Below are 72,089 nucleotides of genomic sequence, written 5' to 3' on the forward strand. Positions count from 1 at the left end.
CTCTCGAAGTGCAAGCAAGCCTGCGATCGGAATCGTTCTCATACATGAATAATGCTGAGACAGCAGAAGGGAGGAGACTTAAAAACAGGAGGCACCAAGCATCCAACCAAGTCCTTATCCACTCATGAATCTCATAAGAAAATAGAAGCCCTGCTCCAAGTTATGTCTCCATCAAGATACAAAGGCAAAACACCCAAACAATGTGTCCTCTCTCATGCATGCAACCAAGCACCTAGACACTTTTCTCCTGCTCTCTCTTTATTTAATTTGCAAAGCCAATAGTTTTGCTTAGAAGAGAGAAAATTAAACTAGGAACTAGATTTGCACGCTTTCGATACTAATGATTCGATTACAATTCTTTATTAAAGTTTTAAACTGGAATGCATTATGGCATGGACTACTAGGGTATCTAATCCTATTCGCTCCCCATACTTTTGCACCCTATTAGGGACCACTTTTGTTGGTCGCCTTACGCTCATAGAATCAGTCACGACTGGCATATCCAACCACCTGAATGATAGCGTGATAGAGAGAGCGAGTGTTCGCAGAGCTTGAAGAGAGGGAATTCGTGCTACGACCAATTAAAGCAATTAGCCGCATTAGCGGTGCTTGTGATGATTTGAGGCACGACATATTCCCTTTGGCTATATAATTGTGTGGTTTTTGGAAATTTAAAACCCGCGTACTATTATAATACATCTAAATCGTTCAAAGCCTCTGGTGTATCCTGCTCGAATCTCACATTGAAAATAAAGTTGTACGGAAGTTTTAAATTTTCAGTGGCATTCTTTGCAGCTCAGCATTCCAAAGTGTTCATTTGGGATGGCCAATCCTTGGTTCCGTCTCCTTTGTATTCTCTTAGTCTTCTTAAATTTTATGGGCAGCACCCACACCCGTTGTGTGCGAGAAACCGTTATACCAAAAAGAAAAAAAAAAGTTGTCATTCTTGACTGTAAAACATAATTGAACATAGAAGTTATGGTATTATAGTTGAGCTGTCTGAGAATTATTTGAGACCAAAGCAGCTGATGTGGTCTGAAACAACATTGTGTGACACGTCGATTTTGAGATGAAGGTTGCTGCTGGAGCAGGGTAGTTGTCTCTGTTTAGATGGCATCAGGCCTTACCGCAGCGGACAGAGAGACTCATGTTTGGTTCGGGAAGAGATTATGGAAGTTGTGAAATTAATGAGTTTTCTTATCATTCAATGAGCATCTTGTATTTCATAGGAGACTCCATTGGTAATCATCAAAAGAACCCATATTGCATCATTGGCATCCAGTGCCATTGCAAAATTTCAGAACAGAAGATGATTTTTTCTGGAACAAAAGATAGAATATGAGTATATTCATGACAAACTGTTAGCTCCAATGGTTTTGGCATTCGAAGATTATGCTTATGACAATCAGTTGTTTCTCTCCTATATTTCGCTTATAGCTTACCATTCGGAAAGTAACCTCCAACTCAATTCAGAAAGTAACTCAATTCATATCAATGTCCTTAGTGTTAAATAACCAGGTGATCTCAAATCTTTAAGTAGATAGGGGATAGGTCTTTCAGGATACCAGCCTTTCTTAGGTTGTGTACTCTGACATCAATTTAGCGTGCTGTGGGCAAGCATCCACTGCCTCTGAAGTGTTTGTAATCATTTACCAAAAAAAAAAAAAAAAGTGTCTGTAATTATAATATTTATTACTTTTTTCTAAAATTTATAGCAAGCTGCTGGGATAGCTCAGCTGGGAGAGCATCGGCTGAAGGTCGCGTGCACGCTGCTTGCCGCAAAATTAAATAAAATAAATTATATATTTTATATTATTGAGAAGGTTAGTCAAACTGTTGCTTTTTAGTAAGAAAATTTTTTAAAATGACCAAAATAATCTTTATATTTAATACACTTGCACCAAATATTTTGTAAAATTTACAGTTACAGCCCGAAACTATTTATTTATTGTAAAAAGTCAAAATTATCTCTATAAGAGAACAAGACTCTTTTATTTTTCTGACTTTCCGATCTTTTCGAAGTCTTCCGTCTTTAAGAGTTTTCTTCTCTTCAATATTGAGTGGCTAGGGTTTCTTTCTCGCTTCGCCACCTCACCATGAGCGTTTCTTTCCAATGGGCGATCGACGACAAGCTTCCGTTTCGACCGACATCCTGCGACGAACATCCTTCATTCTTGACCAGCATTCGACAATGAGCATCCTTTTTTATCATATTTTGTTTTCACTTTCCTGCTACTATGTCACAGAGATCGGGGATGCCAATGCATCATTTGCTGATTCTAAATTCTACTTATCCAATATCATAGACATGATTCCTTTATATTGTCATTATGGATGAGGATTCCTATATCTACATATAGAATTATGATAGTTCTTGCACCTATCATCAAAATGATCCAAATCAGTATATGCGTGAGAACTCTTCTTTTTGGAGAGTGCATTAGTTACGATTCCATGGCCTAGCTTGGACCATGAATAAGTTAGCTCAAGCAATAAAACTCTTACCTAAGAGAGTTTTCCTGCAACAGAAAATTTTAGAGGCATCTACTTACCTGTGAAATCTAGATTATTTTTTTTGGTACATAGCTCTTTTCTGATGATTTATCAAGATCAAGCTTCAGATCCATGGTGCCTTATGATTGTTCTCCTCTTTGGGTGGATGTTATATCACTTAATGCTAGTTTGGTCATTTTTTTTATTTTTTTTTGATGTGGCATTTAGGTTCCACTTAAGTTAATAGTTTGATTAACATTCTGTTAAGTTATGAGTTAAAGTATTGGATAAAAGTTTAATTTAGGGGGGATAAGCCAAGGTTTTTCAAACTATTAGATATAAATATATTTTATCACTTATCTCAGAGATTTTTTTGTGTAATTTACTCGTCACTCAGGAACGATTTTGATTTTTTACATGAGGCAAATAGATTCACTAATTCCGTTAATTTAATGGGTGGTAAGTGTAGGTTTTACAAACTATTGGATGTAAGTATAATAAATGGAAACCTCAAGGAGAATTTTGTAGTTTACTCTACATTATATATTAGACTTGAAAAATAATATTTCATTGCAACGATAACAGTTACAAATTTTTATTAAAATAAATTTTACATTTTATATTATATATTACTCTTTAGTGCTATTTTTTACATATATAAAAATTATATTTTCCTTGTCTAATATAGATAAATGTTGTTGAATATTAAACTTGAAAAAATGATATTTCGTTGCAACCATAATAGTTCCTAAAACAGAATTCATTATATTGATAGATCAAAAAGTATACTTTCCTCAAATATAACAGTAAATATGAAATTTTTAAGAATAATTATTTTCTACCTTACAATCTTAGGAAGATGTTGATGCCAATCTTTGAACTCTCGCGTGGATCATAACATACAAGAGCCTCTGGCCACTAATACGGGGGTGCTCACCTTATAATCATGGCATTTGTCAAATATATCATCCATTTATTCACAGCAACCTACTAACTAATTTAATATGAAACTATGATATTGTATTTTATTGATTAATTTTATGGTTTAGTATGCTCTTTGCATGTAATAATTCCTCCTCGCCAGCATTTTAAGCTCTAAATTATACTTGTCTTGTGAAATAAAAAGATATATATGGGCCAAGACATATAAAACGCTCCATACAAGATAACTATCAAATTTATTTTGAACCTCTTTCATGTATTTATATTGATGATTGCATGCTTGAAAGATATACTCACATGTGCCATATATTATTGATCTGTTGAGGGCCAATACTCTTTAACAATTTTTAAAGGGCAAAAGATGTAAGATTTTAGGCTCATCTTCTTAATGAGCTAGTAAATCATTTGGTAGCCACCATAAGACCTACAAAGCTGACATTTATAAGCTGATATATAAATGTTTTGTGGGCCAAAACAAGATATATGTGTAAATATAAGGCAGCAAAAACACGAAGATCTACAGAGATATTTACATACATGTGTACATCCATAAATACATATATGTGTGTAATATGTTCCATCTCTACTCACTATAAATGAAACATTAGAAAGTAGGATCTAATCGTTGTTCGGTTCCATTGTCGATATATTTATAAAATTATTTTCTATAGAAGAGACTGCCTAAGGATGGCTCATCCTCTATTTTTTTCCTTTTCATAAAATAACTATAACTTTTCTTGTTCCTTTTTTGAAAGCTTCAACACTTTTTTATTTTTCTTTTTTGAACAAAATGGTGGTGAACCCACCTCACGTTTCATTGCTCAATGAAATAAGAAGAGTTGTCTATACCATTCCAAAGTATCCCAAAGAAAAGAGAAACTAAGCTATTTTACTTCCTAAAGAAAACAAAAAATAGATATATATCACATCCTCATTTTCAGTTGGTTTCAGTTAACCTCTCTGGCTGCCCCAATTTATTGAATTAACTGGGAGATATTATACTAACAAAATTCAAACAAAGAAAGAATTTGATCCAACTCATGCCACACCATCATGTTCTATACTATTGAAAAAAGAAGAATGAAAGAAGAGAATTGTATTTCTGTCTGTCTTTACAATGTATAGAAGCAGGCAAGCAGCCCTTATATAGTACTAGGAGGCTGATGAAGTTTAGTAAAGCCGACTAATTTTGGCATAATCAATCACAAATCAATCAAGGTGAAGTTTGGTAAGGCTGACTAAGTTTGGCACAATCAGCCTTTATAGAGGCCAACTATGTTTGCAGAATCAATGGTCCTTTAATAATTTTAACATCCCCCCTCAAACTCAAAGTAGTAAAGTGAACACCAACTTAAGTTTGGAAACAAGAGATCAAAAGATACCAGAAGAATGAGCTTTAGTGAAGACGTTTGTAGCGAGGACAGATCTCAGAGAGAAGGTAATCGAAGCTCAACAATGCTCGTAGACGAAAGCACCATAGAAGAAGAGCAAGCGACCTCAAACTGGATGATGAAGGAGCTGAGGGCAGCAAATAAAACCGAAGATTGAGGACTAGGGCGGCGCTATACAGAAGTACGCCTTGATGATCAAGAGCGGGACCGCGTTTGCTGAGTTTATCTTTGCTAAGCTTCTGACGAGACAACGTTGTTGCTGGGGTTTGGAGCGAAACCGCGCATGCTAAGTTTACCTTCGCCAAGCTTCTGACAAGATGGTGTGGTGAGCTGCTACTGGGGTTTGGAGTAGGACTGCGCCTACCAAGTTTACCTTCATCAAGCTTCTGATGGTATGGTGAGGTGCGATGCTTTATGCTCAACGATGCTATGAAGGAGGAGGTCACTGCCATGGAAAAGGTCACTACTGGATTGCCTATCACATAAGCCTTACCGCCCAAACTGAGGTCACCAAAGAACTGATTAAGGACTGCAACCTCCTCTGAGAAGCTGCGGTGGGGAGATGGTTGGGCACCAGGAAATATGAAGGTCGCTCGGGAGTATTTTGCAAACAGAAGAGAGAGTGAAAGCTCCTCAGCCAGCTCAAGGATTCTAGGAATGGACAGTAGGAGCTTCGTTGTCCCACATGTCTTCAGGATTAACTTATATGGATAGACAAAAAAGGCTTGATTCAGAGAGGACATAAGAATCAAAGTTTTTGTTTTGAGAGCTGAGACACGATAGTGCACCGTGCCAGATCCAGAATAGAGTCAAACTGCGCCCATGAGAGGGCATGCAGGCCTCGGCCTTGGGGATCCACAAAGGCGGGCGCCTTAGTGAAAGTGATCTCAAGGTGCTTCTCATAGCCGTCAAACTCGATTGGCGAGACCGATGGAGTGTTTGAGGAATCAACCAAAAAGATTGCCATTGAATCAAGCATGAGAATGTGAGTGGCCGCTAAAGCAACTAGCCAGAGAAGTTAGTTTAAAGGAGAAATTAAAATAGAAATTTGGAAAATTCTATTCTATGAAAGAGGGCATCCACAAGGATATCATGAAGGCTTTCTCACGTAGTTGGAGTAAGCAGCAGACTGGAACATCTTGATTCCACCATGATGTCAGACGTCTTCAATGCTGTAGCCGAGGGGAACTTTGTACTGTAATGAACTACTATAGCTAGACTTCTTCTTGCCACCTTTGGACTCCATTAAAACATCCACACCTTTTTTCAATGACAAATCACTCTATCTCGGAGACGACGGCCAAGAACCTGAAGACCCCAACATCTCTGAAGTCTTATGGGAAAGAAGAGGATGGAATAACATTAAAAGAGAAAGCAGCAGAAGAAATTGGCAACCCTACCGAGAGATGGATGTGAGAGAACTCGGAGGCGAACAGAGCGGGACTCGGCAAGCGAACGGAAAATCTTTTTCTTTTTTGGGCTTTGATACCATGTTGAAAAAAGAAGAATGAGGGAAGAGAATTGTATTTCTACATGTCTTTACAATGTATAGGAGCAATCCTTTATATAGTACTAGGAGGCTGACAAAGTTTGATAAGGCCGACTAAATTTGGCACGATCAATGGTCCTACAATGATTCTAACATATATTATCTAGTCCAGCCCTTCAATCAAACAATTTCATCCTTCACTATAGTCAACATTCGTTATCAAGCCTCCTACACTACCAGGCTATTGAATTAACAACATGCAGGAATTATATAGCATGCTTTGCTTTCCAAGTAAAAATTCTTACACTTTGTTCAACCCACACAGGAAACAATCCCCTCCTCCCACTATCCTCATGGACCTTACTAAGCCCGTCCATCCTTTAAGTTTAAATTTAGATTTAAATGAGAGCCATAAGGATCCGACAAATTTGTATTGAAAGAAAAGATGGGTCGCCTTTTTTTTTTTCTCTTCCTTTTTTTTTTCTTGAAAATTCTACTGTGTTCTTTTACCTTCTATTCCACTAATAGGGGATGTGAAAGGCACATATTAAGTATTAGTATTATTTGCATATTCTATGGTATGATGCAAATCACCTCTAGCTTTGCTTTTGAGATGCTTCAATCTATCATTCCGTTTTGTTAATTTAATAATAAATATTAGAAGGATCATATCCTTTTAAAGAAAATAAATAGTTATTGATTTGTATATCATTTTTTATATGCATGCATTGTGCGTGGCATACAGTATTAATAATATGCTTGTGTGTATGTAAATTTCACCCGTTGCCAAAGTTATAGAAAAGATTAGAGAAAATTCATGTACAAAATATTAACATGCTGGAAGAACATATGAAAACAAAATGCGTTTGGTATGAAGTTTTTGTTAGGTACTCTATTTATAATATTTATCCAAGTTATTTCAGATTTAGCTGTGTGGTAGACATGGTAAAAGAGTTATTAAAAATGCACACACAAATTGAGATGTTGGAGTAAACCATTGGTAAACCATCTAGCTTTGTTGTTGCCAATCCTACCACTGTATTCTTGCTCTCTCAAGTCCCAATTAGGTTGTCAACAAATTCATCCACCATGCTCCAAGTCTTTATTACTTTAAATTATAGTTTTAACCAAATAATTTGAGTATCTCATCAAGTACTTATTTTTTTATCGGTTTTCTGATGAAAGAAAAAGAAAAAACTAATAGAATTGAAAGTGGGGATAAGTAATCATCTTGAATGCAAGTTACATGATTTCTACGTGAGGAAAGGAATAAATGGGGTGAAGGGCCTTTAAATAAAGAAGACTATGCTAAATATAGTAAATATAATTAAATATAATTTTGTATATATATATATATATAGAAAAATATCGAATTTGGCAACTTGATGAACTATTGTATTCTATATAAATGATATTTTTTCCATCTATAAATATACACAATTGCTGTATTTGATTTTTGATTAACATCATGATGTATGTAGAATACACAATTATTTTTTTTGGTAAATGCAGAGATTCTTAATAGAATCCACTATTAAATTATTTTCTTGCGAAGACTTCTCTCTCAAGGACTTCCTCTGTAAATAAGATTAATTCCCATCTAAAGAAATGAAGTATGAAAAGTTATAATGGATTACAATTGCTTGACTGGCTCATTGGGTGATATGTAAATATAGATGTCGATACAACATCAGTTTAATTTTTGCTCAAATAACATATAAAAAAACAGGAATATATATGTAAATATATCAAGGGCTACTGTTAATATGATTGTGTTCACCAGATCTGTGGAGATATCCTAATTTAATCTAATATTTTTATGATTCTTTTTAAATTTGATCTAATGGATCAATAATATTTCACTGCAACCACAATAGTTTCTAAAACAGAATTTATTATATCGTTAGTTCACATATGTATGCTTTCTTCAAATATAACACTAAATATGAAATTTTTAAAAATAATTATTTTCTTTCTTATAATCTTTGAAGAGGAAGATGTTGGTGTATATTTTTGAACCCTTGCGAGTTTCATGCCTCCGACTACCAGCATTTGCCTTATAATCATGGCACTTGTCAAATCTATCATCTATTTAATAACGGCAACCCACTAACTAATTTAATATGATATTATTTTTTATCGATTAATTTCATGGTTTAATATGTTCTTTGCATGTAATAATTGCTCCTCAGCAGCATTTTGTGCTCTAAATCATACTTGTCTCATGAAATAGAAAGAGGGCCAAGACATATAAAATGCTCCTGTACAAGATAACTATCAAATTTATATGAACCTCTTTTATATATTCATTGATGATTGCACGTTAGAAAGATATACTTCACATGTGCACATACATTGCACATATCAGTATTGATCTGTTGAAGGCCAATACTCTTTAACAATTTTTAAAGGGCATAAGTTGTAAGATTTTAGGCCTATTTTTTATTGAGCTATTAAATTATTTGATAGCCTCCATATAAGGCCTAGAAAGCTGATATACTAATGTTTTTTGGGCCAAAACAAGATATACTTGTAAATATAAGGCAGCGAAAACGTGAGAATCTATATAGATACATATGAACATTCATAAATACATATGTGTGAGTGTAATATGTTCTGTATCTACTTATTATAAAAGAAACTTTAGAATGTAGGATTTAGTCCTTGTTCATCTCCATTCTTGAAATATTTATAAAACTATTTATATAAGAGAGACTACCTAAGAACGACTCATACTCAGTTTTTTTTCCTTTTCATAAAATAAGTATATCTTTTCATATTCCTTTTCCAAAAGCTTCATCACTTTTTATTTCTTTTTTGAATAAAACGGTGGGCAAACCCACCTTACATTTCATTGATTAACGAAATAAGAAGAGCTATCTAGACCATTCCAAAGTATCCCAAAGAGAAACTAAGCTATTCTATTTCCTAAAGGAAAGAAAGCATTTTTATACATTGCCTCCTCTTATTGGGTTGGTTTTAGGTAGAGCTGATCATTGGGTGAGCCTCAGCCTTAAATTATATTCATTTTTAGTCGGACTTTGCGCTGGGCCTATTTAAAATTTGATATTCTCTGTGTCCAAGTCCCTAGCTCTAGTTTTGGGTAACCCCTTTCGGTATTGAAATAAATGGGAGATATTACACTAGTAGAACTCAAACAAAGAAACAATTCAATGCAACTCATATTGCACCGTCCCATTCTATGCTATCCGCCCCTATCCCTCGATCACACAATTACATCCTTCTCCATCCTCATGCACATGCATTGCATGTGGCAAATGATATTATAATTAGAGAAGTAAATATGCTTGTGTATGTACATGCAGCCCATTGCTAAGTTTAGAAAAGATAAGAACAAATTCATATAAATGATATTTACTTGTTGGAAGGACATGCAAAAACAAAATGCACTTGGTATAAAGTTTCTAGTCTTCTTCTTCTTCCTTTCCTTATATTTTAGCCTTAATTCACCCCAATTTGAGCCCACAAGCCGCTGAAAATTCCTTCCGAAATAGGGGTGCCCTGTTTCGGCATCCTTCTTCCGAGTTACGCCGCCACCGACCGCCGGATTTAGCCGGTTTTTGCCACCATCTGGGACCCTGAGAACATGTGGCTGCCGATTAGGGAGTTAGCCATAGTTCAGGCCAAATTGCCATAGATCACCCTCCACCTTTTTTGGGATCTTCTCCCTTTCTTCCTTGGGCCGGACCAGCCACTATAGCCGGTGAGGCAGCCGATGGGCCGCCCGTGACCACCATCATCGGGGTTGGCCACCATGGCCACCGCCCTTTCTGATCCAAAGAAGAAAGGGAGAGACGGGCTCTCCCCTATTTTGAGAAGAAAGAAGAGAGTCATCTTTCTCTTTCCTCTCTCTACTTTCTCTCTCTAGAAGATTTATAAAACTCGGTATCAGGTTATGTCAACCTGAACTACAAATTCAAGTTGATTCAGGCCCTAAACTGTCTTGGAGCCTGGGTCGCCTACTAGATCAATCATCCAACTTTGTCAAGTGTCCATAGAGCCCATTGATGACAAACTATGTTAAACAACGTTGACCCTGCTTGAGTCCATGTCATACGATTTATTGATCGATTTGCTCAGGCCTAACTCACTCGGAATCCTCGAATAATTGTCCCTATTTCTCATTATTTTAATTTGATTAAAATCGTCAACATAGAAATTGATCTTGCTTTTAAAATTTTTATAGGGTTAACTGAAATGTCTATTAAAGTTTGACGGTCTAAGACGAAAGAGGTAAGTAAACCTTATACTCCTTATTAGTTTTTGAACTTATAAGTAGATCTTGCACTCCTTATTATTTTTTAAATGATCATGTCTTCCGTTCATAAAATTTGCTTATAGAAATATCATACTTTTCTTAAAATTATGGATTAACATATATGTTATGAAAATCATACTTTATTACGAGAAATAGTTTCATGAATGTTTTGATGAATATAGTTTTGTTATAAAATATGAATCTGATTATGTCATTTAGTGTTTTGCATCTATTTATATGTATGTTTTAAGAAAAAAAATATAAATTTCTAAAGGCTCTCAGATTGTTATAACCATCTCTAGAAATGGGGCCAATTGACACCCTAGCGCTAACATTCAACGAAAACGGCTCTCTGCTAATAGGTTAAAGTTGGTAACGAATATGAACTATGATATCTTGTTAATTATGAAAATGACCTTTTCATGGGTTATAATGACCATAGTACAAATTGTTGCCCAGATAGACAACCCAAGAGGGGGGGGGTGAATTGGGTTTTAAAATAATTTAGATAATTTAAAACGTTATGGATGATTAATTAAAAACTATTGCAAGTTATTTAATTAATTACTATGTGCTGTGAGTAATATGAAATGAGAAGAAGGAGAGACAATCAATCACAAACACAAGTTTTATAGTGGTTCGGAGCTAACCCTTGCTCCTACGTCCACTCCCCAAGTCTCACTTGGGAATTCACTATAATCCCCTTGGATTACAGCCGGTTGATTTCCAAGCTCACAACCAAACTTGTTGTTTTACGAGCTCAAACGAACTCGATCGGTTTTTCCAGGCTCACCGACTAGAACCACCCCCGATTGTTTTTCCGGGATCACAATCGAACCCTTACACACGTTGGTTTTAACTCGGCTCACGAACCAACCTCAATCCCCTTGATTCAATCCCCGATTGAACCAAGTAAATACAAGTTGTAAAAAGAAAACAGAAAATGAGCTTCTCAAAAAGCAGATGAAAACAATATGAACAATAAATGAAGTTAAGAAGCCTCAAACGCTTTTAGATTGGAGATGAGGAATGGCTTCTTAAACTTCTGGTCTCCTCTTGAAAGAGTAGTCGACTTGAATGCAGGAGAAGGAGGCTTTAATTGCTGGGAAGATGTAGTTGGAAGCAGTAAATGCAGATCTTCCTCTTTTTCGTTGAAGAGCACGTTGCGGAGCTTGAATGCTTGATTAGTTGGAGTGAAATAGTTGTTCTCTCCCTTGCTACAGTCCTCTGTGGCTATTTAAGCCAACCCCCACGGAAACTAGCCGTTAGAGTGCTTTTTCTGCCCGTTCTAAACACTCTGCGCAGCCTGACAATATGACCGTTGGTGGGTTGGAGTCGACTCGCGCGATCAGGAGTCGACTCGGCTGTAGCGGGAGTCGACTCAAGCTTTTCCGGAGTCGACTCGGCAACTGTTCCAAATTTGAATTAAAGTTGCCTTCACGACTGGGAGTCGACTCGTCTTGACCTGGAGTCGACTCGTCAACTTCTGGAGCTGACTTGGCAATTTTGGAGTCGGCTCATCCATTGAAGTCCGTGGATCCAATTTTGAATTTTGTCCACTCGAGTCGACTCGACTGTCCTGGGAGTCGACTCGAATCTCAGAGCCCGAACTCCCGATCCTCTGTCTTTTGGCTCGTCCAGTCTTGGAGTCGACTCAAACTTCCTTGGAGTCGACTCGGCTCTCAGTTTCCGAAAGATAGTCTTCTGCCTTTTGACGTGAAGCTGTCTTGGAGTCGACTCGAGCTGTCTGGGAGTCGACTCGAATCTCAGAGGCAGTAACTTGGTTTTCTGTCTGTCTTGGGGTCGCGGTGTCTTGGAGTCGACTCGCGTATTGCGGGAGTCGACTCGAATCTCAGAGTCCATAAAATGGTCTCTGACTTTCTTTGTGTACCGCTGAGAGTCGACTCTTGCTTTCTTTGGAGTCGACCTGTCAACCATCGGAGTCGACTCGCGTTCCACTGGAGTCGACTCGAATCTCAGACCCGAAAACTGCTCTCTGACTTTTCTGCCTGTGACTGCTTGGAGTCGACTCTTACTTCCCTGGAGTCGACTTGGTGAACATTGGAGTCGACTCGCGCACTTCAGGAGTCGACTCGTTGACAGGTTCTGAGTTGATCCTTTCTGTTCTTCTGTCTGTTCTCAGTCGGAGTCGACTCGTACTCATCTGGAGTCGACTCGAGCTCGTGCCAGTGAACTTGATACGCTTGGAGTCGACTCGTGATACTCGGGAGTCGACTCGAGTCTCAGACATTGGTTCAAACAGACTCCTTAACTTATCCAACAATTATGAACCAAGTCTTGGGACACTTAGACAGGATTTTCACTGAAACACTCAATTGAATTCAAGTAATTAAAAGATATACTCAAATGCTTTGAGCTCATCAAAATCAAATGGGGTTTTAATCAATCACTCCACAATCTCCCCCTTTTTGATGATGACAAAACATTGAGTATATGTAAAATGAATTGCTCAATAAATAATGAAATAAAATCCATAAATGAATTCAAATGTCTGGTAATTCAATTTATCCAAGCTTGAAAGGAGTGAAACATTAAATTTCGGAGTTAAAGCTCCCCCTTTCATTTGGAATTATATAAGCCTTCATATTATGCAATCAATTGTTTGGCTTATATGTCATTAATGATTTAGTTTGATTAAAATTCAGATTCTCCCCCTCAACATATGCATTCAACTATGTTTTGATTCTCTGAATTTTCTTTTAATGCTTTGAAGTTTTTGAACTGAATTTTTTGGTTTTTAGAGGGAAAAATCTGTCAATTTGTTCATGAGTAAGATTCAGCTAATCTCCGAATATCCCTTGAATAGATTCTGGAGATTACTCCATTAGGAGCCCCAAAAGAGAGATAATGAGCCTCGAGGTACCGAATCCACTTAGAACAAATTTGTGTGTGTTTTTAAGAGTTTATCTTTTTATTGATTTCTTTTACATATTTTATCCATGTTTCTCCCCTTTTAAATATTTTATACATATTTCTCCCCCTTTTTGTCATCATATCAAAAAGGAGGTAATCACACACAATCAATGGCACAAATGGCACAACCAATCATCAAATGGCACAGAAATGAAGATAAGATGTCTACTCATTGTATTGATATGAATGTGAATACATTTGAGCATACAATAAGTAAAGCAAAACAATACAAAACAAAACAAAAAGAACATCTATGGTCTCCTCGAGGATGAAGATCCCCCCTCGAGGATGTATCTCCCCCTCTCGATGAGGTGGCTCCTCCTCTCGAGGATGTGGCTCCTCCTCTCAATCGGCTCTGCTCCATGAGGAGGGTGACTGCATCTGTAACATGTCCGAGCTGCGTGATAATAGACGTAGTGGCTCTGCTATGTGTAGTGGAGAGCTCAGTCACCGACGTCTGAAGCCCAGTCACTGACGTCTGAAGTGCGTCCAGCTTGTCGATGAGTACATTCGACAAGCGCTCGGCCCCCTCGGTGGTGGTGTGCATGTCACGACTTATGTCCTCTCGCATCTGTCGAGTGGTGCTCGTGACCTCACTCATGCTCTGGAACTGGGCCTGGACCAAACTCCGGACATTGTAGATCTCTTCCCGTACATGAGCCGTCATGTCAGTCACGGCTGTCAAGGAAGGGACCAACTGAGAAGATACGGGTGCAGGAGTGGGAGCAGGCACCGCACCTCGGAGCTCCCGAAGCAGCTCATCCCTCACCTCTCTGACTATCTCCTGTCGCAGCTCCCGGAGCTGCTCAGGATCAATCCGGACCGCCATAGAGGGTGGTGCCGAGGAGGAAGGTCCGGCGGAGGTGGTAGGAGCAGGAGGAGTGGATGGAAGGTCTGGGTAGTCTGAATCGGGCTCAGGACTGGGTGAAGGTCTGGTGGTCTGAGCGGTGAGGGTAGACTTCCTAACCCATACCCCCTCTCTCTTCCGAAACCCCATCCTGTGTAGGGTCCCCGCACGCGTGCGATCAGTCCATCGCAAAGCGCGAAAGGGCTCCCCCTCAGGAATGGGAACCTCGTACTCCCTAAACAGAAGGGTGAATATCATGCCATATGGGAGGGTGAGCCTAGGTCTATCTAGGGGCTCACACATGTATCGATATATGAGTTTAGGGAAGTTGATTGGGGTGTCGTGAAGCATATAGAACATAAGAGCTAGGTCCCTCTCATTTACAAAATCAAATCTCCCTGTCTTAGGGAAGATGGACCTAGACAGTATACTCAAGAGGATCCGCATCTCAATCGGTAGTGAGCTGGCGGATACCTCGTCTACGGGTGACTGGGGTGGATGCCCGAGAACGGCCGTAAGGGCCTCAACTCTGTCCTCGGGATGTGTGGGAGCCACCCCTACTAGTGGAAGGTGGAGGATGTGGCCAATAAGATCCTCCGTGACAAACACAGGGACACTGGCTACTGTGCCCTCGATACCCCCATCTCCCCGATGGACGGTACCGTAAAACTCTCTAACGAGCCCTAGATATATGGGGAGGTCCAATGTAAGGAAGAACTCTAAGCCCTGGACCCTAAGTCTTTCACCTATGGTGAAACCTTCCCGGGAGAGGAAGTCAAAATCGACATACCTCCCGGTGGAGACGACCTTCCCGGCCAATGGCCTCGCGGGAACCGCCCTAGGCGGGGAACGAGCCGGAGGTGGTTGCCTCGCGGGATCGTGCCGCGCCTTGGAGCGCCGCTCGGGACCGGCCTCGAGACGGGACCTCTTCCTAACCACGGTCTTACGTGGCATTTTGACCTAAAATGGAATGAAGAACCTAAAGGACGGAGAAGGGTCGACGGAGGATGCTTGGGACGGACCGGAGACGACCTAGGAACGGACGAAAACCCTAAGAACCAGTGAAAAATCGACGGAAAAAGGGTTGGAGACGATCGGGGACGACCTAGGAGTCGGCTCTAGGGCTTTTTGAACAGTGGCGGCTTGAGAGAAAAGTGTTTTCGAAACGACAAATCTAGGGTTAAAAAGTCGGATTCCGACTGCGAGTCGACTCCACTGAGTCGCGAGTCGACTCGACCTCGAGTCGACTCCAGAATATGCGCGAGTCGACTCTCCTTATGCGCCTGTAGGCCTCGAGTCGACTCCCGACAATATGCGAGTCGACTCCCCCTCTGCTGCCATCTTTGCGAGTCGACTCCCGCCAATGCGCGAGTCGACTCCCCCTTAGGAGCCGGCTCTGTAACTTACTCGAGTCGTCTCTAACCTTGGCACGCACCTAAAAATCATGCTATAATCGTGCCAAATGAGGGAAAATCACCTAATTAAGATCTAATTTGATGATCATTGAAAAGGAACTCTATTTTAACCATATTGTAATCATCAAAATCAATGAATCTAGTGGAAACTACCACTAGGATGGATCAATCACTCCTAATCCCCTCCTAAGCACACTAAACCTCTCTTCACTTAGGGGTTTTGTAAAAATATCTGCTAATTGATTATCAGTACAAACAAATTGGAGTGTCACATCACCATTCAATACATGATCTCTTATGAAGTGATGTCTTATCTCAATGTGTTTAGTTCTTGAATGTTGAATTGGATTTTTAGTTAGATTTATGGCACTTGTATTATCACAATTAATGGGAATTTTATCTTGTTTAATGCCATAATCTTCTAACTGTTGTTTAATCCATAAGATTTGAGCACAACAACTCCCGGCTGCAACATATTCAGCTTCTGTAGTGGATAATGCAACCGAGTTTTGTTTCTTGCTAAACCATGAGATAAGGTTTTCTCCTAGAAATTGACACGACCCGCTGGTACTTTTTCTATCAAGCTTACATCCAGCGAAGTCTGAATCTGTGTATCCTATTAAGTTTAGGCTAGATTCTTTAGAGTACCATAGCCCTATGTTCTTAGTTCCTATTAAGTATTTAAAAATTCTCTTAACTGCAGCTAGGTGTGTTTCTTTAGGATTAGCCTGATATCTAGCACACATGCACACACTAAACATAATATCAGGTCTACTTGCAGTAAGATACAGTAAAGATCCTATCATACCTCTATAAAGTTTTTGATCTACAGATTTACCTGATTCATCTTGGTCTAATTTGCATGATGAGCTCATGGGGGTGCTGATTGATTTGTTTCCCTCCATATCAAACTTCTTGAGCATCTCCTTGATATATTTAGCTTGATTGATGAAGATGCCTCCTTCAGACTGTTTGATTTGAAGCCCGAGGAAGTAGTTCAGCTCTCCCATCATGCTCATCTCAAACTCACTCTGCATCAAATCAGCAAACTCTTCGCAGAGGCGATTGTTAGTAGCACCGAAAATGATATCATCAACATAAATCTGTACTAATAACATATCCTTATTTTGCTTTTTCAGAAATAATGTTGTATCTACATTTCCCCTAGAGAATTCATGTTCTAATAGGAATTTGCTAAGCCTCTCATACCATGCTCTAGGTGCTTGTTTTAAACCATAAAGTGCTTTGTTTAGTTTATATACATGATTGGGATATTGATGATTTTCAAAACCAGGAGGTTGTTCTACATATACCTCCTCATTAATATACCCATTTAAAAAAGCATTTTTTACATCCATTTGATATAGTTTGAAGTCCTTAGAGCATGCATATGCTAATAATAATCTAATAGCCTCAAGTCTAGCTACGGGAGCAAAGGTTTCATCAAAATCTATGCCTTCTTCTTGATTATAACCCTTTGCTACTAGTCTAGCCTTATTCCTTATAACAATTCCATTTTCATCTAGCTTATTTTTATATATCCATTTAGTACCTATAATTGGATATTCAGAAGGTCTCTCTACTAGATTCCACACTTTGTTTCTAGTAAATTGGTTTAGTTCTTCTTGCATTGCATTTATCCAATTTACATCATTTTCGGCTTCTTCTATATGTTTGGGCTCAAAGTGTGAAACAAAAGCTAGATGGTTATTCAAATTCCTAAGGGATGCTCTAGTCCTAACGGGTTGAGATGGATCATCTAGAATTAGTTCCTTAGGATGCCCATGAGCATACCTCCAAGCTTTAGTTAGCCCATGATCCACAATACCCTCTTGGCTTGATGATTCTCCTTCAATCAACTTTTGATTATTATCTTGAAATCTCATCTCATCTATCTTTTCTTCAAGTATTTCAACATCATCATCAAAATTAATCTTCTTACTAGACGAGATGTCACTAGAGTCATCCAAAACAACATGTATAGATTCTTCTATAACTAAGGTTCTTTTATTAAAGACTCTATAGGCTTTACTAGTTGTAGAATAACCTAAGAATATTCCTTCATCCGATTTAGAGTCAAATTTACCTAGATTATCTTTCCCATTATTATGAACAAAACACCTACATCCAAAAACATGAAAGTAATTAACTTTTGGTTTTCTGTTTTTCCAAAGTTCATAAGGTGTTTTCTTTATAATGGGTCTTAACAAAACTCTATTTAATATATGGCAAGAAGTATTAATGGCTTCTCCCCAAAAGTACTTAGGGAGGTTACTTTCACATAACATAGTTCTAGCCATTTCTTCTAGTGTTCTATTTTTCCTTTCCACAACTCCATTTTGTTGTGGTGTCCTAGGTGCTGAAAAATTATGGGTTATCCCCTTTTTACTACTAAACTCCTCAAATGACTGATTTTCGAATTCGGTACCATGGTCACTTCTAATAGCTATTACTGAGTTATCTCTAGCATTGGTTACTTCTTTATGGAATTTCTTAAAGACAGAAAATGCTTGATCCTTATGTGCTAGGAACATGACCCATGTGTACCTAGAATAATCATCTACAATGACTAGACCATATTTATTTCCACCTAGGCTTGTTGTTCTAGTTGGACCGAATAGATCCATGTGTAATAATTCTAGAGGTCTAGAAGTAGAGACACATTTTATGGATTTAAATGAGTTCCTAGATTGTTTGCCAAATTGACATGCTTCACATATTTTGTTCTTTTCAAATTTTAATTTTGGCAAACCTATCACGGAGTCTCTTTTAACTAGTTTAGTTATTGTGTCCATGCTTGCATGACCTAACTTACGGTGCCATAACCAACTAGCATCATTTTCTTTAGTTTCATTAACAACTAAACATTGGTTATGTTTTGCAAGATCTTCTAGGTCTACAACATATACATTTCCACGCCTAATCCCTTTAAAAACTAAACTATTATCATTAGGATTTGTTATAATGCATAGTGATGGTTTAAACATAACATTATATCCTTTATCACATAATTGACTAATGCTTAACAAGTTATGCTTAAGACCATCAACATATCTAACATTATCTATAAAAGTAGAAGGGGTGATTTGAACTTTACCAATACCAATGATGTGACCTTGGTTGTTGTCTCCAAAAGTCACAGCACCTCCCTTCTTAGCTTCGAGGGTGAAGAATTGATCTTTATCACCCGTCATGTGCCTTGAGCAGCCACTATCCAAATACCAGCAGTTTTTGTTGACCTTGGCTGCAAGACACTCCTACACAAGCAAATCATGTCATCTTAGGTACCCAAGTTTTCTTGGGTCCTTCATGGTTAGTCAAGTTGGTTCCTTTTGGAACCCATACCCTTTTTATTTTCCTTTTTGTTTTACTTTTCCTATAGTCACATACATTTACCTTATGTCCGATAGTTCCACAACAAAAGCAGGTTATTTTCTTAATTTTAGTTTTCCCAGCTTTAACAAAGAAGTTACTAAGAAGTTTTTGTTTATTTCTTGGTTTATATCCTAACCCCGCTTTATTAAATATGGCTCGTTGACTATTAAGTATCATGTTTAACTTTTCAGAACTATAGGTAAATTTTTCAACTAAGGGTTTGTATTTGTTAAGTTCTTTAGTTAGTGTTTGATTTTCTGCTTTTAGATCATTAAGTTCTTTTGTGAGATCCTTGTTTAGGATTTGTTTATGGTTTTTGGGTTCTAATGTTTCTTTATTTAGCCTTTCATTTTCTTTAGTTAAGGTATTAGTCTTTTGAGTTAAAAGTTTATTGCTTGTCTTAAGTTCCATATTTTTTTGGTGATTAAGTCCTTATCCTTAACTAATTTATCGTACTTAAGTATGTATGATTGATTAGCTATTTTTAGTTCTTTATTCTTCAGATTTATTGCCTTATATTCTATCATTAATTCATTAAAAGCATCATAAAGCTCATCAAAAGTAAAATCTAAAGGTGATTCGGATGTTACCTCACTTTCATTGGCCATGAAGCAGAGATTGGCCTTTTCCTCTTGTTCCTCATCCGATGAAGAGGATGATGAGTCGGAGTCGGATAGAGTCGTGACAAGAGCCTTCTTCTTTTTGTACTTGCTCCCCTTTTTCAGTAAAGGGCATTCAACTCTTATGTGACCCGGCTTCTTGCACTCGTAACACCCAATCCCCTCGTTTTCCCTTTCCTTACCTTTGTCCTTGCGGTAGAAATTTGAGGGGCCTCTCCTTTGATGATAGGACTTCTTGTGGTTGATGAATCTCTTGAACTTGCGCACAAGAAGAGCCTCACCATCATCTTCCTCATCCTCTTCTTCGTCACTGCTGCTACTGCAAGATAAGTCCTTGTTAGATGAAGTAGATTTTAGAGCTATTACCTTTTTCTTATGGGAGGACTCTTCCTCGTTGTGTTGCTTCATGGTTAGCTCGTGCGTCATTAGGGATCCAAGAAGCTCCTCTAGTGGTAACTTGTTCAAGTCCTTGGCTTCTTGGATTGCCGTCACTTTAGCTTCCCACGACCTAGGTAGACACCGAAGGATTTTCCTGACAAGATCACTGTTAGTATAGCTCTTGCCAAGGCTTTTTAGGCCATTGACAATGTCTGTAAACCTAGTGAACATGCTAGTGATTGTCTCATTAGAATCCATTCTAAATAGTTCATACTTATGAACCAGTATATTTATTTTGGATTCTTTAACTTGATTTGTGCCCTCATGGGTCACTTCAAGTCTATCCCAAATCTCTTTTGCAGAGTTGCAAGTAGAGACCCTATTGAATTCATTTCTATCTAAGGCACAATAAAACACATTCATAGCTTTAGAGTTTAGTTGTGCCTTCCTCATGTCATGTTCATCCCAATCCGTTTCTAGTTTGGGTACCTTGACACCATCTACATATATGGATGGGATGTATGGCCCATTTACTACAATAGTCCACATCTCATAGTCTTGGGCTTGGATGAATATTCTCATCCTAGCCTTCCAATATGAGTAGTCAGACCCATTAAAGAATGGGGGTCTTTGGGTGGACTGACCCTCAATGTGGGAAGATCCAAATGGGGTTGTCATTTCGATCTTTTACTCTTGGGTGGAAGAGTTTAGGCTCTGATACCACTTGTTGCCCAGATAGACAACCCAAGAGGGGGGGGTGAATTGGGTTTTAAAATAATTTAGATAATTTAAAACGTTATGGATGATTAATTAAAAACTATTGCAAGTTATTTAATTAATTACTATGTGCTGTGAGTAATATGAAATGAGAAGAAGGAGAGACAATCAATCACAAACACAAGTTTTATAGTGGTTCGGAGCTAACCCTTGCTCCTACGTCCACTCCCCAAGTCTCACTTGGGAATTCACTATAATCCCCTTGGATTACAGCCGGTTGTTTTCCAAGCTCACAACCAAACTTGTTGTTTTACGAGCTCACAACGAACTCGGTCGGTTTTCCCAGGCTCACCGACTAGAACCACCCCCGATTGTTTTCCCGGGATCACAATCGAACCCTTACACACGTTGGTTTTAACTCGGCTCACCAACCAACCTCAATCCCCTTGATTCAATCCCCGATTGAACCAAGTAAATACAAGTTGTAAAAAGAAAACAGAAAATGAGCTTCTCAAAAAGCAGATGAAAACAATATGAACAATAAATGAAGTTAAGAAGCCTCAAATGCTTTTAGATTGGAGATGAGGAATGGCTTCTTAAACTTCTGGTCTCCTCTTGAAAGAGTAGTCGACTTGAATGCAGGAGAAGGAGGCTTTAATTGCTGGAAAGATGTAGTTGGAAGCAGTAAATGCAGATCTTCCTCTTTTTCGTTGAAGAGCACGTTGCGGAGCTTGAATGCTTGATTAGTTGGAGTGAAATAGTTGTTCTCTCCCTTGCTACAGTCCTCTGTGGCTATTTAAGCCAACCCCCACGGAAACTAGCCGTTAGAGTGCTTTTTCTGCCCGTTCTGAACACTCTGCGCAGCCTGACAATATGACCGTTGGTGGGTTGGAGTCGACTCGCGCGATCAGGAGTCGACTCGGCTGTAGCGGGAGTCGACTCAAGCTTTTCCGGAGTCGACTCGGCAACCGTTCCAAATTTGAATTAAAGTTGCCTTCACGACTGGGAGTCGACTCGTCTTGACCTGGAGTCGACTCGTCAACTTCTGGAGCTGACTTGGCAATTTTGGAGTCGGCTCATCCACTGAAGTCCGTGGATCCAATTTTGAATTTTGTCCACTCGAGTCGACTCGACTGTCCTGAGAGTCGACTCGAATCTCAGAGCCCGAACTCCCGATCCTCTGTCTTTTGGCTCGTCCAGTCTTGGAGTCGACTCGAACTTCCTTGGAGTCGACTCGGCTCTCAGTTTCCGAAAGATGGTCTTCTGCCTTTTGACGTGAAGCTGTGTTGGAGTCGACTCGAGCTGTCTGGGAGTCGACTCGAATCTCAGAGGCAGTAACTTGGTTTTCTGTCTGTCTTGGGGTCGCGGTGTCTTGGAGTCGACTCGCGTATTGCGGGAGTCGACTCGAATCTCAGAGTCCATAAAATGGTCTCTGACTTTCTTTGTGTACCGCTGAGAGTCGACTCTTGCTTTCTTTGGAGTCGACCTGTCAACCATCGGAGTCGACTCGCGTTCCACTGGAGTCGACTCGAATCTCAGACCCGAAAACTGCTCTCTGACTTTTCTGCCTGTGACTGCTTGGAGTCGACTCTTACTTCCCTGGAGTCGACTTGGTGAACATTGGAGTCGACTCGCGCACTTCAGGAGTCGACTCGTTGACAGGTTCTGAGTTGATCCTTTCTGTTCTTCTGTCTGTTCTCAGTCGGAGTCGACTCGTACTCATCTGGAGTCGACTCGAGCTCGTGCCAGTGAACTTGATATGCTTGGAGTCGACTCGTGATACTCGGGAGTCGACTCGAGTCTCAGACATTGGTTCAAATAGACTCCTTAACTTATCCAACAATTATGAACCAAGTCTTGGGACACTTAGACAGGATTTTCACTGAAACACTCAATTGAATTCATTAGTAATTAAAAGATATACTCAAATGCTTTGAGCTCATCAAAATCAAATGGGGTTTTAATCAATCACTCCACACAAATATTTGTGAGCAATGTTTTAATCTATGATAGGATTATATGACATGAAGAATGATTTATGAATTTATTTGTAATAGGAATAGAACTATATTTATGAAAGATGGATGATTTGTTCATGTCACGCCCCGAACCCAGCACCCGGGTCCGGTACGCGACCGGCCGCATGAGCCCTAGAGCAGTGCCCTAAAGATCATGCGAGGCCTATGATTAACCAAAAATTCTAATAAATCCACAAGAAATTGATGATTCAAATAGACAAATCCGACATGTCCAAATAAACAAATTAGTTCAATTACAAGATCTTCAAATGTTCATCAACATCAAAGAAGGATAAACAAACTAACTAACTAATGACTCTGGTACTTGCACTCTGCGCCCATCCCATCCAAATCTATACATCCTGCAACTCTGGTAAAGAAAAAGAAGAAAAGGGGGTGAGCTTTACAGCCCAGTAAGAACCCCTACACATCCACACCAACACAATAATAATATAGATTTGAAAACCACAAGAAATTGATGCACATGTCATAAAATCATAAACCGGCTATCAATAAGCTCAAATAATCAATATAAGTATATACGTAAAACATCAATGAAAGTCCAGCCACACAAGAATGATATAGCATATGATAGCTCATAAATCTTCATTACTGTTTTCAATGCTTTTTCTTTTCATTCTATATTAACTTGATCCGGATTAATTATCTTTCCGACTTTGGGCTACATCCCGGTCACGTTTCTGGCCAGTGACGGAGCAATCGATAGTATCACATTTTCGGCCTGTGACGGGGCAATCAATGGTATCACATTTCCAGCCTGTGATGGGGCAATCGATAGTATCACATTTCCAGCCTATGACGGGGCAATCAATAATATCACATTTCCAGCCTGTGATGGGGCAATCAATAATAACGAGATAAGCCCAAAGTTCCTGTTCATTTAATCAATTCACAAACACATCCATTCCCTTTTCCACTTTATTTTCGGTCTAGACTAACCATGGTCACGTTTCCGGCCCGTGACAGGGCAATCAATATAACATGGTTAGTCCATACCACCACATCCATAAATTCAATTATGCAGGTATAAGTTATACACATACATGCATCCATCATACTACCAATCACAAGCCAACACGATCAAAATATAATTTAATATAAAACTATTTTTTTGATTTGTCTGGATCATAGCATATCATACATATCTAAGCATAAAAAATATTATATCATGCAGGATTGGCGTACAAGGATCCTTACCCTTTATAAAAAAACTCAAACAACTAATCACCCGCCCTTACGACGATCTACGAACCGGAATGCGCAGGACTCTGCTCAGCGTCCTCTTGTCCAATAGATTGTTCCCCTACAGAACCAAGTCATTATTAAAATTTATCAAAGATATATGATGATCTAGGACCCCTGTTTAATCCTCTAAAGGGTCCTCTAAAATCTAGCATCCCAAGACTATCTAGAGTCCTCAAAGCCATGATCTCTCCGGATCCAAGTGTAAGAAGGGAACCCAACAACAAATAATATAATAAGAGGAAATATATAATAAGAGAAAGGGAGGGGAAAGACCCTCTCTCTTTCTCTCTTCTTCCTTCTTCCCGACGGAAAGGGGAGAAGGGGGTTCGGCCGCCGGTGGCCCACGGCCGGTGACGCCCCCTGGTCGTTGGCCTGTGGCGGTGCCGGTGGTGCCACGTCCGGCGACGGCCGGCCGGAACGGAAGAGGAAAAGCAACCGAAATAGGGGAGTTCGGTTCACATCGATCCGGCGGCTTGCCGGCCGGATTTTCAAGAAAAACAGTGGCCTAAAGACGAGGAGAAGGAGGAGGGGGACCTTACCTTACCTCCGGTGAACTCCTCCGGCCGGATCGACGGTGACTGCTCCGATTCCTCCCGCGGCAAGGTAAAACCCAATCCTTTTTGTGTGTGTGTGTGTGTGTGTGTGGGAGGGCTCTCGGTTGATGCCCTAGGGAGAGAAAGAGGGAATATCGGCCCGATTTGGTAGGGTTTTTATCACCCTTAAACCTCCCTTCCGGTGGATTCGAAAGGGGGAGAGATTTTCGGAACAGGGGAGGGAGGATACTCCGATCGGGAGACTCCCTCCCCCTTTTTTTTTTCATGCGTTGGGCCACCTTATTCAGAGGCCGGCCCAATCCTAACTTGGGTCTTCACAGTTCATGCATGATTTACTTTATGACCTCTCGGTAGCACGACCATGTCATGCTCTGAATCTAGAATGTAAAATTGTATATTCTTCTTTTTCTTTAGGAAGAATTGAAAGAATAGTACAACAGCTAGCTTAATCAACATGTGATCGATTTTTTTTCTCTCTCGTTAAATAAATCTTAGAGCATTGGATGCACCCAATGTATATCATTTTGATGATGTTAAAAAGGAATAATTTGCTCCCATCATATTCCATGAAAACTCTTGCATTCCGAGCTGCATTAGCAGCACCTTGTAATTTATTTCATAATAAATGTTGAAGGACCTCCTCCCCTTTGTTTTTTTTTTTTTTTTTTTTTTTTTGCGCTGGAATAAAAAAGGTAGGGGGGAGGAAGGGACAAGCCTACCCCCACGTAGCAGCTCCCACTGGGCCTTCGCCCTGCTAGGAAAATATTCGATGCGGGCAGGTAAGTTTTACTCATACCCTTCCTACCCAAAGGTGAGTACGTCACATCTGGCACCACCAAAGTTACCAGCGGACCAATAAGTTCCCCTAGACCTCATGTCAAATCAGTATTACCACATTTTAATTGACGCGCAGGGCGATTCGAACTTGGTTCTCATACTCCATGAAAACTGAAGTCGGCAAATGGATGCCGATTCTGCATGAAGCTTGATGGCTATAAAATGACTGATGTCACGTGCAAAAGACATGGGGCTGGTCGGGCTCTTCATCGGGCTTCATACGTTATAAATGTGTGCCCTTCCTGGCCTTGCAGCGCCGTTAGGGTTTTCTAGGGTTTTGGATTTCGGCTGCAGAGAGCTCTATAGGGTTCTTCTAAGGTTTTCGGTAATACTGGGGATGGATAAATCCCCCGGAATTGCAGCGGTTTCTCGAGTTCAAATCTCTAAACTCTTGTTCTCTCATTGAACATCATGACCCCGTAAATTTCCATTGTTTTTTTACAAAGTTTGGATTTTTTTTAATGTTCTAGGTTTCCAATTTATCCTCTTTTCTGATTTTTTTTTTTGATTCCCTTTCCTGTTATCTCTCTCAAATTTGGCAGTTTAATGAAGATACATGCTGAGCTCTCTCGTATTATGTCTCAGATCGGAACTTTAATGGACTGCATATATTCTGTAACTGTGTTTTGCGTGGTGATTGATTAATTTATACAGAATTTTAAGTCCCAGATGCAATTTTTGTTTTTTAATTTTAATTTCTGGGAACGAACCATTTGATGTGATGATAGAGTGTTTGAAGGTAGTAAGTAATCTAGGAAGTTTGTAAATTGAGGAAAAGGTTGTTTTTTCTTTTGAAAGTGTCTTATAATTAAGGAGTAAGTGCAGAGCATAGATGGGGAGAAGATGTAAAGCAGCCAGTTTTGATCGAGATGGACTGATGGCAGGGATTTCCATGGAAAAGAGTATTATGGTAGATAGTTGGTGTTAGCTTTATGATGCCTTTTCTGCCATTATCTCCCATTGAATGTTTGTGTTTAGATGGAGATTGTGGGGTAAAATTTTGGTTTGACTGCTGGAGGCTTAGCTGATTAAAATAGACAAGATAATCTATGGAACTTGGAGTTGCATAGGAATGAGTTAGATACTTGCATCTCAAAACATAAAAAGGATCCAACTTTGATGATCGCTTTGTTTTGTTCCAAACATATTTAATAACCATTTCATGGACTTTGAGAAAGTCTGTCTTGATGTGGTTTTCTTATACAATTTGTATATAGAGGTAGAGACATTATAGCTTTGCCTCTTTTGGCATTTAAAACGATTCTCATGGTGGGTTTTTTCGCAGGTTCTGAGAGTTTCAGGTATTTTGGACTGTCCTACCATTGTCTTGTGCTTGGGTTCTGAAAGGTAAGATTAGTGTGTTTTTTTTTAAACGAGTAAGTTTGCAAACAGACTGTAAATTATGATAGAATGATGAACATCTTGTGATAACGCAGCATCCTTTGATGCGATGTGCGGTTCTTTCCACACGAGATTTCTGACTTTCTAAGCATTCAATTAATTAGCTATTGCTTTTCAAGTAGTCTTCATCAGCAGATCAAAATTTTAGGTTGATATTGCTTTATGAATTTTTATACTTTTTTGCCTGAAATTTTATTAAAACCTGGAGGTCCAGAATACAAGTGTGAGAAATTAAAATTGAAAAGAGGTGAATAACGTATGTGGTTTTCATGCCTACCTTTATTATGCCCTGAAAGGTAACCATGATGTCATAATTCTTTGTTACCAGCATCAGGGTATAGCGCTTATAAAACTTTATTTTTCCTATTCGAAGATCAAAAACCCAAATGTTCCTTTCTCTTACTAATCTCTCTTATCTGTAATGATGTTTCAACTGATTGACTAGCTTTCTGGTTATCCAACGTTTTTTATATTTTTCTCCACTATTCATCAAGTATATCAATCAAATAGTCCAAATCTTGGATTTGGTGGATAACGGAACATTTCAAATCTTGGTTTTAATAGATAGCAGAACATTAAGGCAACGATTGGCTAACTTTTGGCTATGTTGGTGCTTCTATTTTGTCCTTTTTTGCAGTCTGTTTGTCATGTGTGAATAAGTGAGGTTTCATCTTTTTGTTCATGTTGATTGTAACTTGAATTTCACATATCATGCAAGGATTATGAAACAACACTTGTTAATTTTCATTACTTTAAAATATGATATCGAACTTCATTTTTTGGCTATTTATTGCTAAATGTACAAGATATTCATATGTAACATGACTGTCACTGGGAATACTTGAGTTGAAGGATGCATTCTTGTCTGTGAGATTTCTTTCTTTAATGTCCTCAGACACACAGAAACATATGTATATATGTCTAGACGCATGTACAAACACATGTACATGCATAGTGCTGTAGAATAAAATTCCTTAGTATTTAGTTTCATAAATCCATAGCCCCACCTTACACGATCCCATGGAAGAAAAGAAAGCCTCTTTGAGTAGCCATATGGTGATTTAGAGATGTTGCTTGCATCTCAAATTCATACTATCTGGCTTAGTTAGGAGGCATAAATTGATGGTTCTGTTCAACCTTCTCAGGCCTTTTGAGGGGACTCCATTTCATTGACATCTCAATCATATGGTGTCCTCCAAGCAGCCTTAGACATTTTATTTTTTTAGCTCTCGTTTGCCTTGCTTTCAGTACACTCAATTACCTTTGATATTTTTTTTATAAAAAAAATTACATTTTTTGTTATACCCAAATAAAATGCTTGAATAAATAAGAGCTGAGATACAATGTCTACATATGGCTCAGATAGGAATGCATGATAGAAAAGCAATTGCATTTATCCAGTGTTTGCTCATGTTGTTTGGGAGCGAGAACTCTGTGCTGGTAGGATGTGACCTGTAAGTTTTTGACAGATGTGCACAGGTCTTATATAGTAGTGTACTTTCAGCTAGCATTTTAAACATATAAAAGTTCTTATTGTACACCTTACAATCCTTTATAGTGTAAATATGTGCATTGGTTTTGGAGAAGGAATTGCTTTTTCCTCCTTCCATGTTGCCCTTCACAGCCATCTTATCCTTTTCAACTTTCTTGTTTCTTCTCCAAATAGTTATTAGGTGAGCTAGCGGGTGACATGCCTCCCAAGTCCTATGACCCATTCAGAGATGAATGCTTAAAACTTTTATAAGCCGCTTTATTGCATTCCATCTTGTCTAGTTCCTTCAAAAAAAAACCTTAGGATTTCTTACTTTTGGGGGTGGCAGCATGAAACTAGTGAAAGACCACAGTTTTACACAAAGGAGCAACTAGATTGGCTTTTATGTGGAATGTGATTTGTGTAATATCCTGGCCCAATACTAACTGGGCCAATATTTTTGAGGCCCTGAGTATTTGGGCTAGGTCACTAAATGGGCCAACTTGGGCTCATGGTTGGCAGCCTATTTGAGGGCTGCCACCTCATGCTATAGGTTGAGGTGACGAGCCCCAGCTGGCCAGTAGGGAGAAGGCCAGCTGTTGGGCCCTCGTTCATGAAGAAAGGGAGGGCTGCCACCTCATGCTTCAAGTAGAAGTGACGGCCTTAGCTGGCCAGGGGAAAAGGTCAGCTGTTGGCCTCCCATCCACTGAGGAAGGAGAGGGTGCTACCTCTCCTGAGGACAACGTTTAAGGGAGGTTATTTGAACCTCCCATTTTAAACACTGATTACTGTACCCTCTCTTCTCCCTCAGCCTCTCTAGAGTATTTAACCAAAGGAGCTGAACCCTGGAGCCGGGAGCTAGAGGAAAGGAACCTTGGAGCTCTGAAGGGTTGGAAAAGGGAGTGCTGATCACCGCAACCATCCGAGATGACAAACCTTACATCTTCATGTAATGCAAATGAAGATTGCTCTAGGCTACCAGCATGCTCGCTGGGCCTTTGGTGATTCCAGTCCATCTCATACCGATCCACTGCTTTTTCTTCTTTTTCTTTTCTTCTTTGTTTTTCCTTTTCTTTTTTTTTTCTTTTTTTTCTTCTCTTCTTTCCGAAGCTTCTTCTTCTTTCTTCTTTCTTCTCCTCCCGCGAGGCCGGCGGCACCGGAAGAGTGTCGGATATTTATTTATTATTTTATTTCATTAAAATATTTTTATTTATTATCTTAATTATTTATTTATTTATTCATTCATTCATACATATATATGCATTTATTTATTTATTTATTTATTTTTCTTTTTTTTTCTTTTCTTTGCTTTTCTTTTTCTTTTCTTTTTTCTTCTCTTCTTTCTTCTCTTCCCACGAGGCTGGCAACGTCGGAAGAGTGCCGAGGCCAGCGGTGGCTCGGTGACGTGGCTGGTGGAGTGCGGCGGAGATTCTTCTCCTTCGGATCCTCTTGCGGGCAGCGATGGTGGAGAAGAAGCACAGGTGGAGGGCGAGGGCAAGGGAGGCGGCGGCGGAGACGGAGTCGCACTTGGCCTAGAGGCTAGAGGAAATTAAGAGAAAATATATAAAAAATAAATAAAATGGTGACGGCCACCCAAAGAAAATCGACAAATGAATTATTTGCAAATTTCATATGGAAGAAAATTGGAAAATAAATTGCTAATTTGAATTCACTGTAACATTCGTCTCTCTCTCTCTCTCTCTCTCTCTCTCGGCTTCCAGCCGGTAATAGGTATTGGTTTCTCCATCCTTTACCTCTGGACTCCGTCACCCTAGCCCCTGGTGCAAGCTGTCCATGAGTATTCGTGAGTTGGGACAGGACAGATGCTGAAAGCCAAGCAGAGGTATGAAGGTGGTGGTTTTCCATTAAAGTGGAATTTATGAGGAACCAAAGGTTGAGTATTCTAGCGTGTCTGTGTCATCATTTGTGGAGATATGCTTTTTAGTGTAGAAGTATCCCTAAGTTTAAAGTGAGTAGACGGGATGTAATACTGGAGTTTCCACACGGTTTTGTCTATCGTTATCATGAAATATTCTCCTGCCATCGTCTCGGTCGGCAACTTACTGGATTCACAGGTTTAGCTTTCTTTGGTCAACATTCATTTCTTCGGACGGCAGCCCTTACTCCTAGCTAACTTGCTTTCCAGACTTTTTTTCCCTTCATGATTTTTCAAGGCAGATACTTTCCTCTGCCGTTTATGTCAGCTCTGGAGGTTTTGGCAGGAGGATGGCTGCGGAGGGAGCCGCCGTTGACATAAAAAATAGTTAAAAATGGAAGAGTTTTGGTTTGGGAAGAAGAAACCATATACTCATGAGGGAGAGGTATTTTTGTCTCATAAAAAATAGTTAAAAATGTGCTGGACCGATAACAGTGGCAACTGTGGAATCTGCTATTGGATCAGCCATTTTCGCTAACACTTTTTGAGTCCGAGGGACTATTGCAGACGAATCCAAGGTTAAAGAATACTATAAGAGAGTTACCAAATACATGTATCTGAGAACGAAAAAGCAGTCCAACTAACAAGTAGTCCCATCCCACGCCTTACTCTTTGAATGCTTTGGGCATTGATTGGATAGTGATCTCGGGCACGAGTGGTTGATCTTCGCGGGCCGTGAATAGCCATGGAAAGAAGAATTTTTTGAAATATTTTTGTTATGAAAATAGTCAACAGGGATTTATTGTTATAATGGAGTCTTTTGGAGGGTACGTGCTCTTCGAACGAGCCTCTACTGCTTTTCTTCAGCCCTTGTGATGGATTCCATGGCTTCTTCGACCCCTGTGATGGGTTCCATGGCTTATTTCTATTTCTGAAAAATCTTGGGCATTGTTGTTTCTCTATATATAGGAAGAGTAGGGTTGATCTGACGATGAAAAAAAGGGTTCCTTCGGCGTTTTTGGGACAACTCGCAATCAGAAAAGATAAATTACCTATAGTTCGTAAGGTCTTTATTTTTATTGTTCTTTCTCGAAGTAAATTTCCTGTGATTCCTATTTTCAGCACGAATTTTTTTCGTTCCTACATAATACAAAACTGACTGCAAAGATGATGTCAGCGTAAGTCCTCCATATCAGATAAAAGAGAGAAAAAAATGCTGAAAAAATGGTATTTTGCATTTTCCTCCCCAGTTTGTACGTGGTGTCTGTGAGAAATCCCTATAGGTGTTTGGTTTCGTAGCTGAACTTTTCCTTCAAGCTTGCTGTAGCTGTAAATGTGTGTCTTGCTGTCACTGATGGCTTCTATGCGTGTGCCTTTTGAGTTGGGGAGGAGGTAATGTGATAGAGGATTATAGAGGGCAGGCACAATACACAAGAGAGAAGGGTCTGGTAGTTTGTCAAGAGTGTAATCATACAAGAGGAAGAAGGAAAGGATTGGTTTGGGAGGGGGTGGGGTTGGTTGAGGTGGTAGCCTGGTAGGTTTGTATTTGGTCTTTAGATCAGTAGTAGGTACTTTATCCAAACGGGTCATGCGTATGGATGCAGGTTAGGCTGCAAGTGGGTTGGGTCACCCGATTAGACCTGACCACGTTTGTTTCGGAAGACTCGTGGGTTGGGATCGGGTTTTCAAATTGGACCCGAACCATTTTCTGGGTCGGGTCTGGATTTACTGAATCCCGACTCGACCCAAACCATTACTTTTTTTGGTCTATTTTGGGTCGTTTATGACCCGCCCCGACCTGAAGATCCGACCCGACCCGGAATGCGCACTGCTCAGTGCTCGCTGGCCACTGCAACGGTCTGGACCCGAAACCGACCCGAAGACCCGACCCACGACCCGAACCTGGAGCCGTAAAAATGAAAAGCCCAGGCATGTCTAGGATTTCTTCTCCCGAAACCCTATCGCCATTCTTCGTCCTCCGAGCGCCTCCTCCAAGCGCCGCCTCCTCCTCCTCCGAGCGCCGCCTCCTCCGAGGGCCTCCTCTTCCGAGCGGTGCCTTCTCCGAGCACCTCCTCCTCCTCCTCCGAGCGCCACCTCCTCCAAGCGCCGCCTCCTCCGAGGGCCTCCTCCTCCGAGCGCCGCCGCCTCCTCCGAGGGCCTCCTCCTCCGAGCCCCTCCTCTTTCGAGGGCCTCCTCCGAGCCCCTACTCCTTCGAGGGCCTCCTCCAAGTGCCTCCTCCGAGCCCCTCCTCCGAGCGCCTCCTCGGGCTCCGAGGGCCTTCTTTGAGCCCCTCCTCCTCCGAGGGCCTTCTCCGAGCCCCTCCTCCGAGCACCTCCTCCGAGCACCTCCTCACGACTCCCTACTCCAGTGAGTCCCGACTCCCCACTTTGCTATTCCCGACAGAGGTTCGATTCCTTTTTTTTTTACGTGTTTACAGTGATTAATTCTTTCTGAAGCTATGAAGCATGATCCGAGTCCAAATCTGAAGTGTATTCCCAATGTTTCTGTAACCATGATTACTGTTTGCTTACTGATTGCTTGTTGGCTGATTTATTCTTTGATTTTATATCAGCAACCATGGAGTCACTAACAAGTAACAAGAGACTGAATTTTGGCCCTTCATCAATAGTTTGTGTAATTTTCCTTCTTTTGCAGCCAGTTGCTTCTACATTTAGTCTGAAATAGGGCCAGAGAATTACAACTCAACAGAACATTTTTGTCTGAAATATCTTATGCTGCATTTTGAAAGACTTTAAAATGCAGCAATCCTTAATCAGATTGAATGAGCCATATCTATTTTGTACCAACTACATTCTTTTGTCTGCAGGCATGTGTGCATTCTTTTTTAATGATGTTGCTTGTTGTCTGTACCATGCTTTGTTTTTGATCTCCTATCCATTCAAATAGAAGCAGCCAAGCCATATGTGCTCAGTGTTCACATGTTTGTGCTTTATGCTCCCTTATAACATACTTATTATAGGTTAAAAGTTTTCTATGCTTTTACATTTCATGCTTATACATCTTTATTGAATTCTATGCAAAATAGGTTAATGTCTGTGATGGATAGCAATAAAAAAATGGCTCAAGTTTCAAGTATACTTCGTTGCAGTAGTTCTCAAGCTATAGAGCCCTCTAATACAGTCCATCCAGATAGCTCCAAAGTGAAACAAAAAAGGAGGTCAGAGATATGGAATCATTATTGTGAGGTAGAAAACCAAAAGGAGAAAGCTCAATGTAATTACTGTCATTTAATTTTTTCAGCTGATTCTAAAAATGGGACAAGTCATCTTTACAAATATATAAAGAACTGTAAGACAAAAAAAAATCTTAATGGGAAACAAAAAATATTAATAGGCACTGTGACTTCAAAAGATGGTGTTCCATTGAACGAGTTGGTTCCCTATTCATTTAATCAAGAAAGAAGCCGTGAGGATCTTGCAAGGATGGTAATTCTACAAGAGATGCCATTTACAACAGTTGAACACCCAGCTTTTTAAATGTTTATTAGGAACCTCAGATCAGAATTTCATATTGTTTCAAGAACAACATTGGCTTCTGATTGCTTTAAAACATATGTAAAGAAAAAAACGAAAACTTGAAGATTTGTTCAAGACGAACTGTGGAAGAATCAGCTTAACATTGAACATGTGGACATCAAATCAGACATTGGGATACATGTGTCTCACTGCACATTACATCACTAATGATTGAAAACTTAAAAAACATATTATCAATTTTAAGTTGGTTTCTTCACCACATACTAGCTTAGTCATTAGTGATTGTATAGCTAGCTGTATTTTATCGTGGAATATTGAGAAAAGGTTGGGTTCAATCATCCTTGATAATTTGTCAGCAAATACAGTTGTAACAACGGAGCTTCAAAAACAATTTAGAAAAGATTTACTTTTGGATGGTAAATTCTTTCATGTGTGTTGCTGTGCACATAGTCTTAATTGGATCATGAAGGATGGGCTGAAGGTAAGCGGAGGGTACTATTCACAGGATCCGTGAGGCTGTAAAATATGTAAAATCATCTCAAAGAAGGTTGGAATTGTTTATGGGAATTATGAAGAAAAAGGATATGCATATATGTACCTACTCGTTGGAATTCTACGTATCTTATGTTAAATGATGCTATACAATTCAAGGATATATTTGTGCGACTTGTGGCCCAGGATCCTAATTTTAAAGATGCGCTAACTGAGGAAGATTGGTCTCAAGGCATCATTATTTGTAACTTCTTAAAGGTTTTCTATCATATAATTGAAATTTTTTCACAAACAAAAAATCCAACCACAAATTTGTATTTCTATGAAATTTGGAGAATACATATGCTTTTGATTGAAGAATCTAGGAGTTCAAATGAAGTTGTGAGGATGATGGCCTTAAAGATGCAAGAAAAATTTGACAAGTATTGGAAGGAATGCTCTCACATTCTTGCTATAGGGGTTGTTCTTGAACCAAGACGTAAGATGAAGCTTATTAAGTATTGCTTTCAAAAAATCTATGGTAATGGTGATCGTGCTTCATTTGAGATCAACAAAAAACATGATCGTGCCATTTAGAAGAACGAGAAATTCCAGAATCTAAGGTTGACCAATGGCCCCGATCCATTTCTGGTGGGAAGCCAAACAAACATGCCCAATAGTAGAAGCCGTCCAATTGGTGGTTGCGTCCCATTTGTGCTAGCAATGGGAGGGGGGCATGCATGCCCAACAGCGAGAGCCTTGAATAAGATTTTTAAACAATCAAAGTACAGAAGCATGAAGAATTTGAGGACTTGAGACCGCCCATTGTCTTATAGTGTCCCCAACTTCCCACTAAGCTTCCTACAGTTGACAATGGTGTTCTATGATCCACAATGGCATGTCCTTGAGATCATTGTGCCATTCTTGCTAGTCACTGGTCTCCATCTTCCTTTTTAAACTTTTTGACTAGTAGTAAGATACTTCCATCTCACTCTTAGTTTAATCCTTGACACTTTTATGCAATCTCCCATATCTTACGTATGCGTCTGTGTCATTCCCAATATTTCTTGCTTAATGTGTCTGTCTATTAGCAAATTGCTGCATTATTCATTCTACATCCTACCCTTGCCCTCTCTCTTTTTTGTTGTTTTATTTTTTTTCTATCCCAATTTTTACAGAAATCTAAAGGAGACATTCTAGAAAGAATGGGCTACTTTAGTTGAATATATATTGAGATTCTATTCTCATGTAAATTAGAAGCACATACTGCTAAGATTTGAGATATGTACGTTATTTCAGTGATTCTTTTTGTTTTTTGATTTTTTCCCTCTACCATAAAACTTCAGAATATGAAAAACTTCAGGGATTTTTTTGGATTTTTGTTACATCTCTGGTGAAGTAGCATTGGTCCTGTGATGGGTGGTGTTGTTCTCGTAAACCTGCATATCGTTTCCAGCGTGCATGCTGGCCTCCTAGTGATACTTTTCCATCAAAAGAGTGTTCTATAGTGTTACCATGAACTTATTGTCCAACAACCCTAAGTATTTCTCTTCCTTAGGCTGGGGATACCTTAAAGATGAATGTTGGCAGATGTACTGTTTCCCCTGCCGTACATGTGTGTGGCCGTGCTCTTTGTTTAACTATTGTTAAGGGAAGTGAAATATTCCTATTTCTTTTCATCTTATTAAAATTAATTCTTGGCGTCTGCACCATATTTACTTTGTCTGGGTTTTTAATTCTAACTAATTTCTTGCTCTTGCTTCTGGATCTGTGTTTGCAGATATTTAGCAGATTTTGCTGTGCTTTTGTTTTGAAGTTTATCGCCGTATCTGAAGATTGAAGCAATGGTTAGTCTATCATTTTTCTTTTTAATCAAACGTTCTTATAATTTATACAAATTAGTGTTTGCATCTGGTAATGATCAGCACCTTGTGAATTAATGAAATAAGAAAAGGTATAAGTTAGCATGTGTGATAGTTTAATGTCTGTGCATTAACTGTTTAAAAAGGCTATTTGATGTTGAAGGAACACACAAACATCTTTTTGTTTGAGTTTTATAGAAAGTTTGCACCAGTAACATGTATCCATTTACCAGTAGGCTGTATGGTAATTTGTCTGTCTCATTCGTAGGAAAAGTATCCCGCTAAATGAACCTATAATTTATTGTCATTGATGTGTTAATAGCACCATTAGGTTTTAATCGCAAATAGTAGCTTTATTAGAAAGAAATACAGCAAAGCAAGTTGCAATAACACTAGATATGTTAAAAGAAGAAATTAGGAGAGTTAAGGAAAATAATTAAAAAAAATCTTATAAAAATTAAAAATGCTGGTGTAACTGTATTTATGCATATGCATACTTATATGTGGATGCATGTACGAATGTCTGTATTTATGTATTTACTATATTATTCTTCCTTGTTTTTCTTCGTCAAACTTTACTTAATTGAGTGGTGTATTTTGTGTCTGAAGATGCTCTTATAGAAGATCGGCTGGCTACTTAGGAAGTTTGCATATTATGTTGCTTTCTGTTGGCATTAGGTCTATATCTCTAATTATAGGTGATTATCAAAATTCAAATTCTTTTCCACTCAAAGTAAAGGTTGAAATGGGGTCTATATCTCTGACACTCAATGTTGAGGAGCTCCTACTTATTAGTGGGTAAATAACCTGCAACTATCTCGCTACCATTTAAAACAGGAGGACCGACTATTTGAATTACTCCTTTAGGCGATTACATGTATATTTTTAGGATTTGACTTGAGATACAAAGTATCAGCCCGACTTTAAATTACTTGAGGACCAGCAAATACTGAAATTAAATTTTTTAATTTTGGAATTACTAAGTATCAGCTCTGAAGTTGCATAGAGATGTACACTGAACTATATTAATATGATTATGTCAGATTTATGTTGCAGTTGTACCAGATGCTGGTATTTGCAGTCATAGTTCTTTTGGTAACAGGTAACTTAATGATACCAAGGGTTAAACATGATCTATCACTGTATAAGGATTGTCTGTTGAGATCTTTGGTTTCTGGGTTCTGGTTTGTTTTTGTGCATCTTTGCTGGTGCTTGCTATATGTGTAATTTTGTTGGCACAATTCGTGAGAAGGTCCGAACTAGGTAGATAGATAGCGAGCATTAAGATACTGCTTTTTTATCCTTATGGAATCTTACCTATGAATCAATTTTGGCGCTTTGGACACTTTAATGACACATCATGACCCTCCTTGATACTAAAGTGAACCACAATCTCATCAACATTAAATGTTAACTTTTGGTTTTTCTATGTAAAAGTTATTAAGTTCCATGCGGAGTAAATCATGTCAAAATTATGGAGGAAATAGTCTAATTGATTATTTACTGAATATAATTTATGCTTGTACAAAGGTTTGAAGTTTTGGCTCAAGTTGATACATTTCAACCTAAAATGACTGTGGATGCTTTGCTTATTCATGATTTTGATATATAGCATCATTATTCTTCATTTATTTTTAAATATATGATGAGGATATTTTTTTCCTTGGAGTTAGATGAGGAGATGCCTAATACATAAGTATCTTCTTAAAATTAGGCTTGAGTTTTATTTTTTTTTTTCAGAACACTGGAAGCATTTGGGATTCTGGTTCTAAAGAATTCAAGTGAAGTGTAGCTTATTCTATATACAATACCTTTTTCTATCTTCAAGAGTTATTTTAGGTGAAGGGATAAAAGGGGTGTAACTGAGCAAGCCCCTTGAATAGTGGATTTATAAGATCTACACATGGATTAGCTAGAGCTTGGATTTTGTGGACATTTAAATAAAATGCATCCATTTGTCATCTTATTTCGTACTCCAAATTACTATAAAATATAATTTGATAACCAATACTTGATCTAATGGTATCATGTTTATATTAATAACTATAATCATAATTGTCAAGCCTTTTTCCAGCTATTTGGATTGTTATTCTCCAAGTATTCCTATTTAGGGCTATCCCTTTTGTTATTTTAAGTTTTCCATATCCTTCCTCACAATGTCGATCCATGTTATCTTAGGTATCAAGTTTATAGCCATATGTAGTTTTATGCTATTACAGTTTATTTTTGTTGGGATACACTGTTGGGTATTTAATTGTTAGATTCTTATTAAGCAATTCAATGTAATATAGTTCTTTAACACTCCATCATGTCCAAACAGATATTCTTTTTAACTGGTTTTGTACTTTTAGGCTTTTGGTCTGAAAACACCAAAACCATAAAAACCAAAGATGTCAGATTATTAAATATGCCTTCAAATTGTGTGATATATTTTTGTCAAATTGTTTTACATTTCCCTTGTTTTCCTATCTTTTCATAATCTTTTTCATCTTTTGGGTGGGTGAAACTCATAAACTTGAGCTGAACTTGAAACTCAGTGGACCTTACTAAAACTGTTAATAATCTCAAGCTTTCTAGACTAGATATGCATGCTTATACAAACATCTATATAATACATACATGTCTTTGTGCCAAATTCCATGGAGGTTCCCTTGTCAGATTTTGCTGGACATGTGACACACAAGGAATGCTGTAAAAATTTTAATTGTGATGGTTATACACGTATTTGTGCTTTTGTTTGTTTATGTCTGTTTGTGTGTGTGTGTGTGGGTTGGCATACTTTTTATCTTCAGTTTTTTAGCCACTAGTCTGGTACTCAGAACCTGAAGTTATATATAGCAAATAAATAGTTTAGGTATCTACTTTTCTTGTTTGCTAGGATGGCAGTGAATAGTAGACTTCAACAAGTTGCATTATTTCTGAACATCTCCTACGTTCTTCTTCTATTGACATATTTCCGTATTGTTGCATTTTTATTACTACTATATTTGCGGCAATTTGTAATGCTAATATTATATCTATGAGTTATTCTAAGTTATGTGCAGCTAAATGCCTGATTAAGTTCTGGCAATTCTTCATGCAATGTACCACTCACAGTATGTTTTAATTGCATTCAGTTTCTAGGCCTGTATGGTGAATGTGTATGTGGGATTTTACAAGCATGATTTTTTGGAAGCATCTTCTTTTAGCATTTCTGTATCAATTTCACAAGGAAAATAGGTCTTATGCAATGTTGCAGTTTCTTTACTTCAGGTGTAATATTTTTGCGAACAACTGAAGATGTATACTGATATTATAGCTGTGGTTTTTAAACAGGCCAGTCTTGCTGATTCTTTCTTGGCGGACCTTGAAGATTTATCGGACAATGAAGCCCATCTTGTGAGTTTATATATTAACTTTATACTTGATTACAATTTTAGGCTGATAGATAATATTTAGATGTTTGCAATTTTATGTATCAACCTCATCTTCTACCTGTTTCTTTTGTTTCGGTGTTGTATATTTCTGCATCATGGTTACTTGCTCCTATCTCACATGGAACTTGTCTATTAGGACGATGAGGAAGCTGATGTAGCAGACATGGAGGAGGATGCTGATGGTGATATAGCTGATATTGAAGCACTAAACTATGATGATCTTGATAGTGTTTCAAAGCTGCAGAGGACGCAACGCTATAATGATATTATGCAGGTGATGCTCAAAACTCTTTATACATTTGGTTGTCATGTTTTCTTATTAAGGTAAACCTCACAACTGTAGCATGTGCTTTTGTGGTTATGTCTTGTTACATATTCATGGTTATTGGGCTATGGTTGCCTCAGCTTTTATTCATTTGCATTTATAACCTAAATCTAGATAATATTTCATCTGTGTCTATCATTCATGGTTGCCTTTTTTTGACTGATTTGAATTTTTTCTCTGTTTCATGCTTAACTATTTATTTCCCTTTCCTTTAAAATTAGTGAAAGTGTATTAGGATAAACTTGAAAATTTTCTCTGTTGGCAATATTTCCTTTTGAACTCCAAAAGTTTTTAGAATGTATTTATGCCATTTTTTAGTTATTCTTGTTGTCATGATGATTTTGTTGGTTTATTTATTTTATTCTCTTTTGTTCCGACTCATTTAGATATATTGCATAATAATGAAATGCATCATGCAAAACTTAGGAAGATATTTCAGTTTGTGACATATGATAATCACTCTTCATTTCTTGTGAATCGCAGAAAGTTGAAGATGCACTCCAGAGAGGATCCGATATATCTGGTCATGGAACAGTCTTGGAGGATGATCCTGAGTATCAACTTATTGTTGATTGCAATTCTTTATCTGTCGACATTGAAAATGAAATCATCATAATTCACAATTTTATACGTGATAAGTACCGCTTGAAGTTTCCTGAACTTGAATCTCTTGTTCACCACCCAATTGATTATGCTCGGGTTGTGAAGAAGATTGGAAATGAGATGGACTTGACCCTTGTTGACTTGGAGGGGCTTCTACCTTCAGCAATTATTATGGTCATTTCTGTTACAGCATCAACTACAAGTGGCAAGCCTCTGTCAGAAGAGAACCTAAAAAAAACAATTGATGCATGTGACCGAGCACTTGATCTTGACATTGCAAAGAAGAAAGTTCTTGATTTTGTAGAGAGCAGGATGGGGTATATCGCACCAAATCTTTCTGCTATTGTTGGAAGTGCAGTTGCAGCTAAACTTATGGGAACAGCTGGTGGCTTGTCTTCATTGGCAAAAATGCCAGCTTGCAACGTTCAGCTTCTTGGGGCAAAGAAGAAAACCCTTGCTGGATTTTCTACTGCAGCCTCTCAGTTTCGTGTAGGTTATCTTGAACAAGCTGAGATTTTTCAGAGCACCCCTCCTTCTTTGAGGACCCGTGCTTGTAGACTGTTGGCTTCAAAATCAACGCTAGCAGCAAGAGTAGACTCAACAAGAGGAGATCCAACGGGGAAGACTGGAAGGAACTTGAGAGAGGAAATCCGTAAGAAGATTGAGAAGTGGCAAGAGCCACCCCCTGCAAAGCAACCAAAACCCCTTCCAGTTCCAGATTCAGAGCCCAAAAAGAAGAGAGGTGGTCGTCGACTGCGGAAAATGAAAGAGAGGTAGCAATTTCTTATGACAGTGCTCTGCAACAAAAATTATCATATTAGCAAGATCGTTTTATTCCATAACTTGATTTTTGTGTGTTTGAAAATTTGGCATTTGACAGATATGCAATCACTGATATGAGGAAGCTGGCTAACAGAATGCAATTTGGAGTGCCAGAAGAAAGTTCCCTTGGTGAGCATACACTCATGCATGACTTGTTCATATTTTTATCCCTCATTTCTCCAGTCTTCACATTTTTATTTTCCCACTTTCAAGTGACTTTTGATTGTTCTCAAAGATATGATCAAAAGATGATTCATTAAGTTTGCTTTAATAGATGGGGCTTGCTAGTCTTGATGTTCTCTGAATTTTCGAAAATCACTCTGGGTAAGTTTAGTTTTTTTGTTGATTGCCACTGAGATGCGTAGAAATGGAACTCTTTTACTGTATGAATTTTGGGGCAAAATTCATAATAGTAAGATGCTGAGATGTTTACATACATTTGAAATCGCAGCAGCACTTTAATAAGTAGATAATGACTATATCAGTATTTAAAGGTATAATTGGTCCATATTTAATTTCAAATCTTGCTGATTTTCTGATTTCACATTTCTGTGCAAAAAGTTATTTTCAAAGCATTTATTTTACTGTTACACTAAAAAAGTATTGATACTTTGAGCTTGACAGTTACGAATGGTTTTGCGAGATTTGTTTTTGGCACCCACTTGTTTTCAAATCTCAAAACATTCTTAAAAAAGTATAAATACAAAATAATTTATTAGCTTCATGAAAATACTCTATTTGCTTTTGGAAGTTCTCATAACGTTGACAGTGAAGGCTGTTCCTTTTTAGTTTCTCATGATTACATGCTTTCTGGAAACCACCATGCTTAGAACTTATTGACTTGTTGTAGCCGACATAATTGTTTGATGCTTCTTCAGATGTTCTTAACTTTTATCTCTCCATTATCAGGTGATGGCTTGGGTGAAGGTTATGGCATGCTTGGTCAGGCAGGAAGTGGGAAGTTGCGTGTGTCAATTGGTCAAAGCAAACTTGCGGCCAAAGCTGCTAAAAAGTAGGCAGTTAGATCCTTTTGGATGCTTCATCTTTTAGGATTCTATTTCCATCCTCTAGATTATCGAATATGAGATATTCTATTGGCTTTTTCCTTTATTGCCTCAAAATCCAAATTAGAGTCTCTATCAGTTTTTCCATATTTCTATGAACTGCCCACTGTTTATTGTGTACACCAGGTTTAAGGAGAAGAACTATGGAAGCAGTGGTGCAACCTCAGGACTGACATCTAGTCTTGCATTCACCCCTGTACAGGTCTGTATATATTTCCAAGCTGCATATAATCATTCCAGTTCTTGATTTAATTCTGTCAAACTCAAAGTCAAAATTCAGTAACTTTAAGATGGAACCATGTGTAAAATTTTCATATTTTACAGTAACATAAACCGATAAAGATGCTAGTAGAATGCATGTATAGATACAAATGAAGTCAATCCATAGGTACAGACATCTATAGTGAAAGGAACGTTGTATAGCTGCAAAGATTTACTCGAGTTCCTTAGCTCTTTATAAGTATTTAAGATCTATTCATTGTATAGCCGATGTGGGACTAAACATACGCTCGTATGGGTCCATAATAATCTCAGGATGCCTATTGAGGCATCATGCACCTCATAGCATGATCCAAGGGCCCCTTGCTGCATTGAACCATGAAATCATTTGATCATTGTTGGGCACAATTCTTTTCCCAAAATAAAAGCTTATGGTGGTCATCTTCTCTACCAGATGCAATGAAATTACCAAGTCTACGGCTCAAATATCTAGATTTTGACATATCCTTGGGGCGTTGGGGGTTCATCTGCCATTACACTAGTTTATGAGTGCAAACAAGCTTTTCCAGTATCCAGCATCCAGCATCCGTTTTGGATAAAATATTGACATTGCTTAAGAAGTGATGAGTGTAGGTGACAAATTTCGTGCACAAATTGATGAATCATGTTATAGCAAATCGGGATCAGGATAAACATTTTTTGACTGCCGATGTAAGGATTTAGGATTTTCTCATTCATGAATTAAATCTGTGGTGGCATTCTGTTTTTCAGGGAATAGAGCTCACGAATCCACAGTCTCATGGAAATCTGCTCGGCAGTGGAATCCAAAGCACTTACTTCTCAGAGATGGGGACATTCTCAAAGATCAAGAGACCTTAATTTAGATATTTCAATTGTCTCTCTGTTGTAAATTTAAAATTCTAAGTGGTCTTTTTCATCTCCCAAGACCAATACAATATAGAAGAATGTTGCCAAGAAACTAGTGGAGTCCCTTTCCAGTGCTCGATGTGTGTGCTTCTTATTGTTTTCCTGGATGATAGCCATTGTAAATTAACTACCGGTCTGCAATAAGCTCCATTCCATGTCATTTCTCTCATCAAATAAGTAGGTGTACATATTTCATTTGAGATGTCGATGCTTTGCCTGTCGAGAAAGACAAACTTGGCACTCAACCATGGGATCAGCAATGCTGCCTTTCTTGTCACATTGACACCAAAAGGAGAAGCTAATAATTGGAGTCACCTTGCCCAGTCCCATCTTTTTTTTTTATTATTTTTATTTTATTTTATTTTAAGCAGTACATAAGTACCAATACATTCAATAAAATCAGAAAACAAAATGAGCTCTAGTCTGCTCTTCCTTCTGTATTCATAGAGTACTGTTTGAGTGACTAGCTATCTAATTGGCGAACCTTCTGAATCTTCTCTATAATGGTGGCTGAGTCTTCTTCCTCCATGATAGCCTATGTTTTTATGTGTTCCTTCAACATCAGATAGCCCTTTTAAACAGATATGCATAGACATTAAACTATCACATATGCTAACTTTTACCTTTTCTTATTTCATTAATTCACAAGGTACTGATCATTACCAGATGCAAACACTAATTTGTATAAATTATAAGAACGTTTGATTAAAAAGAAAAATGATAGACTAACCATTGCTTCAATTTTCAGATACAGCGATAAACTTCGAAACAAAAACACAGCAAAATCTGCTTAAATATCTGGAAACACAAATTCGTAAGCAAGAGCAAGAAATTGGGTAGAATTAAAAACCCAGACAAAGTAAATATGGTTGCAGACATAAGATAAAAAGAAATAGGAATATTTCACTTCCCTTAACAATGGTAAAACAAAGAGCACGGCCACACACTTGTATGGCAGGGGAAAGTACATCTGTCAACATTCATCTTTAGGTATCCTCAGCCTGAGGAAGAGAAATATTTAGGGTTGTTGGACAATAAGTTCATGGTAACACTATGGGCTCGTTTGGTTCGTAGGAAGCATTTTCCCTCCTACAAATATGATTCCTAAGAAACAAATTCATAGGAAGAGGATGCCTAGGAAAGTATTTTTGGCATGTTTGGTTGACCATGAAAAAGTGACAAATTTTAAAAGTACTTATGTTTGGTTGGCCATTCACTTTCCTAGGAAAGTTATGTATAATTCCTATTATGCCCTTAATAAAAATTAAGTTCTTAATGCCTCTTTAATGCTTCTTTAATGCTGAAGAGACTTTTTGGGAAAAAGTAAAAATGAAGTGATTCCCGCCTTATGGGAAAGACTTTTCCATGAAATGTGGGAATCATATTCCCATGGGAATACAACTTTCCCTTCTCTCTCATTTGAAAACTACAACCAAATAAGAGCCATCTCATCACCTTCTCGTTGACCACACTTTCCCCCCTTTTTTCCCGCAAACCAAACGAGCTCTATAGAACACTCTTTTGATGGAAAAGTGTCACTAGGAGGCTAGCATGCACGCCGGAAACGAGATGCAGGTTTACGAGAACAACACCACCCATCACAGGACCAATGCTACTTTACCAGAGATGTAACAAAAATCCAAAAAGATCCTTGAAATTTTTCATATTCTGAAGTTTTATGGTAGAGGGAAAAAATCAAAAAACAAAAAGAATCATTGAAATATCGTACATATCTCAAATCTTAGCAGTATGTGCTTCTAATTTACACGAGAATAGAATCTCAATATATATTCAACTAAAGCAGCCCATTCTTTCTAGAATGTCTTCTTTAGATTTCTGTAAAAATTGAGATAAAAAAAAACCGACAAAAAAGAGAGAGGGCAAGGGAATGAACACCTGGCTTCAAAATCCGGAGTCGCTTCATGAGAAGGGCTAAAAATGGCATGGATATGGATTGGGTATCAATAACCATATTTGTATCCATATTTTTTAATGGACATGGATACGGATATTAAATAAATATTAAATATCCAAATTTGTTCTAAATGGATACAAATATAAATCAAATATTAAGCATATCCATATTTGTTCTAAATGACACAGATGTGAATTGGATATTAAGTATATCTATATTTATTCTCAACAGATACAGATACAGATTGAATATTAAGTATATCCATAATTTCTATCCGACTATGAATATCAATTGCATTCTATTTCAAATATTAATCGGACAAAATCATCACAAAGTGAATCCATTGAAATGTTAGAGACTAAAGCCATGCCTTCTGACCAGCTCTAACCATTGCACACTAGAAGATGGTTCAGGATGATAATTATAAAGAAATAAACTGCCATTTAGAAAAACGAGAAATTTCTAAAGAAGCCAAACAAACATGCCCAATAGTAGAAGAAGCCATCCAATTGTTGTTTTGTCCCATTTGTGCTAGCAATGGGAGGGGGGCAAGAGCCTTGAATAAGATTTTTAAACAATCAAAGTACAGAAGCATGAAGAATTTGAGGACTTGAGACCACCCATTGTCTTATAGTGTCCCCAACTTCCCACTAAACAAGATTAAAACTTAAGAGTAGTGCCCATTGTGGCTCTAAGCACTTGAAATAATGAGGGGTTTTTGAGCTTTGGATGGTGACAAGAGCTTCGGATGGTCTTGAACCTTCACTAGTTCCAAATATTATACTCAAAACTGAGAAGAGTATGCCTATTGGGCTCTGAATACTTGAAATAATGAGAGGGACGTGTGAGCTCTAGGTGGTGACAGAAAATTGGACTAAGCAGTGAGCTTCCAACATAAGTTTAGAAAATTTTCCTCTAAGAAAAACGGTAGCTCAAAAAAAAAATCCCCGAGGGTAATCTCAAAGCTACAAATTTGAGTTATCTCTATAATAAGAAAAACGTATTTCCCTCAGAACCAAAAGCAATAGCAGAAGAAGATGGAGATCAAGCAGGTTTGTCCCTCTCTAAATTAATAAAGAAAAAGGATGAAGAACTAGTCTTCAAAGGGCATAAGCTTCCTACAGTTGACAATGGTGTTCTATGATCCACAATGGCATGTCCTTGAAATCATTGTGCCATTCTTGCAAGTCACTGGGTCTCCACCTTTCTTTTTAAACTGTTTGACTAGCAGTAAGACACTTCCATCTCACTCTTAGTTTAATCCTTGGCACTTTTATGCAATCTCCCATATCCTATGCATGCGTCCGTGTCATTCCCAATATTTCTTGCTTAATGTGTCTGTCTAGATGAAGTCTTCTAAGCTGCGAAGAAGGCCATCCAGTCAGTAATACTATTCACCTTTCTGTAGACATATGTGATCTGATAGAGATCACACTCATCTAAGAGCCAGCGCCGCATCTTCGACCTTTGATTCACTCGATCACCGTGGCCGAGTTTCTTTCGAGGAGGATGTGGTCCACGCCCAAAACATTTCTCGCATAGGTGATGCGGCTCTAGCCACTACTCTTCTAAATTATTTTGTGCTCTTGTAAACTAACTTAGATGTAGACCGGAATATTCAACCTTCTAGTTGGAATAATTCTTCGATGGAGCGAGTGCTCGTTCGTTTACTCAGCCTTTCGTTTGGAAACCTCATTTAATGTGGATGGTTGAGAGGGAGAAACTAAAGGGACGACAACCCATCCCGTTAATTCATGTCTTTGGTCCCCGCCTTTTTTGCTGCCCAAAACTGAGGTGGCCTGTCGGACCGCGCTCGGCACAGATCTCAAGGTACAGATTTCGACATTCCGAATCAACCGTTAAGCGATCCAGCGGTGGAACGTGAATCCTTTTTTGCGCGCCAATTCAACCCTGAACAAAAACACTCTCACTTCAAAAAAAAGAAAAGAAAAAAAAGTGAAGTCCGTTCTCCACCGGGTCTGTCCATGCTCAAAGCAGTGGTGATTCTTGGTACTCCCCTGCAATCCAACGGTGGTGGATGCGTGCGAAAAAAAGAAAAGGTGCATCATTTTTCGCACGAAAGGCGCAGCTCCTGTCCCTAAGACCTTCCCTATTCCACAAAAAAAAAAAGAAGAAAAGGTAGCATCATCATTCTTTCGCATCAAGTTGCTTTTTTTTTTTTTTTTTTTTGAAAACGACGGTTCACACACACGATGGATAAAAGCGCAGTCAACATAATCCAAAAGAAAAGGGGAAAAAAACAAATCTTTTTAAAGCAAAAGTAGTCATCCACGCCGCATTCTTTCAGTCAGCTCTGCCGGAAATGTCCGCCGGCTGCCGAAATCAACAAATGGGGCGTCAATATCACGTGATTACTAAAATGCTTCTCATCTCTTATGAGCCCGTTTCCCGTTGTCAGTGGGCGGGGAAACGCGTTCTCGTTGGACTGGAGTTATGGTCGGTGCATGAGAAGGGCTTAGCGGGGATAGGAGAAAGAAGGCGAGTACATGGGAAACGCCATTCGTTTCCCCTTGTTAGCGGAGACAGGAAACGCGTTCTCGTTGGACTGGAGTTATGGACAGTAGACTCAGACACTCAGTACATAAGAAGGGACTTGGTGGGGACTCGCGGAGTCGAACTGGGAGATCGATCCGGAGTACGACCCAGCTCAGGCAACACGAACGTTCCTCCAATAAGTAGTTGCCACGTTCCCGTTTGGGCATATCCACTCTCCGTAGTCTCATCTAAAAGCTTCCATTTTTCCTTTCCGGTTCCTACCCATCACGGTGCCGTCGGCGAGGCAAAAGCGAAGGTTGGGGCGACGACGACGGAGACCGCCGAAATCTGCGCCGGCGAGGAGATCTCTACTTGCCGGAGCACCGCGTGGCCGGGAGCTCGCGCGGCGGCGGAGATCGCGAGAGTCTGGTCGGCCTCTCTATCTGTTGGATCTAGCAAGGGAGTGGAGGCTGGAGGCCGTGGTGGCGAGGAATTTGAACCCATGGAAGACGGTGCTTAGCCACCATCTTTGCTTCCCGGTCGTGATTGGAGGATCTAGTTCTTCGTGTGTGTGAGGGAAGTAGGTTTGGGCGGCGGCGAAGAGGGGGAATGTACGTGGCCCCGCCTCCTCGGGGATCGACTCCCGCCGCTATGGCGACGGAGGCGGACGTGGAGATGCCAAGGGTTTACGAGGTCTGGAAAGGCAGCAACGTAAGTGGTGTTCATTCCCTCCGTGACTTCTTTCTGAGGATCTACTGTTTGCTATATTCGGAAATCAGGATTTGGGGATTTAGGATGTGATAAGATATATCCAAATTTGATTGTTTTTTTTTACTTTGCACTTCCTTGTTTCTAATGCTAACTCTTGGAAGAACTGGCCAACTAAAGGAATCTACTTATGTAGTTTGATTCAATGGAAAAAAATGGTTTTTTTTTCTAATTTTATTTTTGTGTCTTTTGTTTTATGGACTATGATGCGTCAATCTGATGCCTGTTCTGTTTGTTTCTTCATTTAGTTCCGTGCATTGATTGAGACATTCTTATTAAATGAAAGAGACTGGGAAAAGGAGGTATAGCTACAAGAAGGATAAAGCTAGTCCCTTGTCAAAGTGGCAGGACAAAAAAGTAAAGAAATAATTAGATACAAATAGGAAAAATAGAAAAGGCAGCAACTATTAACATCAATGAACAAGGTGGTAGAAATGAATGATAATATTAGAGGGATTTTGTGGTATTTAATCTCAAAAATACATAAATCGCTAAATGAAGAAGAGGATTTAAAGAATAAATTCAACAAATTTATAACTACATAAAAGGTAAATACAAGAACGATGAGATGGTTTAGAGAGAGCCTGGGTAATGAGGGCACATTTGTGATGCTGCCCTTCAAATAGTTCAGGCCCCTTCTAGTGCAATAATCAATCATCAGCTGTCAAATCCTGTCCTGTGTGCATAAGAAGAGACTGATGACACTTCATACCAATAGCATTTAGTCAATCGAAAAATTCTTCTCTGAAATAGGAATAGACATAGAGAAATGTCTCTGTTCTTGGGTTTGTCTCATGCAATGATGTAAGGGAATAATAGAGAGGGCTAAAGGGAGAGATAGATGGGATTGCATGCTATTGAGTGTTAGTTTCGCAGTATGTGGAAATCATATGACATGTGGTTGGATTACAAAAACCTTCCAATCAAAACATCTTTTCTCAATTTGTCAGTTCATTATAATCCTATTGCGGCTTCTACATATAGAATAGGGGTGTTTCTGTGCACGAGGCTCTCACCGTTGCCGGATCTGAGGAGGGTCAAATATATGCAGCCTTGCCGCCATGTTCGGAAAGGTTGTTTCCATGCTTCTGCAGGCAAAATGGTATTTCTAATTCTAGAAAGTTGTGATTGAAAGTTCAAAACTAATTTGCATGACATTATGGGAAAACTCCATCATTCACAAGTTTAAAATGATTGAAACAAATTCAATGTTCGCATGGTTGCTGAAAGGTTTTTGAATTTTAATATTGAGAAAAGTTAAAGTTCTGACGATGTTTGCTATGAAATAGGTGAAGGTTTCTTCCAATGTGGAACTTCACTTAAGGCATGTTTGGTTTGGTGGTAGGCGGCCAAACGAAATAAAAAATGCCTTAAGTGAAGTTCCAGCATGGAAGCAACCAACTTATAGCATTCTCCAAATGTTTATCTTTTGATCTTTAGTATATTGGACCAACTTTTCTTGTGGTAGTAGGTCTGCACTAAGGTCGGAGGAACTGATACCGGTTCTTCGGCGGCACGACTCGATACGGGCCATGCCGGGCCTGTACGGAGAGAGGGACGGTACCATGAGAGAGAAAAAGAGAGAGAGAAGGGGGGAGTGGGAGGCCAGAGGAGAGTGGTGGACGCCGGCAAAGGCTGCGGGAAGCGAGGTCGTGGCCACTTCTCCTGTTTCGTTTGAAACAGAGGAAGCAGCTGCGACTTTAAAAAATTTGGGATTTTTAAGTGAAGTCGGCAAATAGCTTGCCGACTTCACTTAAAAATTGCGAAATTTTTTAAAGCCGCAGCCGGACCTTTATTTCGTTGGAAATAGAAAAAACGGCCGCGGCCTCCGCCGGCGTTCCTACCTCTCCTTCTCCCTCCCTCCCCTACTCGCTCTCTCTTTCCTTCTCCTTCTCCAGCTTCGATAATAAGTCTCGTTTCTGTTGCCGGAACCATATCGGTCAGCCACTAGTACGGCTCGGATCGGCTGGAACCGCTCGGTTCTGGACAGTTCCACCGTCCTTGGTCTGCACCATTGTGAAACAGTAAATTTTGTACATATGATGTTCATGAAACAACTTTTGTCCTCTACCATGCACCAAGCTGATATGCTAGGCTGAAATAGTTATTAAGGAATTTTAACATATACCTTATGCCTCATTAAAAAAAGTGGTGGTCAGTGGGTTGTATGAACTGGTGCATGCCCATTATATCTTGGTAGCTTAATTAAGCGGTCATGCAAAAATGTGCAGCAAGTGAAATCTTCTTGATGTTTCAACCATCACTTAAGTTTTTCAAACCAATTAGAAGATGAAAAATGGTAATACAATTGTGTAGTAAGTGCGATGATCAGGTCAAGCCATGCCATAACCATGAAGCCTTAGGCAAGAAGCCTGTTTTTTGGGGTTTATTTTATGAGCCTTTTTTGTTACTTGTTCCTACCAAGGCTACAATATTCTCAGTTCTAGAATTTCCAAACCGTTCCATGCAACTTAAAGTCCAGATTTTCTAGGTGGATTTCCCCCACAGACCTTTATGTATTGTTTAGATGCCTTTCCTTATAAGGGCCTCCATTTCTCTTAATTGTCCATTTCCATGCCATCTGAACCATTCTTCACCACTTTCCCGTAAGTGGTGGATCTCCAATACCTTCCCTGATATTAATTTTTCTTTTACTCTAGCTTCAATGTTAAATATGTATTTCCTTCTTTAATACCAATGCATATTAATTCATTCATTATCGAATTTGTTTGTTCACAGCAATAATGATTCATTTTGTCCTCCTTGTTTGGAGGATTATATTATCTGTTGTTGTGATGGACTCGATATGTTTATATCATTGTTGTTCTGACAAAATCTTGAATAAACAAAAAGAAAAAGGATAATACTTGGGTCTCTTTTTAATATCTCTAGTTACTACATAGACATTACTAGATCTCTGCAGTAATGCATTATTAGAACATTTTGCTAATCTCTATTAAGAGCCTGCAATGCCTTTTGTACTTATTCAAGTTTATTTTTAATCTTGTTGATCACATGCTGTGCAGATATTTTTTCTTCAAGGGAGGTTTATATTTGGACCTGATGTGAGATCACTGTTTCTGACCATAATCCTCATTGTCGCTCCTGTCTCAGTATTTTGCATATTTGTTGCCAGAAAACTGATGAATGATTTTTCCTATAATCTTGGGATATCAGTAATGGTGATTGCTGTTGCATTCACACTATATGTAAGTGCTGTTTGTCTTCTCTCTTTCTCTCTGTCATTCTTCCTCCTCCTCCTTGCCCGTTTTTTCAATGGGTTACTATTTTTCTGTCTTGTTAGGTTCAGTTTATTATAAATGCTCATTAGTAGGAAGCATGCATTTTATGTCCATGTGATTAATTCGCAAAGTGTAGTCTGTAGGCTGATGTATGAAGGCTTATAATTGTTTTTACTTGTGAGGGAAATCTTATATCATGTTTGTGTACATTATGTGAGCTGGATATTTCTATTTTTCTCAAAGGTTATGCTTGTCATTAGATGGTTCAAATATGTAGTGGATTTTGCTTTCTGTTAAAAGAAGCTAATTGCATTGGCTGCTTGGTCATTCCCTTTGAGCAATCTTTAGTTTTGCTGGAGAACTGAGTATAAAGTGAATATAATTTAACTACAAGCAGAAGTATTAATGCATGGCAAAAAGCACTTGGTTAACCAAAGTCAATTCATACTGACTTTTGAGGTTCTTATGACTCGTCATGTGTGGATTAACATTTATTAATAGTATTGATTTTGACATTAGTATATGCATAAAAACTTTTAGTGGTACTATTACACAAGTAGGCCCCTATTCGAGGGCCTTTGGCAACATGTATCAGTAAATACAGGCAAACCCATATTAGAGGGGTCAGTTTCTACTTGATAGAAATGCTCTAAACAGTGACCAGCAGAAACCAATACCAACCATGTTGAGCAGCACAGAGTCACAAACCAAAATGAACCCTCCACCACCACCCACGCCCCCTCTCACTCTCCCCCACCCACACACACATGCACACCCATGTGGCATTGAAGGAATTAAAATTTTTCAAACCAGGCCATGGGGTGACTGTTTCAAACCATGCCGGCCCACTGTTCTTTACCGTAGGTGGCACACGTAAGGGGCTATGACATATATATTTCTTTAACAGCTTCCTAAAGGAAAAAATGAGCTCTTTGCTTCTTGCAGGCACAAAATCATAAATGAAAGTCAGGTATCACTTAAGCATGCAATCGGCTATAAGGCTAGTGGATATGGGAAAAAAAAATTTTCTTATGATTTTCATTAATTTGTGCATACTTTTATTTCTGTTTTAGGTTTATGAATTGGTTGATCTTGATGTTGTCTTCAATAATTCATTTCATTATATAGGCTTCTTGAAGTAAGAATCCTATTTGTTCTTAGAATACTTGAAACTAATAAGCATGAATTTCACAAATACATTAAAAAAGTAGCATCTCATTGTCATTAGTATTTGTTTCTATGATGGTGATTTTTGTTCTAGTTTTCATGATGAATCCTATTATTGTGTAAGTCCATCAATTTTTTAAATTCATGTTTTCAACTTTGTGACTTCTTTATTTATTTATTTATTTATTTGGGTGGGGCGGGGGATCAAATAAATTTGAGCATATTATGATTCTCAGAAAGATGTATGAATTCACCTGCGAAAATTCAAATAACTCGAGGCGCCTCTGCAATATATGAAAGAACAGGTTAGTGTGGATATATAGGAGTGAGCATATAGCTTTGCAAAATTTTCAAGATATTATAAATTTCATACTTAATAATTGTTTACCATGCAGTTTGCATGACTTTCCAAAAGGTTAAGACATTGTAGTTTCGTATTATTGTGGTTCTTATGAAGGTTAACACAAACTCTGCATATTTAAACAACAATAAACTCACGCTATACAAGTCTACTTGGTTGAAACTTTGAAGTTTTTCCAAAAAAGGTCTTTGTCGGACTACAAGAGGTCTATCCGGTCTCTCTTTGAATGCTGGAGGATCAAGGAAAGGAAAAAAAATGCTAAAATGAGGAATTAGGGTTCATTATGGCTTAATATTTTTCCTATTCCATTTTCCTTTCTATCTGCTTGCTCTCAAATTATTTAAATGCATTCTCTTCACATGCTGGACAAGCCCGTACCATTCTTATAAGCTTCTTGCATCGAGATGATCCTTCTATTCCCAGAAGATGCACTAGCATTCCTGTGACAATTTGTAAAGTTTAATCTATATGCATTTCCTCTTATCATTGAATGATCTGATTGCAGTAAATGCCTAAGACACTTGTTCAGTAAAAACAGGTTTGCATAGTTCAAGCTTCCTTGTTGATGCTTTGCCATGTACTCAAGTTCATGCACACATGGGCATGCAAGGATGGAGGGAAGTTTTGGGTTTGTTTAAAAAAAAAGTCATTCCATCGCAAAATGGACCTTATCCTTGTCTTTTTCAGTATGACATAAATTATTTCACGAATTTAGTTGTGCCTATAGTCATTTTCTGTAAAACTCAATGCCTGTGCGCTAAAAACAAATTGTGTACCAGAAAAGTGTAAGGACACATAAGAAAACTTAGAAGTTGTCATATTATACAAACCATTTTAGATCATGGAGCTGTTTATATTGGTTATAATTACCTGATAGACTTCTATATCCTTTGACATACTGAAATGTTTGTAGCAGTTGGAATATGCCTCTTGCGTCTTTATATATTTGTTCCCTTTTATTAGCTTTCATTCAACAAATTTTGACTTTTAACTGTTTAGGGCCCCTAGAGCATCTTTTGCTGGAGAGCTTGTTATACTAGGCTTTGCAAGATCACAATCTGCCACTGTATGATATCTAATCTCCATCTGGTGTAAACATGGACCCAAGAAAAAAAAAATCTTATGAATATGGTTTGCAAAAAAAATGAATCTTTCATCTAAGATTGTGATTTCTAGTACTTTATGAACACAGAGATCATAGTTTATGCTTTTTTCCCCTGCTTGTTCCAAGAAATAAGTATAGCAACAAGTTTTGAATATCAAAATAGTACCGTTCATCTGGTGTCATTCATGTTGATATATCACAACATTCCATATACTTAGATTAGGGCCTTCATGTCTTTTTCATCCTTTGTGCTGATTATTCTGCAATCTATAGGTTGGTTTGTGTCAAGGTTTGCCGTATTGATTGGCACCGTACTGTAGCAGATATACTATACCATACAAGGTGTATCATATTGTACCGATACCTAACCAGTACGTAGTCTCGTACCATATTGACACTCGGTACGCCTTGCCATCTTGTACCATACCACGTATCGACACTGTAATAGAATGGTACTGGTACAGAGTTCAGTACCGAGACTGCAAATCTTGGTCCATGTTCTACAGATATGGAGAACAATCCAGAACTTGGTTAATTAAATTTGTGGCTTGTGTCCTCCATTATGTGCTAATGAACTATTTAATTCTATCATGTTTCTTAACAGTTGCATTAGTATTATAGCATTCCTTAAAGAATTCCTGTGCGATGCAAATGTGGAATTGATATGGACTTCCTCATGAACCCAGTCATGATTAAATCTTTAAAAGCATTTTATTGGCTATATCTGTCAAAGAACCTCATGTCTTCCCCAGGATCTCGATATTGTTTGTATATGGGATTTGAAAAATATAAAATACTGATCTTTTCCCCAAAAAAAAATCCATCATGTCAATGATCTTGCTCTTTCTCTTTTTATGATGTAAAAACTGAAAACTAAGCTTTATTTGTTTCAGGATTTAGTTCTTCTTCTTCTCACCTCTGGAAGAGATCCAGGTATATTACCTCGTAATGTGCATCCTCCAGAACCAGAAGTCTATAATGAGAACACTGAAGTTGGGGGCAGCCAAACTCCACAGTTGCGTTTGCCTCGAACAAGGGATGTAATCATCAATGGGATCACAGTAAAGATTAAATATTGTGATACCTGCATGCTGTATCGGCCTCCTCGCTGTTCACACTGCTCAATCTGCAATAATTGCGTTGAACGGTTTGACCACCATTGCCCATGGGTTGGGCAATGCATTGGACTTGTAAGGCATATTAATGTTTAAGACAATCTTCATCTAAAGCATGACTTGCTGCTCTTATGCACATGATAAATATATCAGAGTAGGACAAAGAGTTGGAATACATACAAAATGGAAATTTTTGGAGGAACCTACTAAAAACCATTATATAATATAACAAACATCAGTTCAAATCATTTGAACTGTTATTTATTGCAGATTGAATTCTTTCAAAGGCGATGCTTTATGACACATTACAGAAATTAGCACTTCTATTGCCATGATTCCTGCAAGAAAAGTTGAAAGTCCTGTTCAATTGCTAGTCTTGTGTTTGTGATATACACTCTTGCTAATTACTTGTTTTCTTTGGTGCAGCGCAATTACAGATTCTTTTTTATGTTTGTCTTCTCGACTACTCTGCTCTGCATCTATGTTTTCGGGTTCTGCTCGGTGTATATCAAAAAAATTATGGATGATCAACAAACCAATGTATGGAGGGCAATGACCAAGACACCAGCTTCCATTGTTCTTCTAATCTACACCTTCATCTCAGTGTGGTTTGTTGGCGGCCTTTCTGCCTTCCATTTATATCTAATCAGCACCAACCAGGTAATTGGTTTACTTTTGTACAATACGCCTAAAGTCAATGGTGCCAACCAGTGAATATGTTATAATAGTTCTATTCAATCTTTCTTGCTGCTCTGGCAGACAACCTATGAGAATTTCAGATACCGTTATGATCGGCGAGCTAACCCATATAACCAAGGAGTTGTGGAGAACTTTAAAGAGATCTTCTTCTCAAGCATCCCTCCCTCCAAGAACAAATTTCGAGCGAGGGTACCACGAGAGCAGGCTTCTCAGGCAAGGTCAGTGGGTGGAGGATTTGTTAGTCCAAACATGGGCAAAGGGGATCTTGACGTGGGTAGGAAGGCTATGGCTTGGAACGAAGCAGGGTTAGGTGTCGGTGACCTGGAAGCAGGGCTGGACAATGATGTGTCTGAGGATAAGGATGGTGGGATTGCTGATGCACCCCCTGGTATACATAAGGATCTTCCATCAGAGGGCTTGGAAGCAGGGCGTTCTGCTGTGCACTCAAGGCGGTCCAGTTGGGGGAGGAGCGGGAACTGGGAACTATCGCCCGATATCCTGGCTCTGGCAGCAGGCGTCGGGGAATCAAATAGAGCAAGTGCTGGTGGTCGCAGTGGCAGCACGAACACTGGAAGCCTGTAAGTTTTTGAGAAGTTAACACGAGATGAAGAGATCGAAATTTGAAGGATTCAAGTCATGCACTTAGTTGACGCAATTTTCTTTCTTTTTTCCCTGTTGCAATGGAGTAGTGGAGCCACTATATTATTCAATGCTGTGGACATTGTGTTCCTGAAAATCTTGTTTGGTTCCCTTATTTCTTCCAGTTCGTTCTCTAGTTGTCGTTCTGGTTCTAGATGGTCTTAAATGTCATGATTTTAAGGCGCAAAATTATTAAAACAGGGCTCTTGTTTGATTGGGTGGTCGATGTATGGTGTACTAATTTCAACTAATTGGTCTTCTGAATGAGGCAAGCTTATCAATAGCTATGGTAATTGCAATTGGACCGTGCTTTTGGTGAAAGCTGGCAGAATGCAGTAGAAACGATTCTTGAAAAGAAGATGAGCTCTGTTGCTTGCTGCATGAAAGAGAGAATTCTAACCATTGCACTACATGTATTTTAAGTTCATGAAGCCATTATGACTGATCATTTGAAAAAGTAGATCCCAGTTAACTAGAATTCGCTGCCTGTGATTTGGCACTACAAGCCAGTTAACCTTTCACCAGTCAGTTGGGTTTTGGCTGCAGGTAATTTAGAGCTCTCTCTGTTAAGCATGAACAGTTGGTTTGAAGTAGTTAAATAGGAAAAAGTGACTGAACCCTAACTGCCTATGAGTTCTTCTGTTGAGCAGAACTCAGAATGGTGGATGATATAGTAAAAGTTAAAATGATGATAATAAATACTATTCGATGAGAAAACTAATTGATTCCAAAGTCAACAAATAAAATTTTTTGAACTAATAATCTTTAAAACTGGTAAGTGACATATACTTTTGGTGAATGAAGCAAAGGTATTTCTTAAAAAAAAAAGAGATTATTTTTCACCTTCAATTGTAATATTACATTATCTAAATGATATTAATGGTGGACTATTAATTTCTGTACAGAATATAGCTGTCACCGTATACACATACATTTAAATTTTTGTATATTGTGCATATAATATTTCCAACTTCCAATATTTCTTTTTTGATACAAAAATAAGAGTAATACTATGGGTCTCCTCATACGCCCTCCCCCTAAAATTTTTTTGCACTAATTTCTACAAGACACTGATCCCCCTTGCCACAGGATACGATGAATTTTTGATATACATAAACCGAGGCTATAAACAGTAATTAGTAGTCACTTTAGGGTTATCCCTCCAATTACATGTGAATTATTGAAGCAACTTTTGTATCTCATGCTCATGATCAAAGAGATGGATAAGAGGATTTCTTATATGTTGTTTATTTATAATCGAAGAAAAGAAGTCTTAAAGCTAACTTAGAGTAGTTTGATTTCAGCATGACCTCAGTTATTAAGTGGAAACTTTTATCATATATGTTGGTTCAAATGTGAGCTGGGCAGGGCTTGGGCCCAATATCTAGTAATATGGGCTCAGTCCAACATTTCCTTAGGTCTACACTAACCTACCCTATTTGCATCTTTCATCTCTCTCTCTCTCTCTCTCTCTCTCTCTCTCTCTCTCTCTCTCTCTCTCTCTCTTTGTGTGTGTGTGTCTTGGTGGGGGTTGGGGGAGAGAGAAGACCCAACCAGGATAAATTTTCCAAGCAGTTGGGGATGCAAAACTTCTAAAGGAGGGGTGCCACTTTAGGGTATTGCTTACTTCACTTGGTCTCTTTTATCAAAAGTTATTGAGGTGGTAAATCAAAGTTAGAAAACAAAAAACTATGAGCTCTTAATTTCTCTGTCTCTACTCTTGATTTTTCCTAAAAGATAGTGCTAATAGATTGTTGACTAGGTGACTTCTCTCAGAAAAACAAGGTAAGTAGGTGACCTTGGTTTATCAAAAAAAAAAGGAAAAAACCTTTGAAGTAAAGCTTTATCTGGCAAGTGCAAGTGCGATCCAAATATAAATTTATGGCTAAGGCTCATCCAAGTAGGGTCAATAACCTGCCAAGAAGCAGCTATTGGACATATGATTTGAGTCCTGATTCAATAAGGAAGCAAGTTGTACTGTTTAGCATTATTATTTTTTTTGGATTGAAGTACAGGTTAGCTCTTGCACATCCGGCCATTCCAACACCTCATATCTTGAAGTATCTCTTCAATAGCTGGTCTTCTAATCCTTCTTAGAAGTTTAACTGGCTAGGGTTCCGAAGCTGCCTAGTTTGAGCAAGCGATGCGTGCTGCATGGCAGGAAAGTAGATTGTACTGATACTTAGACCTCATCTCTCTTTTCTTTTTCTAAATTCATTTTATATTTAAAAATAACTATTTCATACTTAAAAGAAAAAAAAATACATGCTGTCATGCAGCCATCCGCTTGTCTTCTTCCATACATGAGATCTTCCTCCTCCTTGAGTTCCCTTCTCCTCCTCTCTTTACTAGTACATGGTCTGTGGTCACGTAATACACAATTGAGAAATAGGACATTTGGTAACTCAATACATACCTCCAAGCAAATTAAGACATAGTTTCTAAAACATAGTATTCACCGGTACGTAATATATTGTCAAGTAATATACATTTAACAAATTAATTAGTTTTTCAACGATCCAATACCTACCTCCAAATAAATCGATATACAATTTTTAGAATATAATATTTATAGTGCACAATCCATGCTACATAATATGTACTTGACAAATAAGTCATCTAAAAGGGATGAGGGGTAAAAGACTAGAGAGCAGGAGAAAAATTTCACGGACGGATGGAGGGGGTGGATAGCATGAAGATGTTTCACGTATTTTTCCTTATTTTTTTTTTGGAGGGAGAGAGTGATAGATGGACTTTGTTAGTAGAAGGAGTCTCGTTCCGCTTTGACTCTTCGATTTTCACTTTAAAATTAGTGCTATGAGGTACGATGCAAAAAAAACAAAGTAGTCCCAAGTGATCTCCTATGGTGTGCATACTGGGAAATATTTGTTTCATTATAATCACAATCATTATTATTTGGAGAGAGACGTCCCAACTTTGCAGCTTTATTGACCATAATCAATGGAGCTGATGACCCTCTACCAATCCATAATCAATAGCTTCTGTACATATGGGCATGACTTTCATGATACAAAAGCAGCCAAAAACAAGTTTTGAAAACATCTTTTTGGCTTAATGGATGATGTATAACCTTGCCATAGTTGGAAGTTGAATGGTTGCTCTAGCCCATGGAAAAGTGACCATCTATTGAATACCATGCAAAATTGATTTCAAATTGAGAACATGGTATTTAGGAGAAAGTATATATTGAAGCACATTGAAATCAACCTCACCTAATACCAGGTAGAGTTGATCATAAGCCAGACTTTAGCAAAAAAAAAAAAAAAAATCAAATTTTAAATAGGCCTGGTCTAATGCCCGACTAAAAAGAAATAGAGTTTAGGCTCGAGATCCGACCCATGATCAACTCTAATGCCAGGTAACTCCCTATGGTCCAACTATTATTATCACGCCCCCGCCTCTGCGAGGCACGTGAGGCACCTAGTGCCCACGTGGGGGCCACATGATGGGGGAAGACGGGGCTCCCCTGCCAGATATTGTCCGGTTCTGGGGCTTTACGCAAGCGTCCTTCACCCCTCCCCGGTTTTGTTTTCCACCCAAAATGCGTCTGCAGGATTAGGAGACATCCGCCTCATATGCCCAGGCTCTGGAACGAGTCTTTCCGATATGGGACTATTGGGCCTCACACCCTTCCCACCATTGGACAAGAGCCGTCCTCGGCTCTGATACCAAATGTCACGCCCCCGCCTCTGCGAGGCACGTGAGGCACCCAGTGCCCACGTGGGGGCCACATGAGGGGGGAACACGGGGCTCCCCTGCCAGATATTGTCCGGTTCTGGGGCTTCACGCAAGCGTCCTTCACCCCTCCTCGGTTTTGTTTTCCACCCAAAACGCGTCTGCAGGATTAAGAGACACCCACCTCATATGCCCAGGCTCTAGAACGAGTCTTTCCGATGTGGGACTATTGGGCCTCATACCAAATGTCACGCCCCCGCCTCTGCGAGGCACGTGAGGCACCCAGTGCCCACGTGGGGGCCACATGAGGGGGGAACACGGGGCTCCCCTGCCAGATATTATCCGGTTCTGGGGCTTCACGCAAGCGTCCTTCACTCCTCCCCGGTTTTGTTTTCCATCCAAAACGCGTCTGCAGGATTAGGAGACACCCACCTCATATGCCCAGGCTCTAGAACGAGTCTTTCCGATGTGGGACTATTGGGCCTCATACCCTTCCCACCATCAGACAAGAGCCGTCCTCGGCTCTGATACCAAATGTCACGCCCCCGCCTCTGCGAGGCACGTGAAGTACCTAGTGCCCACATGGGGGCCACATGAGGGGGGAACACGGGGCTCAATGTCACGCCCCCGCCTCTGCGAGACACGTGAGGCACCTAGTGCCCACGTGGGGGCCACATGATGAGGGACCGCGGAGCTCCCCTGCCAGATATTGTCCGGTTTCGGGGCTTCACGCAAGCGTCCTTCACCCCTCTCCAGTTTTATTTTCCACCCAAAACGCGTCTGCAGGATTTGGAGACACCCGCCTCATATGCCCAGGCTCTGGAACGAGTCTTTCCGATGTGGGACTATTGGGCCTCACACCCTTCCCACCATCGGACAAGAGCCGTCCTCGGCTCTGAAACCAAATGTCACGCCCCCGCCTCTATTGGGGTGTGAGGCCCAATAGTCCCACATCGGAAAGACTCGTTCTAGAGCCTGGGCATATGAGGCGGATGTCTCCTAATCCTGCAGACGCGTTTTGGGTGGAAAACAAAACCGGGGAGGGGTGAAGGACGCTTGCGTGAAGCCCCAGAACCGGACAATATCTGGCAGGGGAGCCCCGTCTTCCCCCCTCATGTGGCCCCCACGTGGGCACTAGGTGCCTCACGTGCCTCGCAGAGGCGGGGGCGTGACATTTGGTATCGGAGCCGAGGACGGCTCTTGTCTGATGGTGGGAAGGGTATGAGGCCCAATAGTCCCACATCGGAAAGACTCGTTCTAGAGCCTGGGCATATGAGGTGGGTGTCTCCTAATCCTGCAGACGCGTTTTGGGTGGAAAACAAAACCGGGGAGGGGTGAAGGACGCTTGCGTGAAGCTCCAGAACCAGACAATATCTGGCAGGGGAGCTCCGTGTTCCCACCTCATGTGGCCCCCACGTGGGGACTAGGTGCCTCACGTGCCTCGCAGAGGCGGGGGCGTGACAATTATCATTTTAGAGGGCAATCCAATCTTTATAACTTTATTTGCCCTACCTAGTCCATCAATGCATGATTCTCTACCACTCCACTACTATTAGCTTCTTTGCATATAATTGGCACGGCTTTTATAATATAGACGTAGCAAAAAGGAAGTTACATAAACACCCTCTAGGCTTAGTGCATGATGTACATTGTGCAATAGTTGGAGGCCTTATAGTTGCTCCTATGCCTTGCAAAAATGACCATCTATTGAGTACTGGTGTAAAAGTTTGACAGACTTTGCATCCAACCCCGGCAGAAGAAAAAAGAAAAAATCGATTATCAGATACTAGATCTAAGCATCATCTATCCCATAGTTGAATTTGCAAAACATATTCACTTTGCGATGACATAGTAGCTGAACTTGCAATCTCATTGAGCATGTGATTCTTCTTGTCATACAGTAGAAGAGGACTCCCAATGTATGAAGCCAGCTATTTTGAGCAAGGGAGATATATAGATTAGATATGACCTAAAATGTGACAACATATGGACCTAAAATGTATGTATCTTACTATCTCGATGATAACATTTAATTCCCCCATGTCAATTGGTTGCTCCTAACTCTTTAAAATGTGCAAGACCAAAATCTGATAATAAGCACAGTGCAACTAGGGCTATGGTCGATCAAATTTGTATTGGTAGAAATACCTCGAGTATTTAACAAGGATAATTCTTATCATTTCTATAAAATAGTTGGTAATATTTTAATAATTATTTTATCGAAAAGAAGAAATTTCTTTTTTTTCAATCATCAAACCATTTAGTAGCTGAGATCATAAGGTCAGTCATCAATAGGGTGATTGTATTGGCAAGAAGACAAACTTTCATGGAGCTAACTATTTCTAATAAGGCAGCAGGCAACGAAGTGTGAGTCCATGTCAATCTAACAATTTTTGCAGGTCCGACCATCCCAATGCATGATATTGACTCCAATGCTAACCATAGAGGTAGTCTCATTGGTTGCTCTTTAACCTTTTTTTTTAATATCAAAAAGTATAGAGACCACGAATGGTAGTTTGTGCCTCTAGTGGTTGAGGTCATGTAGTCATTGAATATTGGGCGGCTCTTTGGAACAAGAGGACAAGCTTCCATGAAGATAGCTAATTTGAGCAAGAACTGCAGGTTGGGTCTGACTCGCAATCTAACAGGAGGGAAATAAACAAATGTAGATACACAACAAGGTCCACCATTCAAGCAAAAGGGAGATATGGCATAAGGTGGCACAGGTTCGGGGTAGCAACTAGCTAGGATCCTCTGCGGAGCAGCCCATGCACTGCAGAGTGTTGTGCATCCCTAGATGGCTACCATCAGAAGATAGATGGCTATCAAACTATATGCGCCGTGTATTGGCTAGAGCGCCTCGAATGGGTCTAGCATGCTAGGGTCAAGAGTGCAACCCGGGTTGGGGTCCTTCCGAACAAGACCAATTTACTCGATGGGTTTGTTCTTTTTTTTTTAAAAAAAAAAGAAAGAAAGAAAGATAGAAAACTGCTTGATGGGGTGTGGTAGGTTGAGGTTTCATTTTGGGTAGATTCAAAAATTCTAACATGACTTGGTAGGTTGAGGTTGTTCTTAGCTCGGGGAGAAAGAGAAGACATGGTCACCCCAAGGCAATGCCCATTTTCTTTTTAGATTTCTATAATTAAAATTTTAAACAATGAGATGTGATTTACATAGTCTAAAATACTTGTAAAGAAGAAATTGTATATTTCAAAGATCTTTTTGCCTATGAACCAAACTGTCTCAAATTAATAGTTCTAGTGACACAATACAGTGTGCTGAATTTTATGCAAATTGATATATAGGTAAGAAATCTCAAAACTATAGGATTTTCTTTTTTTGTTTATTAAACATTTTAAATCTTGTATCTAATGGTTTAAATTTTAATATTTACATCTCCAGTAATTAAATTTGACAATAGATATACAATCCTCTTTTTACAATTTGTATGTATTGTAACTACATCAAAATATCAATTATTATGGTTTCAATTTTTCGTATCCATGGAAACAAAAATATATTTGACAATAGTAACTAATGCATGCATTAAAATTGTGCAGATTTGCTGCTGAAAAGAAAAGGCTGTGTAGATTTCGAGATGCTTTGTGTAGATCAGCTGTATTTTAGATCACTAGTCCATCACCAAGGGGTAGAGGAATAATCTGCCACTACAACTACTTTCACCCTTTCCCCTGCTATTAGAAAATACTAAAAGACATGGCTTGAGTCAGCTATGGAATTCAACTTTTTTTCTTATTTTAATTAAATATGCCTTATTATTGGATGAAAGCATCCAAATCGATAGTATCGTCGTTCAGACATTTTGCCAACTCTATCATTGGCACCTCCTTTGGAGTAAATATGTAGTTATGATATTCATATAGTCTATAAAAGCTTCAATATTTTTTGATCAACTACATTCATATGAAATAATGAAATAAATTGTTCACCTGTTTGAGAGAGAGAGAGAGAGAGAGAGAGAGAGACTGTTAAATAAGTCAAATTTTATCCAAATCCTTATGTAGTCCAAATGCAGAGCCATTCAAAGACCATTTCCTCATAAATCATACCTAATATGCTACTCAAATAGCAATCAGGTTCAAGTTTGGTTCAAATCTTTGATATCAGGGAAACTAGTCCATCTCAAAGGTAAACTAATGCCAGAAAGTATCAAGTATGAAAGGTTACAAGCAACAGATGCAATATCATGTGCTGCATTCAACAAATTTATGTACATATCTATACATGAAATACAATAAATACCACATTAAATTATTATGCTCAAAAATAGATGCCTTATTTTTTTTCCCTTTGATAAGTGCCATTCTGACTGTTCTGTATATATTACTCGGTGCTACTGTATACAAATCTAGGTCTCTAACCAATATAATAAGAATTACAGTTGAACAGAAACACTTTTTTTTGTCGTCAGAGAGAGAAACTCCAAATTCAGCACTGATCAAAGGAATTTAGGCTTAATAGGGCATGTTATTAGACCTTGATACATTCAAGGATAATCCAAATTCCACATATACACAATCTTGCATTAGATTCAAAAGCTTAATCCATCACTCAAATTCAGATGTTCAATGTTGTTTTACCCACTCAAGTGTCATATACTATATGATCTAATCGATCATATACATAATTCCTTGCAACCGTAATGAGGAAGAGCAATTTGGCGGAGTTTTTGATGATGCATATGATTATAATTTACACTAACAGCAGAGGCTTCATATTATCCACTATTAGTAGCCATTAACTATGGTGGTTAAGCTGTGTGCCACTTCTCATCTCCTTCAATCTCCTGCCATTAACTGTATTTTATTCAATACTAATATTTGACAAAATAAATATAAAAAATCCAAACATATAAATAATATGTTAATTTAACAATAAAAATTAAAACATATGACGGGAGTTGGACACCATGGTGTTGTTGGGTGAGTGAGGAATAGAAGTCCCAATCTTTTATAGTCCACACTATACTTACTAAAGGGCACCTCGCCTGGCTCGCCACAAGCTTCGGATAGGTGGTAGAAACCCACCAATGTGGCCCAAAGGAGATCACCAGAGAAGGGAGTTCTGGACGGCAACACAGGGCATTCCACTAATGGGGTGAGTCAACTCAGTTTGGGACCTGAGTCAAGTTCTGATCCGAGTTGCAATGCGGGCCAAGCCCAAGAAGAGGGCTTGCCAAGTCGAGCCGCTGGGATGCAGGCCGATACTGTATTGTTGAAGGGTAGATCCGGCTTAGGTCCACTAAAGCGGGCTACGAGGCCACCCAAGGATCGTGGGGGCATTGGGTTGGTGGAGTCTGGACTTGCCCAATCTCGGCCCAGATCTCCTCCCTCAAGTGCGATTCTCTCCCCAGGCAAGGAGAATCACGATCCCCAGCGACGCGAGTCCACTTCCCCTTCTTCTCGAGCGGTCGGCATCCGAGACACTAGGGTCGTGGGAGAGGGTGGTGAGTCGGACCAGCAGGTCAAGTTCGGCATTCCCCCTTCGTGGTGGCCGACTTCTCCATCTTTATCGGTTGAGCCACGAATTTCGAGTTCACCCGAAGGCGCTCCAACCGCTAGCATGGAGGCTCCGATGGGGGTTGCAAGCAAACGGGCTGAGGAGGCGAGTAGCCACCCTACCCCAAGGATCGCGAGCTTGAGTAGTTTAAAGGCATGTGATCCGAAAAGAAAGGGCAAGGACCCTATAATCAGTGGGGATGGTTTATGTCCAAATCAGGTCGACCACGGATCGACGATCTGTCAATTGAAGTAGGCAGTTTCAATTTGGAGCAAGCGGGAGGGCAGAAGCAGAATTCACCTGATGGCCTGGGAGGTGGTTTGTTAGCCTCTTAGCAGTGGAGGGCTAGGTGTTCACTTAACGCTTGCAAGGCGAGAGCTTCTTGCTGCTAGACACGTAGCCAGGTACCTTCTTGAGCTTGAGAGTCTTTGAAGTGCCTTGTTAAGGGCCAAATACGGTGCACGATCCTCGGCGCTAGACTTCCAAACTGGGTGACACAATTCTTTCATCTAGAGGAAGATATGTGCCAAAACCCCGATGGTGCTCCCCTCGATCAGATAGGCTATTGGTGATGGTCAGTCTCGATGTTATGGATGACAGATGGCTGACAAAGAAGCCGCTTGGGTTGTGACCTATCATAATCAATCTGGAGAGCTTGGTCGGTCGCAGAGTTTGTGACCACATCATCCTAGAGGATGAGAAGATGGAACGTGGACACCATTCGGCGTGCCTTTTGGGGTGCAGCTGGCTGAGAGAGTCCTGGCTCTACCAATTTTCACTGGGGAGGTCACGGACAGGATGGTCTGAAGAGCGACTAGCATGTCGAAGTTAGCGCTCGAGACCTTCATGAATTGGTTAGCATGGAGGCAACTCAATGGATTGATGGTGGCTGGATTCAGAGGTTGTGCATCCACTCTCATGTTGCCTTATTTATCTAAAAGGTAGTATGGGGTTGCTTACCGACCAGAAGAGTGCTAACTAGAAGGGGATTGAGGATTAGTCCTGCATGTGAGGGATGCCCAGAGATGGAGGAGTCCATCACCTATGTTCTATTTGCATGCTCGTGGGCAATTCAAATTTGGAGGAGGGCCCTCACTTCTTCGAGCTTGTTGCGGTTCATGTCCTTAGTTGAGGACTTCCTCAGCAACCTAAAGGATTCCTTGCGGAGACCTATTACTGCAGATTAGGGCATTACATGTGCTTATGTGGCCTAACATATTTGGCTTCACAAAAATACCTGGCATCTTCAAAAATAGAAGAATGTATCCAAGTATCGTAGTGGATAGAGCACTTCTACATGCTTTTGAAATAACTTAGTTTACTACTTTGGTTTCATCTGGGCGGCGAGGGACATCTGAGACTGCCACTTTACTTTTATAGTGACCCAGGTGATTTTCATCTTCTGGGATCCTCCACCCCCAAGTTTTCTTAAGGTGAAGACGACAGTATAACCAATGGTAGCGGCAGTGGAAGTGTAAGTTTTGTGATTAAAGGTCACGACTCTAGACTAGTTATAGCCGAGGATCGAACATCTTTGTCGTGACTATCTTTAGAGCAGATCTGAGAGCTGCCTGAAGAGGCCTCACTTATGCAAGGCTCGTCCTGGGTGTAGACAGCATCCACCTTGAAGGAGATTCTGCAGCGGTGATCGAGTGGATCCGGGGTCTACACAGGACTAACGATGGATAACTGCTGCTACAGAATATCCACAGGCTAGCAAGAGGTTGTGGCACTTTCAGAGCCACTCACGTCTGCCAAGAGGCGAACAAGATTGCTGATAGGGTCGCCTTCTTTGTTGTCTAGCATTCGGATGGGGTTCTGGGAGAACCACAAGGTTGTTCCTCCTCCTCTTCGTCAAATTCTTTTTTCTGACCTTCTTGGTTGTACTCATGCAACATCAGTGTGAGTCATCGTTGTATCAAAAAAAAAGGAACCTAAATGACTTGCTTTAGATGAAACTTTTAAACAAAATATGGTTATTGAAATGGACAATAAAATGTTTAAGACTCGATTGAGTTAAATGACTTGGACCGGGTTTTGAGTAACTTGATGAAAAGTCATCTGGATTAAGACCAATACACATCTGAGTTTTACATGAAACAAATCCTATCGAGTTGGCTTGAAAATTGCTGAGTCGGGTTGACACGGCCAAGTCTCGAGTCGACTCAAACAAATTTTTTAACCATGCTTCCACCACAATTACATTCTAAAACCACTACTGAAAGCATTCAGATCCCCCCTGATGGCAGGTTCCTTGCCTCCATGTAATTGAGATATTGGACCAAGATAACCTTCTGAGTTGTGTCTGGCTTCAAAAACTACGGCAAGAATATGGAGACATCTTTCCAATAAAAAAATCTTCATCTTGTCCTAAATGTCCTCTTTCAGTTTAGGGACCCCAACCCAAAAGCATAGCCGGATAGCAATTGCCCATTGACAGTGCCCTTTACCCATACCTTGAGGAAAATAGTATATATAGCTTTCTAGGAATGGGTTCATATATGACTTTCTCTAATCTATGGAATGTTGGGCTCTTAATATCAAAGGGTATGAAGTTACCATTTCAAAGGGAGCAAGACTTTCAACTCAAATCACAATTTGGAATCAAGTGTTTATATAGATTGAGCAGTAGCATCTCTATGTGAAAAAGAACAAAACCATGAACAGAATGGGGAAGATCTAAATTGATGACTGCATGCAATAGTAGCAATACCTTTCTCGGGCTAGTCGCTGCATCTTTAGACGGTTATGAAGCGATGAATGATGGAGAGAGAAAAATGAGATGAAATTGTGAGAAGATGCCTATCGAATTTTCCCCCGAAATAATAAGGAAAAGACTCGAATTTTGGAATCATATAGAGGCTAACGGTCACATGTGCTCGAGCAACATTTAGTTCGACCACCACGGATAGCTCCGCCCGCACTTTGATTGCACCATTAACTAAAGATTGGTTCTATGTGCAACAAACTTCGCTAACGACATGGACCATGTTTTTTCTCTCATTTCGATCTTTTCTCTTTTCTAATTATGAGATACACCAAGTCCATGCATGCATGTGATTTGATGAAACAACTACATATCAAAGCATTTGAGTATGTATTGATGAAGCTCAAAAGATATGTTTTTTTTCTTTATATTTTTCTCTTTTTTTTGTATTTTTTGTCTCTTCTTTATTGTTCTACATATTGGGATATTCAAGAAAAACAAAAATTTTGAGCAACAATGGAGTTATTTAAGAGGTTGATTAAAAAATTTGAGAACTCTATACCTTCTCATTGCAAAAGATACAACTAAGAATAGAGTGGACAAATCTTCATCTTAGCTCATTCTATTTGGTCTTTCTGGACCCCCATATCCAGCTAGCTTTCAGATTCAACAACCCAAAGACCCCGTAAGAAATGAGGTGAGAGAGAACAAAGGAGAAGAACAGAACAAAAGACAACAAGCTATTACTTTTCCCTCACACCTGCCTTTATAACGGATATAGAAAGCTTTAGAAACAAGAAAGCCATCCATGTATGCTAATGGGATAAGAGAAGCAATTACCATGTAAAACCTGCATCCAATAATAAACAAATCATAAAAAATCCTTCCTCCCTCCAATAGTAACAATAGGCTAGATGTACACTATCCTAATGATACCTAACTAGGTGATGCTAATTAGTTCATACCATGGGAAAAATTGGTGAGAACTACCTCATGCATGACAACAAGAAGGATTGCATAAAGTATTTTCATGTATATGACTCACACCTTTATTTCTAAATATCTTTGCATCATTGCATGTAACCTTTATGAATAACACCTCCTCAAAATTCAATTTTTTTTTCACATGCATTGTGTATGAATGAAGTTCGGACAAAGGGAACACTATGCCAACAAATGTGTAGACAAATAAAAATCACTTCTTCTGATGTGGGGCGGCAAACTAAGTGATAAAATCTTTTCCAAGTTAACCAGGAAGCAGCGAGGGTTATATATGGATATTAGCTCTAATAACATTATTATTATTAGAAATAATGTTTTTTTTTTTTTTTGGTAAAACGATAGGAGGGGAGGGACCGGCCCATTCGCGTAGCAGCTCCACTGGGCCTCCTTCCACCAAGGAATGTTCGATACAAGTCGCAGGTTTTCACGTGCTGCCCGCGTGTTTCGAACCCGGGCAACTCGAGTGGAATTATCGCCCCCTTACCACCATACTACCACCTTGGTGGCAAATAATGTTTTGTTTAGGGGCTCGTTTGGTTCGCGGGAAGTATTTTCCTTCCTAGGAATATGATTTCTGGGAAACAAATTCCTAGGAAGAGGATGCCTAGGAAAGTATTTTTGGTATGTTTGGTTGACCATGGGAAAGTGACAAATTTCCAAGGTGCTTATGTTTGGTTGGCCATCCACTTTCCTAAGAAAGTTATATATAATTCCTATTATGCCCTTAATAAAGATTAGATTTTTAATGCCTCTTTAATGCTTCTTTAATGCTGAAGGGACTTTTTGGGAAAAAGTAAAAATGGAGTGATTCCCGCCTCATGGGAAAGTAACTTTTCCATGTTTCTCATGGGAAAGACTTTCCCATGAAATGTGGGAATCACATTCCCATGGGAATATAACTTTCCCTTCTCTCTCCTTTGAAAACTCCAACCAAACAAGAGGCATCTCATTACTTTCCCGTTGACCACACTTTCCCCCCTTCTTTTTCCGCGAACCAAACGAGCCCTAGATATGATTGTGAGAAAGTCTAGGCTACCCTTTTTTCGAGCTTTTCTTTTCCCTCATCATGTCACTTTATAGGGGTATTTGTATCATTTTCTATAGTATAAATTACATATTAGCGAATTAATAGAAAATCAACTCAATTAGTAAGGTAATAGCAAAAGCAAACAATTTGAAAGTCATATATAACAATACATGGGGGTTGCATTTGAAAAAGCCTTTTTCTTTCTTAGTTCTTAAAATGAGAGGAAAATTGGGAGAAGCAAAGGGAGAGGTGTTGGCGTCGAGCAGAAACGGTTAAATGGCATATGTGAGAGAGCGGGGCTTATTTAAGAGAGGTCACGTGAAAGGAGCCCCCTTTTTTTTTTTTCGCTTAAGAAGGAGCCCCTTATCATAGCCATCTTTCCCCCAGTAGGTGTAACGTAAATATAAGACCCACAGCAACATGAAACCACCTGAATAATTATATATATATATATATATATATATATATATATATATATATATATATATATGTTGATAGCTTGTGAAAGAATTAGAGTATTCTTACAAATTATTTTTGTAACATTTATTTGATAAAGTAATTGTTATGTTTAGTTAAGTCGTGAGAAGCTCTCCAAATGCCACATCAGTCATGGAAACCATATGAGGAATGGCCAACCCCTCTTCTCCTATAAAAGGGGCCTTCTACACCCTCTCAAGCCTCAAGGATCCAAACGCCCCTCCATCCACCACCACTGCGTGCTCTTGGGCAGGAGGTGATATTTTTTTTCCTTCTTCTCAAAAAGGAGGAGAAAGAGTACTCTTGCTTGCTGTTTTTGAGTTCTTGTTTCCTTCTACCACAGGTAAACTTATTCTTAAAAGAGAAGCAATGGCTGGGTTATCATTGGACCACCCTTGGGCCTTCACCTTTGGAATCCTAGGTATATACATATATATCAAGCATGCATGGAAAGTTGTTTTTTCCTCTCTTTTTTTCTTTCAAGTTTATGATCTTGAGTCTTCTCTCACGAATCTTTTATTAAGTAGATATTTTATACATTCAAAATACAAAATGTTTTTTCTTCTTTTAAGAATAGTGATTTGAGTATTACCTACAAAAGCTGCCATAGAAACACTGAGGTTGCTAACCTTTGAGAAAAGCTG

The 72,089-nt window shown here is 39.2% G+C and overlaps 3 protein-coding genes, 1 non-coding gene and 1 pseudogene across 7 annotated transcripts in view; 4 read left to right on the forward strand and 1 right to left on the reverse strand.

The window, feature by feature from the left end:
* Positions 1 to 4,831: 4,831 nt before the first annotated feature.
* Positions 4,832 to 5,793, reverse strand: LOC148703639 (S-adenosylmethionine decarboxylase proenzyme-like; annotated as a pseudogene).
* Positions 5,794 to 25,742: 19,949 nt separating this feature from the next.
* Positions 25,743 to 43,669, forward strand: LOC103708096 (U4/U6 small nuclear ribonucleoprotein Prp31 homolog). 4 transcript variants are annotated; one of them, XM_088719521.1, is made up of 11 exons: positions 25,811 to 25,974; positions 26,841 to 26,902; positions 33,350 to 33,509; positions 36,052 to 36,118; positions 39,449 to 39,511; positions 39,686 to 39,823; positions 40,358 to 41,250; positions 41,358 to 41,428; positions 42,209 to 42,311; positions 42,490 to 42,565; positions 43,354 to 43,669. In XM_088719521.1, the coding sequence occupies exons 4-11, from the start codon at positions 36,116 to 36,118 to the stop codon at positions 43,459 to 43,461; spliced, it is 1,455 nt and encodes a 484-aa protein (XP_088575647.1). In that variant the 5' UTR covers positions 25,811 to 25,974; positions 26,841 to 26,902; positions 33,350 to 33,509; positions 36,052 to 36,115; the 3' UTR covers positions 43,462 to 43,669. The 4 variants fall into 4 exon arrangements, with proteins under 4 accessions (XP_008791096.3, XP_088575647.1, XP_088575649.1 ...); XM_008792874.5 differs by lacking the exon at positions 33,350 to 33,509 and having other exon boundaries at positions 25,743 to 25,974; XM_088719523.1 differs by lacking the exon at positions 33,350 to 33,509 and adding an exon at positions 37,177 to 37,235 and having other exon boundaries at positions 25,811 to 26,902.
* LOC113462781 (small nucleolar RNA U19) lies at positions 28,051 to 28,171 on the forward strand. Its single transcript, XR_003385911.1, has one exon. It is a non-coding gene; the product is annotated as a small nucleolar RNA U19 (small nucleolar RNA).
* Positions 43,670 to 48,139: 4,470 nt separating the features above from the next.
* On the forward strand, positions 48,140 to 57,230 carry LOC103708098 (DHHC-type zinc finger family protein). The gene is made up of 5 exons (XM_008792875.5): positions 48,140 to 48,631; positions 51,715 to 51,897; positions 55,457 to 55,753; positions 56,105 to 56,338; positions 56,438 to 57,230. The coding sequence occupies exons 1-5, from the start codon at positions 48,530 to 48,532 to the stop codon at positions 56,957 to 56,959; spliced, it is 1,338 nt and encodes a 445-aa protein (XP_008791097.1). The 5' UTR covers positions 48,140 to 48,529; the 3' UTR covers positions 56,960 to 57,230.
* Positions 57,231 to 71,606: 14,376 nt separating this feature from the next.
* Positions 71,607 to 72,089, forward strand: part of LOC103708099 (bidirectional sugar transporter SWEET14-like) — a 2,831-nt gene continuing 2,348 nt past the window's right edge. Inside the window, exons 1-2 of the mRNA XM_026805002.4 lie at positions 71,607 to 71,701; positions 71,789 to 71,866. Of these exons, the coding sequence (XP_026660803.2) occupies positions 71,815 to 71,866 (52 nt within the window). The 5' untranslated portion in view covers positions 71,607 to 71,701; positions 71,789 to 71,814. The remainder of the gene's footprint in view (positions 71,702 to 71,788; positions 71,867 to 72,089) is intronic.

This window comes from Phoenix dactylifera, chromosome 4, assembly GCF_051530095.1.
Source record: "Phoenix dactylifera cultivar Ajwa chromosome 4, Ajwa_hap1_PhDact_Kaust_v1.1, whole genome shotgun sequence".
Lineage (NCBI taxonomy): Eukaryota > Viridiplantae > Streptophyta > Magnoliopsida > Arecales > Arecaceae > Phoenix > Phoenix dactylifera.

Coding starts and splice junctions, on each gene's coding strand:
- LOC103708096 (XM_008792874.5), top strand. Junction 41,251..41,357: donor CTGCGGAAAATGAAAGAGAG/GTAGCAATTTCT, acceptor GGCATTTGACAG/ATATGCAATCACTGATATGA. Junction 42,312..42,489: donor GCGGCCAAAGCTGCTAAAAA/GTAGGCAGTTAG, acceptor TGTGTACACCAG/GTTTAAGGAGAAGAACTATG.
- LOC103708098 (XM_008792875.5), top strand. CDS start 48,530: ATGTACGTGGCCCCGCCTCCTCGGGGATCGACTCCCGCCGCTATGGCG. Junction 48,632..51,714: donor AGGTCTGGAAAGGCAGCAAC/GTAAGTGGTGTT, acceptor CATGCTGTGCAG/ATATTTTTTCTTCAAGGGAG. Junction 55,754..56,104: donor TTGGGCAATGCATTGGACTT/GTAAGGCATATT, acceptor TCTTTGGTGCAG/CGCAATTACAGATTCTTTTT.